The sequence below is a fragment of the Megalopta genalis genome, chromosome 5, assembly GCF_051020955.1.
Source record: "Megalopta genalis isolate 19385.01 chromosome 5, iyMegGena1_principal, whole genome shotgun sequence".
Classification (NCBI taxonomy): Eukaryota; Metazoa; Arthropoda; class Insecta; order Hymenoptera; family Halictidae; genus Megalopta; species Megalopta genalis.
The window spans coordinates 1,765,964-1,838,052 of NC_135017.1; the positions used below are offsets into that span (position 1 = coordinate 1,765,964).

Sequence of the window (72,089 nt, forward strand, 5' to 3'; positions counted from 1 at the left end):
GGAAGATTTTTACCACATGCTGCGATTGTGGCCGTCTCCCCGCTTCCGGAGAAGCTCCTTTGCAGTCGACTTTGTTCACATGGGCGTAAGTCGACTGCGCGGCGTTGCAGGCCGTCTTCGGGAGAGTTCCCTTGGACGGCCCAGGTCGCATCGCACTCATTACGGCAGGACGCGCTTTTAGGTCCGCCCTGACCGCGGCGAGCTGCCCTTCGACGAAGCTATTCCGTTGAATAAGCTCCTGGACCAGCTCGTTGAGTGCCTCAACCTCGGCGAGTATCTTTGACCCGGACTCCTTATTGACTTTCGACTCAGGTCGAAAGCAAAAGGTCCGTATTTCGGACACTCGCCTAAAGGCTTCGTCTCTTACGAGATCGAGAGGCCGTACCTTCTGCCCGGAGAACGTCCCCTTCGGTCTCCTGGCCCGGTTTACTGCGGCCTTGCCGGTGGGTGCGCCCGGCTTGGCTCGCTTCGACTTTTTGGTGACGGTTTGCCAACCGTCACCAGTAGGGTCCTCGACACGCTCGGGTGCCGACTGCACCTTCACGAGTGACGTGTCTCCGACTCGTTCGATTACTTCCACGTTACCGGTGTCCGGCGTACCTTCTACCGTGGGCTCGGTTTTCACCGAGACCGCTCGCGTGGGAGTCACACATCTTTGCAAGATCACACGAGGATTGGCGATATTAATCACCTTCCCGGATCTTGTCTTTCTCACAGACGCGGGGGGACTGACAGCTGCATTTGCAGTTCCCGCGTCTGCGGCGACGGCTTCACTCCGAGTAGGAGCTGGACCCGTCGTCTTTGGACGCTTAGTTTTTTGTTCAATTTTATTCAGACCCATAATGTGTCTTGGTCTTTCATCCAGTGCGCTCCCCGGCCACCACCGACCCGCACAATTTGGAACCCGCCAAAGGCTGAGTTAGGGCTACGCACCGAATATAGTCTGCTGGCTGGGTCGGTTTCCTTACCCAGCCCGCGTCCTCGCCCAGCAGAACCCACTTGCCCGAAGCGTGTGGTCGTTCCAAGCCGATTGACTGGACCAGGGCTGCTTTTCTCGTCCAGCCGCCCATCTAGCCGAAGCAGAGGCCAAAGGTACGTGTTGGGGACGTCTCACCCGCAGGAGAGGGCCCCCTCAGATCCCAGGATCCTCTTTTCCGACGACAAGGGTCGCCACGCACGGCAAACACGTGGGAGGGACGCGGAGGCAGGAGAGCCTCTTTCGGGGGCGCTGGGGCCACCCGCCCCGCCCTCTTCCCGGTCAGTGAGGCCTTGACAGCCGTCGCAGTTTTAACCGCGGCAGCCGCCTTTTTGGCCTTTCGGCCAATCACCCTCGACCACGCCTCTTGGTTTGTAGGCGTGGCGGAAGGCGGCAAAGCGCTGGGGGTGGCGCGGGTAGTGGGCTCCGGCTGGGCTGCCTCAGCGACCCCAGATTTCCCCTTCTTGTTTTCCTTTTCTGCCGCCCCTCCCCGTCCATAGACGGAGGGGGGACGGATGGTATGGATGCCGCCGGTCGCGTGCCCTGCACCCACGGCGTAATCTCTTTCCTAAACGATGCCAATTTGGCATCGATTAGAACCCCAAACTGTGCCAGCAGATCCGCTGGCACCGCCGCAGGTGGGGGGGGCGAGGATTTACCTCGCCCCGAGCATTGAGGCGCTTGGTTATCGGCGACCGATGGCGGCACCACATCCTCCCTGAGGACCAGCGGCGGAAGCAACGCGGTAGTAGCCGGCCTCCCCTCCACCGCCTGACGTAGCCGGGCTACTTCCGCCCGTAGCTCCTTCATTTGTCCCTGTAGGAGGCTAATACACCCGGGGGGGGGGGGGGTCGCCAGGTACCCCAGGGTTGTCCGCTAACGATTGGTGCACCCACCAACCATAGCTGGTGCTCACTCCAGCTATACCCTCATCACCGCGCAACACTGCTTGGGGCTAGGGATTTTTTAGCGAGGTTGTCATCCTCGCGGCCCGGCCGGCTAAGGCAAGACCCCCGTACCTGTAAAACATGACCACAGGTTTACGGTATGTGTCCGACTTTAGTAGGCCCCTCACCTCAAGCCACTCCAGCATGGTAGAACCTGCCACGGAATAAATTACCCGCTGGCACAGCCTTGAGGATCATTAGGGCACAAAGCCCCCCCACCACGACAAGGTAGCGGACACGTGGGGGGGGGGGGGGAGGGAATTAAATCGTGACATCATCCTTCGAGGTATATTTAAAACTTTTTAACTTGTTACTAGCATTTGTCATGAAAAGTGCCTCACAACAATCGGAACTGAGAAATTTAATGACATTTTTAAATAACTTTTGCATCATAAGTGGTATCGAAATTAAATTTTCACTATAAATATTGGAAAAAGAATACTTTTTAATAATATGTTTTATCATAATTTATAGTAATTATAAGTTTTTAATAGTAATTTACAATAATAACAATGTTTTAATAATAACAACTTATAATAATTATCAGACTTAACCAAATTTTTTACAATAAATATTGTTTTCCCACCGATTTCAATATGCTATTATGAAAATAATCATTGAAATTCAAAAAACCGTATGCATAATACTTGACTAATAAAATGTCCATCTTCATATTGGTCTCAATTACTATTTTTGACGTTGATGGATATTTGATGTAACAAAGATAACATGATTTTTTCACTTCGATTGCGATCACTTCGTGCCACATTTACAGGCAAGGAATGATATGTGCACATTGTTGGTGTGTCGAGTATACAGGGTGTTCCAAAAATGTCTCGCAATACGGAAATGTGGGGTAGCTGAGGTCATTCTAAGTAATTAATTCTAAGTAACTAAAGTAATTCCGACATATTTGTTTGTTAGTAAATTTTGACATTATACAGGGTGTTCCATAATGACGATAACAGCCGAAAATGGGGGGTATATGAAGTCATTTGAAGTAGCTTTTTCCTTTGCGAAAACGAGTTATTGACGAAAAACACTGACCAATGAGAGGTGACGGCGCGAAGTTCGTGAGCCCGCTGCTCGAGGCTTTGACAGAAGGTCGAGGCGGACTCGAGCCACGTTCGAAGTATTGTACAAGTCACGAAGCGTGAAATTTCCGGATTTTCTTTTATTACGTAAAAGTGATATTTTTAATAAAAACGCTGTTCACCACTACTTTAGAACGTCTGAAGAATATTTTCTAATTTTTCGGACCCGAAATAATATGTAGTTTAACCGTGACAGCCGTTTTAATTTTCTGGTGTGCATGACGCATCATGTGTACCATAAGAAATTTTTAAGCAAGGTGTACAGTGAGGATTAACAAAGTTCGTAAATGATATTTTAATTTAAATAATTCCGCGTCCGAACACAATCCAACAAACGATTCGTAAAGCTGATTTAGTAATAAATAATCGCGTTAAGGGACGTAAAGGACTTAATTATTAGAGAAATATGAAAAATATTATTAATAAGAAACCTACCCATTTAGTTGAGGATGCATTTGCTGGCTGGAATTGTGGCTCACGATGTCGAAGTGCACTGACCTCGTACAATGTACGGTTGATGACCGCAACATTCAAGGTGTACTGTCGGAGGAACCTCTGGTATGGTTATTTGCGAAGTTCACTTACACTGCACTGTCACCAAACACTGATCACTTAATTAATCACTGATAATCCGAATCACTTGTGGATATTATGAAAAATCACTGAGACTCATTCGCGGATAATCGTTTATTCGACGCGTTCGTTCGGGAGTCGACGTTTCACTGCCGAAAAATTCAGGCCTCAACCGTGGGCCCTTGTCCTTCGTCGTTCGGCCGTCCGAGAAAATGACACCTTATACCATTTTCCTCGAACGGCCGTTAATTACGTTCTAAAAGCGCAGGGTACCGTCGGTGATAGCGGGTCAGCCGCAGTTTACGTCTCTGCATATCTGGTTTATTTCATATGGCGGTTCCCTGCTCTTTTGGCTGTTCGAAGAAAATGGTATCGGGTGTCATTACCTCGGACGACCGAACGACGAACAACAAGGGCCCACGGTCGAGGCCTGAATTTTTTGCAGTGAAACGTCGACTCCCGAACGAACGCGTCAAATAAACGATTATATAATAATTATTGTAATATTATATTATAATTATATAATAAACCTTTATCCGCGAACGTGTCTCAATGATATTTCGTAATATCCACAAGTGATTCGGATTATCAGTGATTAATTAAGTGATCAGTGTTTGGTGACAGGCACTGTGAGTGAACTTTGTAAATAACCATACTAGAGATTCCACCGACAGTCTCCCTCGAATGTGGCGGTCGCCGACCTGGAATCAGCTATATGTTGTACAAGATCATTGCCCTCTCGGCGCAGCACACGCTGGGGGAATGTCCCGCGTTTTCAGTGCTGCGCCGAGTCCTAAAGCGGGAAGTCGGTCACGACCTTGCACTCTCCAGCCTAGTTGGAGCCATGCTGGAAAGCCCGAAGAAGTGGGCGGCAGCAATCTCTTTCTGCGAACAGGTAATGAGCGGAATCGGAAACGGACCGATCCCGTCCGACGGACTCGGGGTCGGCGTGTGCGCCCACGCCGAGAACCCCCGGGCAGCTGTGAGTAGGCGGGCGGCGGGTGTACCAGACCATGCTGGTTTCATTGCCCGCCGTCCGCCAACAGAGGACGACTTCCCCTGTTGGTAGTGGGGGTGACGACTCACCTATGTGGGGTGACTCGTCATCTCCCCGGCGGCCGCTGTGCTCAGGGCAGGGGCCCTGGGCCCCGCACCGCCGAATCATTTGGCTTGAAGGAGGGAGGATATATCTCGCCCCCCGGGACGCGGCCGACCACCCCTCCCCCTTTACCATCTTGGTGGGCGGACAGTCGAGGGGGAGTCGCGGTAGTATTCTACAAGAGTTCCCGTGGCTCCCCCGTCGAATCGCCAGATGTGGTTCAGCGTCCTTAGATCGCCGTGGAGGTTTTAGTGGGTCAAACACCACACTACACTCGTCCTGCTCCCCCGGGCGGAGCGGGGATGTCTGTCGAGCAGATTTCCTCCACGTTAAATAAAAAAAAACAGAAAAGGTCAGTGCCCTTTGACATCATTAGCCACAATTTCAGCCAGAAAATGCATCCTCAACTAAATGGGTGAGTTTCTTATTGATAATATTTTTCATATTTCTCTAATAAACAAATCCTTTTCGCCTTTTAAGGCGATTATTTATTATTAAATTAGCTTTGCGAATCATTCGTTGAATTCTGTTCGGACACGGAATTATTTAAATTAAAATATCATTTACGAACTTTGTTAATCCTCACTGTACACCTTGCATAAAAATTTCATATGGTACTCATGAGGTGTCATGCACACCAGAAAATTAAAACGGCTGTCACGGTTAAACTACATATTATTTCGGCTCCGAAAAATTAGTAAATATTCTTCAGACGTTCTAAAGTAGAGGTGAACAGCGTTTTTCTGAAAAATGTCACTGTTACGTAGTAAAAAAAGTCCGGAAAGTTCACGCTTCGTGACTGGTTCAATACTTTGAACGCGGCACGAGTCCGTCCCGACCTTCTGTCATAGCCTCGTTCTGCGGGCTCTCGAACTTTGCGCCGTCACCTCTCATTGGTCAGTGTTTTTTTGTAAATAACTCGTAAACAAAGCCGCAGATTGCATTTGCGCAAAAGAAAAAGTTACTTAGAATGACCTCAGTTACCCCTCATTTTCGGCTGTTAAAGTAATTGTCGAACACCCTGTATACAGTGTACCACAAAAGTATTCCCTGACTTTTTAAAACACAATAACTTTTTGAGAACTGAACTAAATGACTTGCATTTTGTTTTAGATGACAGAGGGACTAGTGTATTAGACGGTGACTAAAAAGCTTTCTTTAATTTTGTCATTACTTGGAATGACAAGGAAAAATTAAAAACCCTCGTTTTTTAACATTTTTATCTGAGCCTATAACGATAATTTAAAAAATGGCTTTTGCAGATCTCAGTAACTTATATGCGCGCTGAAAATTTAATCAAAATCGGTTAAACCAGAGCCGAAATACAGGCGTTGAAGGATTTAAAAAACTGTGGATTTCTTCGAGTTTTGGGTCAAAATGGCGATAAAACTGCGATTTTTGCTATCTTTAATTTGTTATAACTCGTAATAACGTGAACCGATTTCGATAAAATTTTCAACATGCATATAAGTTACCAAGATCTACGGAAGACACTATTTACATTTTCATTATAGGCTCAAATAATAAAGTTAAAAAACGAGAGATTCTTATTTTTTTACTATTTCAAGTAATAACAAAATTTTAAAAAAAGCATTTCAGTCATCGTTTAATAGTCCAGTCTCTCTATCACCTAAAAAAATACAAGTCATTTAGTTCAATTCTCAAAAAGTTATTGCGTTTTAAAAGGTGAGCGAATACTTTTGTGACCCACTGTATATGTATCGATCCGATTTGGTACCGATCAATACCATATACCATATATAGTAAATTCTCCCTAATTGATTCTCAGATTGTACACATAAATGGACAATTTGAGAAGATGAGATACGATTATGCAAGCCTTGTGGCTCGTGTTTATAGTTACTGATTTCAACAACTATAAAAACAAGGTGCAAGGCTCGAATAATCGTATCTGCTTTTCCCAAATCGTCCATTTTTGTCTACAAATTGAAGGACAAGTTGGGGAGAATTTCCTGTATATAGATACACTTGACGCAACAACAATGTGCACGAATCGAATCTCGTCTGTGTATTTTCGTCGTGCGTCCGTTGAATCGACTGATATCGGATCAACGATTCACCGTGACGTGACCGCAACTTTTGCACAAGTAGTCGCATTGTGTACCCCGTACACCCAGAAAAAATATTTCGCAATTTCAACTATTTTTCCAAATTACTGTAGAATATTTATTCACTGTAAGCCTTTTTTAAAAAAATTTTAAGGAAATGAATAGTTTCCGCGATATTAACGGAAAGCTTCTGATACTACTACATACACATATTCTGCATATACCTACGCGTCACGGAGTGCCACAGCAACATGTATTATATGTAGGTTGGAACCTCCACTTTTTTAACCCTCATCACAGTTGGATATTATTTAGATAAAAAAATATTTAAATAACAATTCGAAAATAGAAGATACTTTATTGTTATTTATTATTCGGTAGTTTCAACAAAAAAAACATCTTTATTCGACAAGCATCGAATGAGTAATTGTACTGAATGAGAATTTATATCGAATCATATTTGTTATAGACAGCACTGTCTAACCGTGCGCATCTGTGTACTTGTTGTCGCATACATACCCGCGAGTGAGTGAGTTTCGGGTGTTGACGCGATCAGGCGATTTGGTTTGCGATGATTCGAACGAGTAGGGATGAATAGGCAGTGCCAGGTGGATTCAAACCCCTATCCTGGGCGCTATAATTTTCGCGTTTCGTTAAACGCGAGCTGTTCACAGCAGCAATTAGGCAAATTAGTCGAGTTGGAGAGAGTTATCAGCACACATGGCTTTCAACGTTACGTAAGCTTCACGCCCTATTTCTGCCCTATTAATTCCCTATTTTATCCTCGGTTTTCGTTACTTTGTCTCAAGGCCCTCGTCTTATATCTAGAATTGCTTGTTCTCTTTCGAACTAGCAGCTTCATCCTACTAAGTAGAGGTGAAGAACATATTCTTCGATTCGGTAAATGGCGGCTGTAACCACGTGTCCAGAGTGACAAATACGTTTCATAATCGATGCAGTTCGATCACTCGGCGTTTATCGTCGCGAGAAAAACTGCATAAACGGTATTGCGTCCGCGCGAGTAATTCTTTTGACGAGATTTCGAGGCCAGGCCAATGCCCCAATATCGAGAATTACTCAACTTTTGGTTTCTGCGATATAATCTGTAAAAAGAGCTTACTCGGCAGATTAATCGCGCGAAGTCACTGTCACTTGTGTTCCCGTCTTCAAAGAACGAAATTAACCGATTACTATATGACTCTCTCGATTTCGCTCCGCTCGCTCCAGTGCATAGCGTTGCGTGCGATTCTCGGGTATCTACGCACTTCAAATCTCGGTTCTTGCTGCGACACATGTTTCCGCAACTTCTCTGTCTTGTTCCTGTGGTTTCGCTATTTCGTTCTCACGAATCAGTGATTGCCGCTCTGATGCGTGGTAAACCAATCTGGCTACTTGTAACAAGAAGAATCCTCGGTACCAGCGATATGCGTTGTGTACAATACACATAGCAGCAAGGCAATACTGTACAGTGACTCGCATTAATATTCGGACACGATATTATTAGAAGAATTATTGCTCCTTTTTATTGTTTATGATAGTATTATTGAATGAATTGTTTTCTCATATAATAAAGCACTTCTTAAAGTAAGTAGAAACAAATTTTGTTTATTTATTGCACATGTTCTTTTGTGTAATAAGCGATAAACAAGATTGTTACAAAATTTAACGTCGCAAAAATATTCGGACACAACATCTTAGATGCCATAGTAAGATACTGTACTACATTGACGACGTTGCTAACACATATTGCTTATAAACACAACATCTAATTCGTTGTGAGAACTCGGTACCAGAGAAAGTATTGATGATATCAGACGTTTTACTTGTGAAAATGAGACGAAAGGGAAGAAATACGTCTTTTGAAATCCGACAATTGGTTATTTATCACAAGGAAAAGGGAAAATCTTACAGAGATATAGCCAAATTATTAAATATAAGCAAGAGTAGTGTGGCAGATATTACACGTCGGTACATTCGTGAGGATTGAATCGATTTAATCCTTCAGAAAGATCGTCCAAAATTATTACATCCTCGCGACCAACACAAGATAATAAGAAAAGTAAAGAAAAATTCTGGATAAAATGCTACAAAATCGTGTATATTTCCCTATAGTATAGAATCGGACACGGGCGGAGGTACCACGTACAACGCGTGTACGGTACGAAGACGCACAGCAACGAGAAACTACGTTTCGAACGTAACGCGATCTGGTAGAAGAAGCAGTTTGAGAGTGTGGGATCGCAACGGAGCGCAAGGATGCACGTACGGTGCATGAATGATGGTTCAATAAGGAAACAGCGACGATTCGCAAATTCGCGAGAGCGAGAACGAAACCGTCGGCAACGCGTCAGAGCGGAACCGCGGTTTGTCGATTGAAACGCGTAATCGCAGACAACGCAGGGAATCGCGAGCGAGCGGAACGAGTTGAGAGCGTCTGCTTAAATCGGTGCATGTGACCATTAGATTTTTCCTTTAGATTTTCAAAATCCGTTGAATTCTCGTCACTCTACGGCGGTGCTGCGACTTCTTTTATCGTCGTGAGAAGCACCTGCCAAAAAACCCGTGGTTGCTGGTCTTATCTCTGAAGCCGAAAGCCAAGCCAAAGCTTCACCAAGCCCTTGAAATAATCTAGAGAAACCGAGAGTTTGGTTAACGTATTGCCTGGCGTGTAGTACTAAGCTCAGAAAATTGAAAAAGGTAAATGAACAGTAGGCACTCTCAAAAACGACAGACGCGACTGACGCGACTGACTCCACCGAATTGCGAGCAGCTTATGTTTCGGTCGTTCTTCCCCCGGCCTTGTAGAGCCCATCCACTCAGCCAAATCGTAGCGACCGCTTCGACGCCCAAAACACAATATGTATACGACACGCAGATCAGTTCTCACCACACGCAAGGTATGGAACGCTGTTCCTAACAGTATTTATTCGTAGCCTTGAATAAAAATTTCATCTTTTATCTATATCTTTATTATGAGGCTTTGAATAAATCTTTGATTCAATTTTGGTGACTCGAATAAACGTGACGTCAAGCGTCAATCCCCGAAAGTCAAAGACTCAGCGACTGACTAACGACATACAATGTAAACAGATGAGGAATTACGCATGAATGAAAATTTAAACTCTTAAATTTTTCAATAAACTTTCATAAATGTATTAAGATTAAATTAAGGAGTGTTTCTTGATAGAAAAGGTGTTCAAGCTCGAATATAATCCGACATTTTTTATTGATATATAATGTTATGAAAAAATTATAATATTTTTTAAAAATGTCCGAGTGATCTCGTATTTAGATTCATTTTCATCGCGAAAAGCTCCACAATTCATTCGTACTCTTATGAAAGTATATCAAAAAATGTTAATGTTTAAATTTTCATTCGTGTGTGATTCCCTATCTGTTTACATTGTATGCTGTTGGCCAATCGGAGTCTTTTACGTTCGGGGCTTGATGCTCGGCAACGTGTACTACGGCCTCTTTCGCACGGCAATTTGTGTATCGTGTTTCTCATTTTGTCAAAGCCTCCGCGTCTAGTCTATGCGTGCCAGCTCGCTTCTACCATTTTCCCCACCAAGACGTCAGAGATGCCACTATGTCGTCAATTATTCGTCAGCCATCGCGATTGGCATTTTGTGAGTAGACGATCGGTTCGTCGCACAGTGTAACCGTCGATGAACAACATTGAAAAAGGTCACTGCTTCATATTTATTTAACACTATGTATATGATGTATTAAAATATCTAAATAATCACAGTTAAGAATAGAATGATAAAAAAATTAAGCACCGTGTTGAACAATACAGATTGCTTTCATTGTCATAGTAAGAAAAGGCTAGTATACGAAGTAATTTTTATGGAAAATGATTGCCAGGGGTTATATAATTGTAATTAATCTGTAGAAATTTTATAATACTTATACGTAATATAATAATTGACCCGAAATGAAATAATTACGTTTGAATTATTTTTTTATACTTTAGATATGGTTTTTAAAACAACGTCTCAAAATATCCTGGGATTCCTATTCCGACATATTCGTTAGTAAATTTTGATATTATACAGGATGTTCCATAATGATGATAACAGCCGAAAATGGGGGGTGTATGAAGTCATTTGAAGTAACTTTTTCCTTAGTGAAAATGCAATCCGCGACTTTGTTTATGAGTTATTAACACAAAACAGTGTGTTTGGGTGCGTTGGATTAGCACCCGATATCGTCACTCCGCGATACAAACTATCTGTCGTCGGAGTAGATCGATATCGTTGCCCATTTAATTAAAAAAGGGACAACTGTTTGGTTGACTAGATCTTGTTTTATTCTGTACGATGTTGAACTTCGTTGGTGTGGAGATTTCTCGTTTAACGGCGATTCAGAAGATTGACTAACAATCGCGACTGTGTACGTTATGGACCACGAGACGTAGGTTGAATAAATTGATTAAGTCGGAGCACGAGTGAATTAGAGTGCGCGACCGTGGGTGAGACTGTGTAGCTGAGTAAGGCTGACTTAGAACTCCACTCAACAAGTGTGAATAAGACTGTGACTGAATAAGTGTGAACTCCTAGCCGGAGGCAAAGTTTCTTGTTCTTATATAATTTCCGCCGAGAGAAAACTTGAAGCCGATTGGTCAGTAGCGAGGTGGAAAGGGAATGTGTTGTGTATCGCACAACGACGCAGGTAACGGGAAAAACCCGAGGATGCGGGCGACCCTATCATAAAAAACAGAAGACGGATGCAAATGGTATGCCTGAGGGTAATTTCAAATTGCCGTTTGATGATGACTGCGCATCATAATCCGTTTTTATTGATAGGGTCTCGCTGTTTCCTGACCGTTCTAAAGAAATTAGTTGTAAGACGGGAAACCGTTTGCCGAATAAGGTAATACTCCGTCGCAAGACGGAACACAGTGATTAATGAGAGACAGGTGCGCGACTACAATATGGTCTATCGATCGAGTGTAACGTGCTTCGATCGCAGAGCGTTACAGAAGGAAAGGAACAGGGCTCTGTGCTGCGTTCGAATCAATGAACCATTCAGGGAGCGTGAACTTTCCGAATTCTTTTTAGCACCTGACAGTGGTAATTTTGAGATCCTTATTTTTGAATGTCTGAAGAGTATTTACTAATTTTTTGACACCGAAATAGTGAGTAGTTTAAATGTGACAGCCGGTTTAATTTTCTGGTTTGCATAACACCTCATGTGTAACATACGAATTTTTTATGCGATATGTACAGTAAAGATTAACAATAAATAACCTCGCGTCGAAGTTATACTTAAGTAAAGTAATACGTATGTGTACGTAAAGTATACGATACTTTAATTTAAATAATTCCGTGTCCGAACAGGATTCAACGAATAATTCGCAAAGCTATTTTATTGATGAATAACTCCGTTAAAGAATGAAAGGATTTGTTTGTTTGAGAAATGTGAAAAAAATTAATAAGGAAGTCATCGATTTAGTTGTAAATCCACTTCATGATCGGAAATACAGTCAGTCCCATAAGTATTCGTATCCTCATTGCTTATAAGAAAAATTTGTTGAAATCAAACGATGCAAGTAAGATTTTGCAATAAATTTTTAACTATAAATGAACACATGTATAAAGTTTATTTATACCAAATTATAGCAAAAGTGATTAACTAATAATAAAAATATATTGATTTTATTCTGCATAGTACATAATAACAGTCCATAAAAGTATTCGTACCATTCTTAGCAGAATCGATTTTGTTTTGTTTAGAAAGTCATTTCACAAAATAATTTCCACAGTTCACAGTCGGTTGAATAAGCGTCAATAAACTAGACTAGTCCGAAGCTTTGTCAGAATAACATTCATAATCAGAAATGAATCGAAAGAAGTCCAAGACTACTCTAGAAGAGTGTCAAATAATTTTTAAATTACATCAAGAGAGGGCTGACTATCAACTATCTAATTCATCATTAAACGGATAAAAATAAGTGATAGTTTGTTAAATAACGAACGGACTGGATGACCAAAAATTTTAACCGTTCGCAAAGAAATCCTCGAATTAGTGCGCCTAAGTTAGCTACAATGTATATAATGACACATTACACACGTATTTATCAGGTTCCCCATTTTTTACGTACACCTTCTCAGAGTCCAGATACAAATCCTATAGAAAATTTATGGGCGGAAATAGGTAGAAGATCTCGCGAGTATGAAATTTACAATAAACACATGCTAAAAGAAAAAATTTTGGAATAGTATTGAACCAAATATCATTTTAAAACTGATAGAAAGTATGCCAAATCGATTAAACGATGTAATAAGGCATATAGGTGTACCTACTGAATACTAGAAAATTAATACAAAGTAAGAAAGCTACTATAATATGACTTTTTGACAAAATCTACTCTGGTACAAATACTTTTGTGGACTGTTATTATGTACTATGAGGAGCAAAATCAATATATTGTTGTTATTAGTTAATTAATTTTGTTATAATTTGGTATAAATAAACTTTATACATGTGTTCATTTATAATAAAAAGTTTATTGCAAAATCTTATATGTATCCCTTGATTTCAACAAACTTCTCTCATTAGCAATGAGGGTCTGAATATTTATGGGACTGACTTTACCTGTCAGAAGAGTAGTGCATTGACTTCGTACAATGTACGATGAACTGCAAACGTTCACTTTCACTACACTATCACTAATTACAAATCACTTATTCAATAATAATTAGAGGCGAACTTTTCTGTGTCAATATGTATGACTCTGAAACGTGCCAATTTTTTTTTATCAAACGCGTTCAAAGTTCGTAACGTCAACAACACGTGTTACCTTGTCATGTTTTGTAACGTCTTTTTGAACCCTTTGTAGTATCATTAGAGTATAAGCGTTGCTGTTGTTCACACCGCACAAGAACAGTTACGTCCTTTCCATATTGATGCTCAGGCGAACTTCAGAAAACTGAGACGATGGCCAACAATGTTTTGTAGCGGACCTGCAATGTGGGGAGAAAGGAATTTTCGAACCCGGAAATTCTAATCTCCCCGAGTGAAATCCCCAGGGAATTTCCCTCTGCTTAGGTCGTTGGCTAGACAACTGTACATCACTTGCTAGATGGAAGTGTTGAACAGTCTAACGACACAGGTCATAGTAGACGTATCGCCGCGATATTTACTTTCATTGAAAATCTTTATCGTTGTTGTTTCATTATTGTTATTTTCCTTCGTTACCTTTTTATCGTTTTCTCACCATCGTCATATCGTTTTTTGCTTGGAAAGGGCGTCGCAGGAGTATTATAATATTTGTAAGTATTGTATGGTGCAGACAACAGTAACGCGTTTACTCCATGGATGTTGCAAAGTGTTCAGGAAAACGTTAAAGAATGCATCTGATAGAAACATCGGCAATTTTCGGGGCCACACATACTAACCCAGGTAAGTTCGTCCATAAATATTATTGATAAGTAATCAGTGTTTAATGATAGTGCTGTCGGAACCTCGGGTGAGAAACGTATTGAAACTCGCTTATATTTTATAATTCGATTTATTTTCAAACGTCTCTTATGACAATGCTGGTTCTTAAGGCTAAATCGGTAACGCGAGTGTACAATCCTTGAGAAAGGTTTTTTATAAGTGAGTTGTAGAGTAATTTTTGAGGATTCTTATATGCTAGTGTTTTGGTGGGGGCGAGGGATGACCATGAGCCCCTTGCTGAATAACGTTGGCCCTTGACTGATTTGAACTTTGCGCATAGACAGCAAGAAAATGGTGAGTAACACCGATACGGGCTGCGTTTATCTGCTGGTTAAGCGCTCTGAGTCAGGGTCCACAACTGGTCATCCAACAGTGCAATGAAAGTGAATGTTGGAATAATCTGCCCGGAATATCCTCGTATTCGTCACCGTAGTTTACAGATCAGCTGTGCAGTTCATCGTACATTATACCAGGTCAATGCACTACTCTCCTGACACATATTTCTGATCAAAATTTACAATCATGTATTTACAACTAAATGGGTGAGTTTCTTATTAATAATATTTTTCACATTTCTCAAACAAATGATTCCTTTCGTTCTTTAACGGAGTTATGTATTAATAAAATAGTATTGCGAATTATTCGTTGAAGTCTGTTCGGACACGGAATTAATTAAATTAAAGTATCATTTACGTACTTCGACGAGGTTACTCATTGTTAATCTTTACTGTACATATCGCATAAAAAATTCGTATGTTACACATGAAGTGTTATGCATACCAGAAAATTAAACCGGCTGTCACATTTAAACTACTCATTATTTCGGGTTCGAAAAATTAGTAAATACTCTTCAGACATTCAAAAATAAGGATGAATAGCGTTTTTTCTCAAAATTATCACTGGCACGTACTAAAAAGAATTCGGAAAGTTCACGCTCCGTGAAGGTTCATTGATTCGAACGCAGCACAGAGCTCTGTCTCCCTCCTTCTGTAACGCTTTGCGATCGAAGCACGTTGCACTCGATCGATAGACCATATTGTAGTTCGCACGCCTGTCTCTCATTGATCACTGTTTTTTTCGTTAATAACTCATAAACAAAATCGCGGACTGCATTTTTACTAAGGAAAAAGTTACTTCAAATGACTTCAGATAATCTCCATTTTCGGCTGTATAACACTCTGTATAATCTTTCTTTTTGAAAAATTGCGGTCGTCAGAGTTATTTAACAAAATGTGTTACCATAACCGATTTCAAACGATCGCTACGAATTTTCGGACACTGAGGCGAAATTAATGAAAAAATCTTTCTAAGAAAAATTACTCAATATTCGATTAACATCATATTGTGTTAGAGAAAATTTGCATAAAAGTTTTTATTCAATAAAATATAAAGGTGACAAGAATTTTTTATGAAATCGTATAATTTTTTTATACAAATCAACGCATTTTTGTATTTTCTTTGACAAATTATTAAGGCATTTTGGTCGACAGTAAACTATGCGTCATCTATTGGTTTCTTTGGGATCTTGTCAGCTGACGAACAATTGACGGTATGGGGGCATCCCTGACGTTTCGGCGGAAAGAGTGGAAGAAGCGAGCGGACAGACATGTAGATGAAACGTTCCTCCGTATATGAACCGTCTATGGATGAGCCAACCACGATTCGTCAGGCATCAAGTAGCGTAAGTCTTGGCGTAATCTAGTCCCGCTTGTTGGAGGCGTTTTTCTAATCGTAATACCCCAGCAGCATCGAGGGATTGCACTCACAGCAAATCGGCTCCGAGGTGCCTTGTTGCCTTTTTTGCAGCAAACTCCGCACGTTATCGGCGAATGATTCCAGCTGGATGGCTCATATCAGTCGGATCTTGTAACTCCTTCGCGCTTCCTCGATCTGCGGTTGGAAGTAACTAGCGGCAGCACCACGCAATGACTTCACCGCAGTGATCCAGGGAAGTCCATTCCGCCGGAGCGTGAAAGCCGGTAACTCTGACGGCATCACCCTGCGTGAAGCGCAATATGCAGGGTTGTCCGCCCCTTTCACGAAGCTCCACGATAATCGAAGACATGAATGTGTGCAACCAGCGAGGAATTCTGAGATCGTCGAGTTACGGGAGCTCCCATCTGAACCGAATCCATTGGCGCCCCTCACGTTCCGGCAATGGCGTGTCCCAATCGTTCTTGAAGAGCTACAGTGCCTGGAAAATGATGGTCACGGTGACGGGAGATAGCTAGTCCAGCGGGTCTAATAGTTGCGCCGTTCGGCTTACAAGCTTCCGCCGAGTAGCTGATATATTGCTGTTGGTTATTCTGGAAGGGTGATCTGAGAACAGTCTATGGCCACTGTAACACCAGGACTCCATATGGCAGTGGGAGTATAGCTGCAGTGTCTTCTCCCCGGGGGCATTGTCCAATAGCCCCGACTAGTTTGGAAGCTCATTTACTCAGATTGAACCCACCCAAGGAGCTGGTAAGGGTCTTACTGCGGGGCACGAAACTCTTTGTAAGTAGGCGCTCTGATAGGACGTCGTCCACGTAGACGTCCTGCTTTAAAAGTGCCGACGCCGCGGCAAAGCGTTAAGTATTGTCCGAAGCCGGCTGACGAATGCACTCGAGGTAAGGTGTACACGCTAGTGCTGGCGGTTGTGTGCTAGTATGATCGCTCCCTTTCGTCTGAATTGCAGCTCCAGAGAATATATTGCCATCGTCAGTCCTCCGGATCCAGCTGTATCTGCCGAAAAGCGCGAAGACGGACGTGAGAGGCCATAAACTCGAAGAGTTTATCGAGATCCATGGTTTGGTTGTCTTGAACGAGGCTGGGAACGCTCCGACGTTTTCCAGCCCTAATGGACAGTCTTACATCGACGTCACACTAGCTACACTTGACGTATGCGACAAGGTGCGAGGTTGGAAAGTCCGCAAGGACCTGACCACCAGCGACCACCGGATCATAGAGTTTTCTTTGAGTTTTTGCGCTGAGGACGGTGCTGCTGAAATCTGTGGTGGCAACAGCAGCACCAACCGGAACGGATTGTTACCAAGGTTCCGACTCCGGGGCGCAAAATGGCCCGAGTTCGATAAGGCGCTGTTGGAAGGCAAGAGGAGTATAACCCCCGTTCCATTGAATCGCGGGGAGGTCGAACATCTAGCACAGGAGATCGAGAGAACGATCGTCCAAGCGTGCGACTCCTCAATGCCAACCAAGCAGTGGCACTCAAAATCCGTCCCATGGTGGACGGCTGACTTGACGAAGCAGAAGAGGCGAGTCTATAAACTCAGACGAGCCTCTCAGAATCAGGCATGTTCCGAAGAGCAGAGGGCGGCCAAGAGGACCGAGTATCTTAAACAGAGAAAGGCCTACAAAGCCGCCATTAGAGCTGCTCGGTTTCACAGCTGACGTGCATTCGTAACCGAGCAGGGAAACAAAGAACCCTGGGGCCTCATATATAAAATCTCGAGGCATCAACACTGCCCAGGGTTTTACCACAGACTGGGACTCCACCGCTTCCGCGCTGCTGGAGGGGTTAGTTCCGGACGATTCCCCCAAGAATGACTCCCCGGAGAGTGAAGACGCTAGTCCCTTCACCCTCTCGGAGCTCAGAACGGCGGTCAACCGACTGAAGAGCGGAAAGTGTCCAGGCCTAGACCGAATTGAGCCGGAGGTTCTAAAGCGCTCGTTCCATACGATCTCACACGAGCTCCTTCGACTCTACAATGGATGCCTGGCACACGGAGTCTTTCCCGCTGAATGGAAAGTCGGGTCCATCATCATCATCCTTAAAGGACCCCAGAAACCTGAAGCGGAGATAAAGTCCTACAGACCGATATGCTTGCTATCGGTCGTAGGCAAAATCTTGGAAAAGCTAATCGCTACGCGATTAACTAATTTGTTTTTGCACCCCGACTACGCCTCCGATCGACAATACGGATTCAGGCCGCAGCGATCCACGACCGATGCCGTGGTAAAGCTGAGGGAGCTTGTGTCCGGTCGTGAAGAAAAATATGTCGTGGGTCTGCTCTTCGACATAGCCGGAGCTTTCGACAATGTCTGGTGGCCGAGCATACTCAACGCGTTAAGGAAGCGAGGCTGCCCAAAGAACCTATTTAAACTGATGGTTGACTACTTCGATGACCGCGGGGTGACTATGGTGTCTGATCGCTGTGCAGTGCGGAAGATAGTCACCAAAGGCTGCTCACAGGGATCAATTCTCGGTCCGAGCTGTTGGGACTTAGTCTTTGATAAGGTTCTACAGCTCTTATCGAACGCTGGGCTCGCTTGCGAGCCCATTGCCTATGCAGACGACCTTCTTGTTCTAATCTACGCGAACAGCAGGAAAGGTCTAGAAAGCAATGGCCAATTGGTTGCGGACACCATTTCTCGCTGGTGCGACCAGTAGAAATTGTCGCTGTCTGCAACCAAGACCGAGATGTTGTTCATCAAAGGCTCGGAACGGATTGTTACCAAGGTTCCGACTCCGGGGCGCAAAATGGCCCGAGTTCGATAAGGTGCTGTTGGAAGGCAAGAGGAGGTCGAAATATTGCCGTCAAGGACTGTGTGCGTTTCCTTGGCGTGCACTTCGACTCTGGACTGGGAGTCCATTCCCATGTCAAGTATTTGAGTGCTAATTCCTTGCGAACGTTCAACGCGCTAGCAAGGATAGCCAAATCGAACTGGGGATTGGGATATCGGACGATGCGTACTATGTACCGCGGCTTGTTTGTCCCAATCGTCACGTATGCTGCCGCGGGCTGGGCAGACCGCCTTACCTCTGGGACGAGTAAATTGCTCACCAGGGCGCAGAGGCGTGTTCTGCTTGGCTGCGTCAAGGCCTACAGGACAGTCTCTACCGATGCGATCCCTGTGATCGCCGGGGAGATACCTGTGGACTTGGCGACAGCGGAGTTCAGATGCGTGTACAGAGCCAGAAAGAAACTTGGGTTCCAACATGGAACCTATCAAGTGAGTGAGGCCGAATTAGCTGACGAAGTTGTCACCGAAGCCCAAGTTCGCAGACGGCTGAGGGAGGCGACGCTAGAGATGTGGCAGCGGAGATGGTCGTCCTCGACGAAGGGAAGGGAAACCTTCCAATACTTCGGCGAGGTATTAGATCGACTCTCCGCAAGCTGGATCAGAGTCGACCATGACGTAGCACAGTTCTTGAGCGGACACGGAGACTTCCGTGCGAAGCTCAAGACGTTCGCCTTGGTCGACGACGAGCGATGCGAGTGTGGTGAGGAGGAAACTCCAAACCACGTCCTCTACGAGTGTCAGCGTTACTTAGAGGACATGGAACTCCTACACCAGGCGGCGATTCGGGAAAGCTTCCAGTGGCCGACCGACAAAGCCAGCCTGGTGTGTAAGCAGCTCTTTAAGGAGTTCCAAAAATTCGCACGATCAGTTCGACTAACAAAGAAACTAAGGACATGAGGAACGAAACTGGCTACAGAGCGTGGACTCGTCCAGCTCCGTCGATGTACGGCATGCTGGGCGAACCCTTCGGGCCAGGCTGAAGCCCCTCTTGCGGAGATAAATGACTTTAACACTACTCCGTAAGAGTGCCTGGATTGGGTTGGACTCGAGGTCGTAGTGGGAGTAGCACGTTGTCTTCCCCTGTTACGACAACGAACGAAGGTAGAGCCAGAACTTAGGACTTAGGTACGGTCCATCTCTTTGAGACTCAGTTTGACGATAACACTAACTGTATGTGCCGAAACATTTTCTCCACGTCGGCCGTAAAGGAGGAAGCAGAACGTTAAAGAGTGGTGGGAGAAGGTTCGGTCCTTTCAGCAGGAAGTCGTTGATGGATTCACTCGTTGTAGCGGTAATTGAGTCTTTGACTCATTTTGCTTGGTGTTCGTGCTAGATTGTTGCATGTCGTGATCGTGTCACACTCCGCTATGAAGCTATGGTGGGCATCGTTCAGAGATGGATTCCAGTCGAATCATCTGTACATCGAGCTCAGAGGACGCAGTGCAGCCCCACCCCTGGAATCCATCAGCTGTAGTATTTCAAGGAACGGTAGGTAGACCACATACTCTCCGCCATGTTCTTGTCGATGGGTCCTCTGGAAGTGAACCTCCCAGAACTGTCGAAAGCTGTGAGTGAGATCTGTTCCTTAACTTATTCCTGATCCTACATCCTTATCTACATCATAGTGATGTACGCGAGCTGTTACGGACTGCAGGTACTCAGAAATAGTTCCGGAAAGACCCATCCAAAGACGGTTTGTTGCACCACAGTGCAATCAGTGGGTTCGCCTTTTAGCACACCACACTGCATGATTCGGTTATAAACGTCTGGACGAAGAAGGATTTCCACCGCGAGGGTGATCTCGGTCAGATAGTGCTAACCCCCGGCCGCCGGTGTGGCACACGGACGGTAGCAGGACAGTTCTGACAGACTGAAGTACTCAACCAGGAACGCTGTTCTTGTGGTAGGGTGGAGGCCAGCAGCAAGGTTGTACAGCCCCTAGTAACACAAGAGCAAGCACCTCCCGGTCCAAGCACAGTTATGTTAGCGTCTTGGCGAGGTAGAACCAGCCGATGCACCAAAGCTTTTGAGACAAGCGACGTCTCGCTTCTAGGATCGATGAGAACCCGTACCATGTCGACAGGTCCTGCTGGATCCTCGACGATCACCCTCGTGGTGCTTAGGATGAACACTATAGCTAGTTGTCCAGTCAACGCCGTATGTTGTGAGAGGACCATCTCCTCGCTCACGTATGCCTCGTGTAGGATCGTGTGGTGTTAAGTACCAGCTGATCGCACACCAACAGCGGAAGATTCTCGTATCGCTTTGTCAATGCATCTCATGTGCGTTGAAAAGTCTTCTCCGTCGTCGGAATGTTACGGACTTCCGCATTTAGGCAACCTTTCAAATAATGGAGATACCCCCGGTGGTGGCGTTGCTCGGAAGAGCACTACGCAGGAATGCACGCATGCGTATTTTCAGATCTCCAGAACATCGTTGATCGTCGATTTCAGATATTATTTCAATGTTGGATCGGCTACTGCAGCGTTGAAAGTCAAGTTGTATTTTTCCTAGTACTCCTTCTGCAGTATTTCCAACAATTCCAGGCGTATCTGGATTGCATGAAACGTCATTTTATATGCTCTCTTCTTTTGTAGTTTCTCCATGATCCGAGAGATGCGATAGACAAAATCCGGTAGTTGTTTTCCGATGTCAACCATGGTGTCGTCCACTCACGAACACGTTTAGGTCGAAGACATAAAAATTACCAGAAAGGATCGGAAGGATGCTAGTCCCGGAGTATCCGGCTCGAAGACCAATACATTCAATGTACAAGCAACACGAGGAGTTCCCCAATTTGCTAAGAAGCAGGGGAATGAAGGAAATAAAAACGTATATTCTACGAAGATGTAATCACCGTTGTAATGAGAGAACAAACACGTTTAATCAATAATACAAAAATTATATACAATTTCTTTTACCTAATTTCGAGTGCAAGTATTGGGTTCTAAGATGCGGTACTGTAATGAGAAACGTAAAAAGCAAAGTATACTTGATCGCGTTAGAATTTTTAGGTAGAAAAACTCGGTACGAGTGTACTAACGGTTCGAATTCAATAGGAGGATTATCGTTGCGCATTACTTATATGATTCACGATTTCACCGTGAGAGGAAGAGGCGGGGAGGGGGAGAGAGGGAGAGAGAGGAAGGGAGGGAGAGAGGTTGACACCTGGCAATAAGCGTGACTCAGCGATTAATTAGTTTGGCGCTCACTCAGAGATAGCCGTCTCTGTCTCCCTCCGGTGCATTGAAGAGATCATCAGTCTCATCGTGCGTCATATTTTAAGCGCTAGTTACAACCGTCTCTTGAAATCCCAAACAACATTTATGGTGCATAATTACCTTTTCAATCACTTTTGTATGCATTGATTACAAAAAAATTCCTCGAATTTATATTTTATATTACGTCTCAAATCCATATTTAGAAAGTGAATAATAGTTCGTGAATTATATTTACACAATTCTTTTCGTGAAAAATATCAATAAAAATTACTTAAACATTATTGCATAACAAGTGCAAAAAATATTTAATTATTAATAGCTAAAAATGAATATTTTTTGAATATTTGTTAGTGAAAATTTCATTCTCATACCTTCAATGGTTCAAAAGTTATAACAAAATGTCACTGAATTTCTCGATCTTCATAATATTTCTAAGTATTTGAGTTGAGTCTCTTTTTTATTTTAAATAGAAAACGCCAGTGGCTCTATTTCGTATTTATCGATCAGCTACATATCTCTAGATAATGCTATTTCTGTAATGAATTCTGTACAGCAGGTACCGACTTGTTCAATCCGTTGTTGGTGTTGGCGCTTCCTAACCGTACGCTCGTGTACGCGTGCGTGTATGCGTGTAGCGTGCCCATATGTGTGCTTTGGGTGTCGCCGCAAACAAGTCACATAGGTCCGAGGGAGTGATGCCTCTATCGTGAACGCTTACCACATGCGCCGTAACGAACGAAAAGCGAGCTGCTCGCCGCAGCAATTGGGCACGTTAATCGACTTCGAGGGAGTTATGTAGGAACTCTTAGTTTCGCCCACAGGCAAGTCAAGTACTTCATGTATCGGCAATATCAATTTCTACTGTCAGAGTTCTAAAGTTACAACTGTCAGTTCTCTCGCGAGCTAGCAGCTTCGACCCTCCGAGTAGAGATCAAAAACATTTTGGCGGCGGTTCTAGGAAGGTGTTTGGTCCCGCGATGGCTCCGATCTGGCGGACTGCCAGTTCGGCTTCCGGGAGGGGCGGTCGACGATCGACGCAATCGATCGTCTTAAGTCCCTCTCGGACAATGCCGTGGCACGGGGCGGGGTGTGCTTGGCGGTGTCCATTGACATCGTCAATGCCTTCAACACCCTGCCCTGGTCCGCCATTAGGGAGGCCCTGGTCGAGCATCAGGTGCCTCCCTATCTGAGGCGGGTGATCGGGGCCTACCTGCGGGTCAGGTGGGTAGAATACCCGGGCCGGTACGGGATGATTCGGAGGGAGGTGGACTGCGGGGTCCCACAGGGGTCCGTGCTAGGACCACTCCTGTGGGACCTGGGGTATAACGCGGTCCTGGAGAAGGCCTCCCTGCCCGACGGTGCCACCCTTGTCTGCTATGCAGACGACACGTTGGTGGTCACCGTCGGGGACACCTTCGAGAGGACCATCCGACGAGCGGAGGTTGCGGTGGCAGCCGTCGTCGCGAGGATCCACGATCTGGGGCTGAAGATGACCCCGGAGAAGGCCGAGGCCGTCTGTTTCGTCCGGGGCCCGCTAGAGGACTCATCAGTAAGGCTATCCTAGCGGACCCTTGCCTTAGACGTAAGGGTAGGACGAAGTCTCGGTGTATATATACGGATCGAGGCGGATCGGCTACTAGCGGGAAGAGGAGCCCTCTGCTGGCAGGTCTGGAGATAGCCGCCACATACCCCCCTGCCAGTGATAACGATATCTAAGATGGTGGTCCTCTCCATGCTAGGTGTTTGCTATACCTCGTGGGCATCGACGCGGTCGTAAGGATGAGCCTGCGTAGCTCTGCTCGACTTGACCGCGTTTAATGCCCGAGGTAGTGCAAACATTACCTGATCCTGATCATAACTGAATCAACCTACATCTGAGCCTTAAAGCTACTATGTACAATATTTACAATGATGTAGGTTGATCGGAAGGTTGCGTCGTCGTCGTTGCGTTCGTCGTCGGGGTCGCCAGTTTGGCGGCGGTGAAGTGTCGTTGTCGTGGGAAAGGGGAGACGTTTCGTCCGGGGCCCGCTAGAGGACTCATCAGTAAGGCTATCCTAGCGGGCCCTTGCCTTAGACGTAAGGGTAGGACGAAGTCTCGGTGTATATATACGGATCGAGGCGGATCGGCTACTAGCGGGAAGAGGAGCCCTCTGCTGGCAGGTCTGGAGGTAGCCGCCACAACATTCATTCGCTTGGATAATCGCCGAGTAGTCTACAGGGTTTTGTGGGGATCTCCAAGGCAAGTCCAGGACTTCAAGATCGAGAATTGCTCGACACTCTGCTTCTGCGATTGATCAGCACCACGGGTCTTCATTCGGTTGATCGTACGAAGCCATGTATCCGCTGCAAAGTTTAACAGCCAAGTTCGCCGATTACCGTGCGAACTTCTCGACTCGCTCTGCTTGCTCGCATATACAATTAGTGCTGCAAGCGATTCTTGTGTTTCTCCGCATTCTTATTCGAACGAATCCAGTACTGGTTGTGGGTGGTTTCGCAATCTAGCTCACCCCCCCCCCTACACGCTAGTTATCTCGGTCTGACATTGGCGTGGTCGCACGTGTAATGCTGACACTTCCGGCCCCACTCTCAGTCCCAACAAGAGATAAGACACAGGTATAAATAGGCCATTAATTATGCGAGCAAGCAGTGACATTCTAATAATCGGCCTGGAACATCGATCACAGTGTAAATGTTCCCACTCTAAATGTATCAATTTTATAAAACTGTTGTAAAATAAACATACGCTGAAAAGACATAGCTTTCCAGCTCCTTTTAAAAAGCGAAGTCATTCAAATCCTGCGTAACAATTTGGCGATCCTGCCAGGATCCGTCTGCTATGATCAATCTACGGAGATCAACGGCACGGATCTTTGTGCGAAGAATCGGAGAGCGAAACACAAAACAGGCAAAAGGACCACTACGCAGCAGCAGGACACCTCCTGCCGAATCAGGAATCACCTAAAGCAAGGTAAAAACCCTGGACTCATTATTTAAACGCTATCGCGAACCGCGGAGTTCCATACTATCTTCCACGAGCTCGAATACCGAAACCGATTACTATTCGAATACCGGAGTACATCTGCTCTATACTACACCACCGAAAATGTCACGAGCCACATCGCTAATAGAGGCTGAGATTCCCAGCCTGCAGAGTGAGATGAAAGCTATACGCGAAATGATTACGAAACACGCGATTTACACTAAAGAAGAGAACCGCAAACGCCAAGAAGAAATAGACGACCTGGGAAGAAGAACCCTTGGGTTGGTAACAAAGGACGAAGGCCCTGTCCAACAGCCACGCCCGACATACCAGCAACCAGCCAGTGACGTCACATCGGACGAGGAACAAGCAGGTAACAGAGGGATAGATAACGCGTCGCTTCAACGACCCCCACCAGGTGAGTCGACATACCAAGACAATGAGTTGATGAGCCCATCCGAATCAATACGAACAATTAGAGAAATAAGAGGCACCGGTGATATGGGAGTCGAGGACTTTATCCGCCAACTAAGAAGAGCCCGCTCACGAGCAATTCGACCATGCATACTGCTTGATCTAATCTTGGCCGAGAAAATCAAAGACAACGCCTGGGACGCCATTCGATTTGAAACTATCGAAACATACGATGACCTGTATGCCGCGTTGCGACGCAACATTACAGGAGCCGCCTCAACCGAAATCTGTAAAACACGGCTCAGACAAATCCGCCAAAGAGATGCAGAATCGGTCAATTCATACTCCCAGAGGTATAATGGAAAGTGGAATGAACTTCGCTATGTCATCGAAGCGGAGCACAGACTACCCACTAAACGCAGTATTGTGTTGCAAATCGAGGAAGAAGCTGCTGTGCGAACCTACATCAATGGATTGCGCGAAGAATTCGCCAACCCCGTGGAAGACGCGATGCCGCGTAATATCGAGGAGGCACGTACAAAGGCGCTCACAATCGAGCTCCGCAACCGCGAGAGAAAGCAGAATCAACAACGAGACCTTGCAACTAAACAACCAACACCTAATAGGGGCCCACCGACACCTCGTCCACCAGTCCGACCACGACCATCCGAGTCAACGCTAGGTCAACGAACCGCAACAACGCAATGCACACATTGCAGACGATACGGACATACTGAGGCCGACTGTTTCCCTAAACATCAGAATTTTCGGCTACGTACACACCAAGGAAGACCGCCACCGAGCAATCGAGCAACCAAAACAGAAACAGTCGAAGAAGAGTCGGTCAACGAAAACCAGGACTCAATCGATCCGGAACAACACTTCGGAGCATATGGTTTCGGGTCAACGGCCGAACTCGACGAATGTTAGTCGACACCGGCGCAGATATCAACGTAATGAAAGAAAACGCCGCCCAAGCTTATCATCGGTACGCCAAGGTAAAGCAATTCACAATGGGTAACAGCACCTACACCTGCAGGGAGGCATTGGAATTGACCATATTTGGTAAGACCTCCAAATTTCACATTACTAAAGAATGCCCATTGGTGGAAGACGGGATAGAGTCGGACTACCATTCCTCGACCAGTACAACTGGAAACTAACCAAGGAAAACCTTCAGCTGGACAATAAATCCTTGAAGTTACACACCGAGAACACCAAGATCCCGGCTCACACGAGCGTTAAGGTTTGCGTTACGACGCCTACCAAGAACGGCATCGTGCTATGCGAAAATTTAATTACTGGAGACCTCTCGCTTCACGAAGCAAAGAACGGACAAATCTCCACATACGTGACAAACGCCAGTGACTCCGAAAGAGAGATCACCGACGACACGTTTCGAGTTACGAAGATAGACGTAAAAGAAGAACACCAGAAGAATAACGACACCAGCATAGCCGGACGCGTCAAGCTCCTACGAGACAATACACGGTTACAACACATAGAAGCCGACCTAAGATACAGCATCTGGAAGATATTGGCCTCCTATTCCGATGTGTTTTACCTCTATGGAGATGAACTCCCACAGACGAGGCTAACGGAGCACCGTATAGAGTTGACGGACAAGAGACCGATCAACATTAAGAGCTACCGACCACCGGAAGCCCACAAGCACGAGATCAGGAAGCAGGTGAGCGAAGTGATGAACAAAAGAATCATCGCGAATTCGGAGTCGCCATACAACTCTCCGCTCTGGGTCGTACCAAAGAAGATCGATGCAACAGAAAAACAAAAGTGGTGAATCGTCATAGACTTCCGTCGATTAAACGATCGAACAGCACAAGACGCCTATCCGCTGCCCGTCATCGAAGATATTCTTGATCATCTGGGAAACGCGAAATTCTTTAGTGCATTCGATTTGTCCGCCGGATTTCATCAAATCCCAATGCACGAAGAAAGCAAAAAATACACGGCTTTCTCAACACCCGAGGGGCACTTCGAATACAACCACATGCCCTTTGGACTGAAGAACGCGCCCGCCACGTTCCAGAGGATGATGGACCAAGCCTTACGAGGTTTAATTGGCAAGACGTGCTTCGTGTATCTCGATGACATAGTGGTGTACGGATCTACGATCCAAGAACACAACGAAAATCTGGTAATACTACTGGAGCGCTTGCGAGCCACCGGTTTAAAGTTACAGCCAGATAAATGCGAACTCTTGCGACCCGAATTGGAATACCTCAGACACACCATAACCAAAGATGGTGTCAAACCGAATGAAGTCAAGATAGAAGCTGTCAGGAACTACATACACCCCAGTACACCAAAGGAAGTAAAGGGTTTCCTCGGTTTGGCTGGATATTATCGTAAGTTTATTAAAGATTTCTCCAAAATAGCCAAACCACTCACAGATCTGACGAAGCAGGACAAACAGTGAGAATGGACAGAAGAATGCCAACACGCATTCGACACACTAAAGCAACACCTCACGAAGAGCCCGGTATTACGATACCCGAATTTCTCGAAGCAGTTCACTTTGACAACCGATGCATCCAACTATGGTATCGGAGCAGTCCTCTCACAGGAAGGACACTCGTGCTGCTACGTCTCGAGAACGCTGAACCCTGCTGAGATTAACTACTCGACAACAGAAAAGGAAATGCTCGCCGTCGTATGAGCGATACGTCGCCTCAGACAGTACCTGCTAGGAAGAAAATTTAAAATTCAAACCGACCACAAGGCACTGGTCTGGCTGATGAGCGTCAAGGACCCATCATCAAGATTGCTGAGATGGAGACTGCTCCTCGAGAGCTACGACTACGAGATTGACTACAGAAAGGACAAAGAAAACCAAGCAGCCGACGCCCTGTCCAGGGTGAACATGACCAATGAAGAACTGGACGAACTCATACAACAACAGAGTTCAACCCCATGGGCACGGTTCGTCGCTTGGGAGGCAGTCGAGACGCCTTCAATGGCCAGCTACGTGGCCACTGACAAGCTAGACGTGATTCTCACCTCACGAGAAACGTTCAACGAGGAAGCGTGGATTAATTACCTTCACGAAGCCTCATTTTGGAAACAGCGGAGAAACAAAATCTATATCACCATCTCCGAACAGTTCACGCCGCGAGAGCAAGGCCGCCTGTTTGCGATGCTGCAATTCACGACTGAAGAAAAGAAGAAAACCGCTGTCCCAACCAAGCGAAACACAAGGCTCACATCAGAAGAAAAGCAACTGACCATCTCAGAAAATCATGGTACGCCGACAAGTGAACACTTTGGGGAAACAAGGACACTTCGAAGAATCAAAATGAATTACGATTGGAGAGGAATGGACGAGGACGTAAGGCGGTACATTACGACCTGCGACGTGTGTCAACGCAACAAAACACAACGTACGCCATTCGCACACCCCGCCATTATTACAGATACACCACTACAACTTAATGACAAGATCGCTATGGATATATTCGGACCACTGCCAGTCACACGGAGAAACAACCGACATATCCTCAGCATCCAGGATCAGCTCACGAAATACCTCATACTCGTTCCCCTCACTGCGACTAGAGCATAAGACGTGGTCAACGGGTTACTCGAAAACTTTATATACACATTTTCAGCACCAAAAGCTATACACACCGATCAAGGTGCAAATTTTATCGGCCAGCTAATGCAAGAGTTTGAGGAGAATCTCGGGATACAACATATCCAGACAACCTCTTGGCACCCACAGAGCAACGGATCGCTTGAACGAGCTCATGCAGGGATTCAAGATCTCCTAAAAACAGCCACAGCGGAGCACACAGAACGCGAATGGGACGAAGTTGTAAAGCCTATCACACTCGCCTACAACACTAGTGTCCACGAATCTACGGGACGGACACCTTTCGAACTGACATTTGGACGAACGGCTAACGTACCATCAGCAATTAGCTCCACTCCAGGCACAACCTACGAAACCTTGGTAACCAAATGGAGGAAACGACACGACCAGTTGATTCAGGTCGCAAGAGAAAGATTAGAGGAGAGCAAAAGACGCAGTAAAGAACGTCATGATTCCAAGCGTGTACGTACACACCCGGTATACCGCCAGGGAGATCAAGTGTTGATCAAAGACCATATGGCAAGAGGGAAGCTCACCAAAACATGGAAAGGCCCTTACCGCATTGAGGCCTTCCACGCGGAGAACAATAACGTCACTTTGGAAGTCAATGGACGATTACAGAAGACACATACGGATAACATACGGCCGTACTTTTCTGTTTCAGTTGCTACTAGCTCTGATTCAATTGATGAGCCTCTCCCTGGTACAAGCTGAGGTTCGTATCGAGTCACTGAACGACTCGACGATTTACGTAGAACAGCTGGGACTGGTTAGAATATACCACGCGACATGGAATATCATCACATTTGACACCAACGAACTCAGAAAGGACTACGAGAAGGTAGAAGGCCAGCTATCATCACTAAGAACCAGATGCGGGAACTGTAAAGAGATGAGAGAACTCAATCAATTGAGGCAGATAATGAAGAACACCCACAAACAAATACAGACCATACAGACACTCGAAGGAAGGGATCTACGACACCGCCGAGGATTGATAAACACGATAGGATCGCTCAGCAAATCACTTTTCGGCACACTTGACAACGATGACTTAGAAAATTTGCATAAAGAAATGGACAAAATTTATGACGGACAACACAAATTGGCAAGCAGCATATCAAACCAGACAGCAGTAATTAGAGTACTGCTGGAAGAAGCTAACAGAGGCAGCAGAATGAACTACGACTCGCTCATCGAAGTGCTCAACAATAATACACAACAGATCCAGATGGTGCCGGCCTTGGAAGCCATGATTCCCATAACGGAAGGATTGCGAGACGACATCTCCACACTCCTGACTGCTATCACCATGGGTAAGCATGGAATCATAGATACGCAACTTTTATACCTGAAATACTAGCGTAGGGTATCAACGGAGTTCAAAGCCAGAGACCTGGCGCCCCGATGCTGGACGGCCGACGGGACTACGCGTTGCTGCTCGACATCGCTGACGTTGCGATTTCCTTAACGCGAATCAGAATGGATCGCAATAGACGAAACCAAGCGCAGCTACGTACAGACCGACCAACAGTGGATAAGCAACTGTAAGACACACGCAAACACACGATACTGCAAACGCACGCAACCCACTTACCTCATCAACACTATTGACACATGCGACAGCAAACTGATTAGAGAAAAGACAATTGATACAAACGACAAAATTTGCACCAGTAGCTTATTCAAAATTCACGTTATAGCTATCATCGCGATAAAAGACGGATACATTCTTATACCGGAACGCGAACTCGCGTTACATGCAATTTGCGATAAGAAGACCACACGCATCGAAATACGACGACCGACCATACTCCGCTCTACACAAGATTGCTCACTCCTGGGCGATCAGTTCTCACACCATTTGGCAAAAACATACGAGTTCGAACAAACAGTAGTTTACAGACCCAACGTTACGTTACCATTTTCGACATCTGACATGCAGTTAATTCCTGACAAAATACCTACACTCCACGGCACACTAAACATCGACACATACAGAACACTCAGTACCAATTTAGACCAGATCGAACAAAATATCGAACAAGTTAAGCAGAACTATAGGCATAGGAGTTGGATTGAAATCGTAACAAAATCTACAAATTATTTAGGCTATACAGCTCTCACAATATGTATACTCTACATTTTTTACCGTTGCGGACTTTTTTCACTATTAGGCAAACTCGTTCCCAGAAACATATGTATCGAAATCTTCAGCCCCAAAATCACACACTGTAAATTTAGAACCCCAGGTACTATATAACGCGAACGTACCCACTCAAGAACTGCTAAACGCGCCACGGGGATATGAACCACCCTCAAAAGAAAAGAACCCTACGGTAAAACTAGCACCTCGCAGGAGCAAGCTGGGTCTAGGACGGGGGGAGTAACGCTGACACTTCCGGCCCCACTCTCAGTCCCAACAAGAGATAAGACACAGGTATTGTAACGCTGACCCTTCCCGCCCCACTCTCAGTCCCAACAAGAGATAAGACACAGGTATAAATAGGCCATTAATTATGCGAGCAAGCAGTGACATTCTAATAATCGGCCCGGAACATCGATCACAGTGTAAAAGTTCCCACTCTAAATGTATCAATTTTATAAAACTGTTGTAAAATAAACATACGCTGAAAAGCCATAGCTTTACTGCTTCTTTTAAAAAGCGAAGTCATTCAAATCCTGCGTAACAGCACGTACATCTTCGTCGCGCTTCGCAATCTTGCTTGCGCTCTCTACGCGGTTCCATTCTCGGTTCGATATTCCTGTGGCCCATTCTGAGAATTGCTACGTGATTTATTTCGTAGATTTCATCCACCCTCCTATTAATTCAACCACATCTGCCACCTAACACTTAGCTTAGCATTTTTATGTAGAAAATAATGACCTACATCGCTGGTGCAGTAATAAATATGTATTGCAGATTTTAATTTGGACTCTGTATGATACTACTTCTCACCTTCATACAATGTTCGGCTGAGATTTTCTCAAACATCATAAGGTCATTAAAGGTTAAACTCATCTGACATTGAGCCCATCGACAAAACTCAACGCGATTCATGAAGTCGTTCCCATCGAATTCTTGGTGAAGACTAACATGGTACGGATGAAATTTGTGATTGTGCAAAATGCGAAGTACGCACCTTCTACTAATATTGAAAGAATGAAAAGTTTGGATAGTGGATTCTATGGTAAAAATGCTGGTGTAATAAAACGAGACATATTCTAACAAATAAGATCGGTACAGAGGAAAGAAATGTTCAGTAGAATGATGATATGTCATGAAGTTCGCGAATGATACGATCAGGTGACCGATTTAAGACTGCAAAGCTGTAGCGAAGTTTGCAAGTGCAATAGATTGGACGAAACTAGACTGCAAGCGCAGAGAAATTACGAGCGAAACCTTTTGGATCGCAATGTGCGGGCCTATTTGTATCGACGTAGCCATCGACTAGGAAACGGAAAGGAGTGGTACTTTTGAATATAGGAAGGACTAAGCAGCGCTGAACGTTCATTATAATGCATGAGGACAATGCCCTAACGAACAGCGTTGCAGGCGAAACAACGAAAAATAGGTAATGGATTTGATATTTTGGATTATTGGAAGATTGTTCCAGGTGATAAATACATTATGATGTACAAATAGGAGAACGTTTAGTATGTACAATTACGGGTAGTTCACCGCCGGAGTCAAGCTCGAACAGCTGAGTTCGATTCTGTGTACAAAAACTAGCTACTGTTTTTTTTTCATTTTTTTATACATCGTCCCAGGTAACACGAGTAAGGACGAGGTGATCAACCGCGATCTAACATTCATTGATTTGATTTTAGACAACACGAGAACACACAGAGATTGGAATTTGTGCGTTTCGAACGCAATGCAATTCAGAAATTGAAGCGTGTAGAGAGCGCAAGATACGACGAGAACCGCACGTAACGCGATGATGCACTCGAGCGAGTGAAGCGAGATCGAGAGAATAACGCGGTAATCGGATAATTTCGTTATCTGAAGGTGGAGACGCGACTGACGGTTAGGGAGTGCTTTCTCTAACACATGGTTGGAGGCGATAATGTTTCACACATGACTTGTGCATGCTAGTAAAGTAGTAACTATCCTCCATATTGTTTTATTTAGATAATAAAGATTAACTGTGCCATTAATTCTCTACGAAGTAATCAAGTTTTAATTTATTTCTAGGTTGTCGAGGCCCCTTAAAGAAAAAGTTGTAATGTGCATTAAAGCAACAGAAGAGATTTTCAGGGATGAAAATTTAATCTTACTGGCGATTTGGCTTTTATTAGCTGATTTTCTGTATAGAGATACTGAATTACGGTATTTGAGTATTCGTTTAACTAACGGTATATGTTCTTTTTTCAAACGATGAAATAGTTGATATGTTTATTGCTCCACATACATACTTTTGTATTAAGTGTGGAATACGTCTGTGTTCTGCTATACCATCTTCTAGTAGGATTAGTTCCTAATGATACGGAGAAGCGAGGAAAAATCGTTTTCAAGGTATGTAGTACAAGGTGAAGTTATGCAAAAATCGTTTTCAAGGTATGTAGTATAAGGTGAAGTTATGCAAAAATTAGTTTAATCAAAAGGATATTATAAAACTGGTCATCACATTTATTCATACTTTCATTAACTGGAAAAAGGACCAACGGTTCAATGTGAAGATAAGAATGTGAACGTGTTGGTGTTGGCATATCTAAGATTGAATGTTAGGCAAGTAGGATATATTTATTACTAGATAACATTTTTTGTATAGGTGAAATCCTCATTTTTAAAGAAATTCATATGAATACGACAGTATTTTTGTTACATTTTAAAAAAATAACCTTGAGCCTGTATTTAAAAAATAAAAATTTTTTTAGAATTTTAAACGTTGTAAAAACAATTTTTCAATCAGATCAAAATTCACTTGAAAAGGTAGATCCTACCCAAGTAAAATTAAAGAAAGTACACCTTGATGCAACCAATAGTTTCGGAGATAACAATTCCGAAGTACGACTCATTTTTGCAAAAATGGGCAAAAATCGTAAATTTCGGGACCCTGAATGTTTTGATCAAATTCTAGATTCGTAAAATGATGACTTAAATCCCTCTAATATCACATAGAGTACATCATATTTCAGTTTGAACAATATCCCAGACATCGAGGGAAAAAGTAATCGATTTGGCGTGTAGCTTCTGCCTCTTGCAATTGACAGAAACATTATTATTTTGTATAATGATATGTAGTCTACTCATGACACTTTGAATGTTTCTGAGATCTTAAGTTTCTAATGAAGATATTGATGAAGGTCATTATTAGAAGTCACATACACAACTAATTTAAATTTATTTTTTATTCATATTGCACATAATGACAACTGAATTTACAGAGATACTATTATCTTATGGATGTCAATTACCCTTGTCGATTGCATACATCCTACAGAGCAAAAAATGTAGTCATAAATATAAATTATCCATAAACAATAATTAATAACACGTTTGTATAGAGTTACCGTACCGGACACATTGCTTGTACTTCTGGATATTGGCACCTGCTTCTGTAGTAGGTGTAACATTTTGATGGAGCCTTGAAGAAAAACGAATTATTTTAATTATGATAGAAATTATACAAGGTGTGCCGTAATTATGTTGACACTCGCGACTTTGTTTACGCCAATGAGCGGAACTGAGCTTCGACTGCTTATTGGTTCGGGCGCTTACCGCCAGCCGTACTCGCCTCACACTGGTTACTGTTTTCCATTCATAATTCGTAAACGAAGCCGCGAATTGCATTTTTGCTGATGAAGAAGTCACTTCAAATGACCTCTTTCCTGGTATCAACATAATTATGTTGTATACATGTTGGCCCAGCAATGCTATTATATCCAGGTATTATTCAGGAGATTTGAAAAATCGCGAAAATGTTGGCAAAGTTTTCGTTAACGCGTTATTAACTAAAAAATCAGGACAAGGGCATAACGGCGCACAGTGATCCGGATCGAAAAATTCTGTGACTTTTTGTTATAACTTTTGAACCAGTAGAGATATTACAATGAAATTTTCACCAAAAATATTTGAAAAACTATCATTTTTAATTATGGATAAGTAAATATTTTTTGCATTTGTTAAACAATAATCTTAAATTAATTTTCATTGATATTTTATGTGGAAAAGAAAATTGTTTAAATATAATTTTACGAACTATTGTTTACTTTCTAAATATATATTTCATGTTTATGTTTCATACATGTAACATTTCATAGAACACGTAAAATATAAATCCGAGAAACTTTTTGGTAATCAATGCATAAAAAAATTAAAAACGTATGATGAGTGTGCCAAAATACATTTTTTATAATAATTGATAATAACTATAATTTCTTCATTGAGAAATGTATCAATGTGCATCCCAGTAAATAGATACAACTTTAAATACTAATGACTCGATAAATGGGATGAAGGGAGATTTACAGAAAATGAATTTACAGAAAAGTAAAAAATATTGTTATTGTTTGTTAATAAAAAATGCAATTTCTTATCACAAAAGATTGCTTTCCCCTTATTATACTCCCCAGATACATGTATTAATTAGTATCTTTAAAATACATAAAAATACTGTCTTTAAAATTTCTAGCTTTGAATGATTATATTATTTAAAATTTGAATTGTATTTTATTAACTCCTTCTTTTTGAGGTTGCTGGATATTTAGAAAGTAATAAGAGTTCAGCAGATATCGATAGTAGAAAGAAGATTTTTTGACAAAATATCACTGAACTTCTCGATTCGGACCACTATGCGGTGTCGTGGTCGCGAGGACGGAACAGTAGTTATACGTGCTCTCTGGTTGGCACGAGTTTTTTTTTAATTACTGATTCACGAAGCTTTAACTAAAAGGAATCCGTTATGAGAGTTTACATTTGCAGCACACCCTATATATGCTGAATACATCACTTTATCTAGAAATTTCTTATTTGATAATTGCAGAATTGTGAACAAAAAATTAATCTGTTCTAGGATATCTTCAAATATATATCTTACAGCTTGAATTGTCCAAAAGTATCCCGTAATGAAAATTACAGAAACAAGTAGAATAATTAACTTCGATTCTTGATTCATGGTTCTCTTGATAGAATTCTACATTAATATCCACTCGTATTCTTGTATTTATACAGAATCATTATTCGCGGTTTTGCCATAACGGGTTTATTGAAGTATTTTAAAACTGGATTATGCGTGATAAACAGAAACGGATCGGTATTAAAAATGATATCGAAATATACTTATTGCACAACATGCTGACACAACCTTTCAGATTTTTGAAGAGATAGTATCATTATTTCGATCTTTACATCACGTAGCTACCAATTTATTCTTCATACTAAAATATTGAGTGATTTTCATTTCAGTAATATTTTCATTTAAATTAATGTAATGAATAATTAAATGCAAAATAGGTGTGTTATAAACTAATTGTAAGAAACAGAAATGATATAAAAAAATATATTTTCTTTTAAAAAATTTAATAAGTCGTAAACAGTGCAACATTGGTTTTAGATTTTTTCAGTGTCTTCAAGATTCTTCAATTTCACCTAAATGCATTTTGGATTGCCATCATCCGTCAAACGTGTTAGATAACCTTATAAAAATATATATTTCTTATGCTGACATAAATGTTCGTTACTGCAATATTATCGTATCGTGACAAACGTGTAGTAATCATGTCGTGCAATAATAAACTAGCGACAATAAAATCGAACGTAACAATAATACCTTGCATCTATTATCACTGCAAGCACTGAATACTAAACGTTGTCACGTTTTATCGTTTTAAACGGTTTCACATTTTGTATTTTATAATTACTGGAATCATAACGTTGCTTTCATTGGAAATTATCGAATATATTTCTTGGATGAAGTAGGCACTATAATAAATATTGTGATGAGTTTAACCTGATAATTTTTATAAGATAACACACAGTCACTTTTAAACCTCAGGATGTTTCGTATTACAAAACTGTTGAAAGCATAGATCATGGAAATCGACGAATTAAGTACAATATTTAATTTGATAAATATCATTGCATATTTCTACAACCAGATATCCGGGAGAAAATAAATGGTTACGACGTTTTGAGATCGCTGCATTTCATAATTATATAAAGTTTTATGAATTTCATAACAAAACTCCTTGTGTGAGAGAGAGAGAGAGAGAGAGAGAGAGAGAGAGAGAGAACGTTGCTTTCAAGTTTCTGCTCGTATAACTTGTTATAGCTCATTTTTTTGACAAGTAATAAGACACTGATATGCCAAAAATATAAATATGATGCAGTGGTAGTTTCAGTATAAAATCTGCATGTATTATTTGCAAACCTACTGTATTAGGTAGAAAATTCATGAACTTTTTCATAATTTTCCGTTGAACAGTACAAAAGAAATGGAGTGTAGGCGGTCTAGAAAGATAGGAGGCGTGGAGGAAAAGAAAGGGAAACATTTCGTCCTGGTTTCGCTAGAAGATATATATTAGGTCTGGGAAGAAGTTCGTGGCGTTTTCCCAATAGATGTCGTCAATTGTTAATAACTCACGAACAACTTACGACAAAGGGAAGAACGCTGCGCAGACTTGTGAAAAAATTTGTGCTATGTATGGTGAAGGTACATTATCAAAATCAGCTGCGCGGAAATGGTTCGCTCGCTTTCGTTCTGGTAATTTTGATGTGAAAGACGAGTCATGCTCTGGTCGTCCAGTTACTGAAAAAACTAATGAAATCGTTGAAAAAGTTCAGCAAGATAAGCACATTAGCAGTGCCGATATTGGTATGGAACTAGACATTGACCACAAAAATATTTTAAACCATTTATACAAAGCTGGATACAAACAGAAGCTGGATGTTTGGGTTCGTCATGAGTTGGAAAACATGATGAATCGAATCAACATCTATGATGCTCTGCTGAAACGTAATGAAATCGAGCCATTTGATGAAAAATGGATTACGTACGACAATCGGAAGCGCCAAAGATCGTGAACAAAAGATGGTAAGCCGTCACAAGCGTTCGCGAAGCTAGGATTGACGCTAAAAAAAGGTGATGCTGTGTGTGTGGTGGGACTAGAAGGGTATCGACCACCATGAGGTACTTCCAGTTGGTCAGGCGACCAACTAGAACAACTAGAGAGATTACGCCATGCAATTAAAAAAAAAACGGCCCGAATTGCATAATAGGAAAAGTATTGTATTCCATCACGACAACGCCTGACTACACATTTCTTTGACGACCCGTAAAAAATTGGAAGAGTTTGGTTCGGAAATTTTGATGCACCCACTGTATAGTCCAGACATAGCACTCTCTGAGTATCACTTGTTCCGATCTTTGCAGAACTCTCTCAATGGAATCAAACTGGCTTCAAAAGAAGCCTGTGAAAATCACTTGATTCAGTTTTTTAAGCAGAAACCGCAGAAGTTCTTCACCGATGGCATCATGATTCTACCCGAAAAATGGCGAAATATTGTCGATAATAACGAAGCATATTTGTGGTTTAAATAAATTCATTTTCACAATATAAGAAATCCAGTTGAATTTTACTAACAAAACGTCACGAACTTTTTCCTAGACCCAATATATAAATCATATCTAAATACATATATATCAGAATTCATATAGTTGCGGATAGGTACCCATCTGCTGGCGAATGCCGAAGATAGCCGCCACAAAAGCATAGTATTTTAATTTGATTTAATCCTATAACTACCTTTGTGATGGGAGTAGAGAATTGAAACATGGTCGAGACGGTTTTCCTTGAGTGATCTATCGAATGTTCTAAACAACCTACATTTGGCCATCTTATCCGACGATACTCTTTGATTTGACATTTAATGATTACGGATAAAAACATTTTTATGCAAACGGTAAGATTAACCATCAAAATTTAAGAATTTTGGCAAGGGGATATCCGTATTGAAATATATGAAAAGAACATCCCATATCGTAATTTATAAAGTGTCTGGTGTGGCATCCACGATGTTTTTAAACAAGGAATTAATGGAGAAAAATATTTTACATTTCTACAAATGTATAATGTTTGGCATGATATGTAACTAATAATAAAACCAAATAATTAGTTCCAACATCATAGTTGTCCGTTGTGCAATTCAGTTAGAAATTTCGATTTTCGAATATCAATTCGATGGTCGAATATCGATTTTAATAATAAAGGGATCGGGTGTAGTACACTAATTATATGATCCCCTCAATTGTCAGATTTATCTTGGTGCGATTTTTTCTCTGTGGTAATTTGAAGGAAGTCGGCTGGTAATTCCCCCAGTATTTCAGATTTCCTTCCAAGGATGTAGCAATGGTGCTGGAAAGGATTGAGAAGAACGGACAAAACGTGTCAACGCAGTACGTGCCGCTAACAGAACGAAATTCGAACATATCTTATAAAAGAATCGGCTCTTTTTAGAGCCACAAAATTCTTGAAATTAATATATTATGCTCCTGTGGCGGCTATCTTCGGCATTCGCCAGCAGATGGGTACCCATCCGCAACTACATGAATTCTGATATATATATATGTATTTAGGGCCCACGAGCCCTTGTTTCCCGAAACGATCAATGCATCGACCTTCTGATACACATTTTGGAGTAATAAATAGATGTTTAACTAAATAGGTTAGTTTTCTATTAATGATATTTTTTATATATCTGAAACGAGAGAGAGTGAGAACAAATTTTCTATGTTTTTTGATAAGGTTATGTACAGAGAGCCCCATAATTTCGTCCAAACTCAGAAAGGGTCGATTCCAAATATAATTTCAAGTAACTTTTTCCTTAGCAATAATGCAATCTGCGACTTTGTTTATGAATTATTAACGAAAAATAGTAACCAATGAGAAGCAAGCGCGATAAACAAAGCTGCGAATTACTAAAAATGACCTCTGAAGTCACCTCTTTCCGAGTGTTAACGTAATTATGAGACACTCTGTATAAGTAAAGTAGCTTTACGAATCGATTTTTGAATTTTGTTCGGATACAGAATTACGTACATTGACAAGGTTACTTGTTGTTAATTTTCACTGTGTAAAATGCACAAAATTTCATACTGTACGAATGTGATTTGTAAATAATACATAAAAGAAGCCGCAGATAGCACCTGCGCTAAGGAAAAAGTTACTTGAAATGACCTCGGAATCACACATTCTAAGTGATTCAACTTTTTCGGCAACATGTTTATCGGTTCTGACTGAAACAGTTATGGAAAACCGAAAGTGTTCGTGAATCTTTAGACTGGCGCCCAATAATATACCACATATGATGGTTGGAGTAGTCTTTGAACGTGAGAATCGTGGTACCTGCTTGAGAGGGGATGAAACGGATTTTCGGGGAATCGGTCTTTTTTCGGGATGGGCATGTGTGGTTCTTGTGGAACTGGCGAAGCTTTTTGATCATCATGACGTGAATATATCTGTAGTGAGTGAACTGTGTGCGCGTTAAGAATGTGTGTGGAGAACGAGGTATGTGTGTGTGTGTTCGGAGTGCGTGTGCCGTGTGCTGAGCGAAGCGGGGCAGCGGCCCGAAAAGTATGTAGATATCGATTAACACACTAGATTTACGGAGTACAAAAAGCAGCTGTTTTATATTAGTTTATAAAAGTAACAATAAGACATTTATTCTGATTTTTAAGAAGTGTTATTGTAATATTTGCCGTAAATAACATATAAATTGAATAAATAACTCATAAATGTATCTTTACGATATGAATAATCGTAAATTAAAAAATTAGTGAACCCGTCATTTTCACGAGTTCCGTGTTAAGAAGAAACAAATGAGTGCAGCGTCTCGAGCGTGAGAATAAAGAAGGAAGAAGGGCGAAAGTAGTCAGCGTCCAGCCTCGAAGCATTAGAGACGATTTACTCTATATGCCAGGCTCAGGTCGTGCTAGTGTAACGTGAACCTGTTGCTCTCAAGATTATCTCCGGATACCCAGGACCCCCTCCCCCCACCTTACCATTGATAAGATTACCATATCCGCCCGAGAATGTAACGCGAACCTATTGCTCTCTAATTAACCCCAATAAACCCCAAGTCTCTAATTAAAGACGGTCATTGGAGTCACTGTTACCAATGAATTCATTGTGTATTACTCTTCGCTCTTCGCGTACCTATTCTTGGCATATGCATATGCTACGGTAATAGTTAAATCTATCAAAGTATTTGCCGGCCCGTGACACTAGCAGCGTGCACAATTGAGAGTGTTCAACATTAGACGTGCGAACACGGTGCCAGACACAGGACCGATGATCTCGGGACTGTAGTGCCTTAGAGCGAGATTTCAGAGTTCGACATTATCTTTTCCGAAAGTACAAAAGGACAGCAAATGAAGGATAGATAATAACGCAATGTATAACTTTTTTATTTTTTACTATTTCTTAATTGGACTTTTTCTAATGCAATCGTGAGCTCAAAATAAGACCGAACACGATATAATTTTTGTACGATTATATTGATTTTTATGAAAAATATAAATATACTTTTCATATTACTATTTTAGGAAACCAGTGAAACGTTATCCTAGGCGTCATCAAAACGCAATATCTTTTTTTTAAATTGACTAAACGACTAGAATACTTTTAAGTAATAGTAGGACTAGTCTACTAGACAATGACTATAATGCTTTTTTTAAATTTTATTATTGCTTTAAATAACAACAAAAAATAAAAATCTCATGTTTTTTATTTCTTTATCTGAGCCTATAAAATGCGTTTTGCAGATCTTATATCTGTACTGAAAATTTCGTCGAAATCGGTTTACCTTGAAATAAGCTGTAAACAATTAAATATCGATCAATTGAAAACCTACCATCATTTAAAAAAAAATTCTAGTCGTTTAGTTCAAGTTTTAAAAGAGGTACTACGTTTCGAAGAATGTCCACTCAATTTTGTGCGGCACTTTTTGTGTCGATAGCCGATTTTCCATTTTAGTTTTTGTGTAAATGAATCTTACATTAAAATTTATATTTTATTGTACAATTTCAAATGTACTTTTTAAATGAATAACTGGGTATACATCATGCTCCGCATTGAAAGCCGTAAAGAATCAGGAAATTCTTTTTCGACACCATCTGTTCGTCAAACAATAACAATCCATCCGTAATATGTAGTTACTCCGAAAAAGTGTTATTTCCTTCAGAATTTAACATTTTATTGAATTATGACCCGCAGATGGTCACCAGAGGTCGAGCCACCATCTAGTCTTCATAGATTCCTTCTTTTGTATGCTTTGTTAAGTTGAAATACTTTCCCGGATTTATTGCCTGCAACGCTAAAACAAAAGATTGCACACATTGTCCACATCATATCAGTTCCATAGTTTCGTCTCGGTTTGTTTTGGTTACGGGCGAAGCAAGCCTGGCCTGCCTGCAAGTGTGAACACGTTTGGACGGTGCCGGGCGGCCTAACACGCCGCGAGTATGGCACGCGTAGTGTGAACACTCCAATGTAAATCAAATGGAAGAATGATTCGGCCTTGGTTGGCCTTGGAGCTCAGTCCGAGCCTAGCATATAGATGTGAATTGATCCTTATACATCGAACTTTGCACTAGAATATATACAGGGTGTCCCACAATTATTTTAACAGCCGAAAATGAGGGGTAGCTGAGGTCATTTGAAGTAACTTTTTCCTTTGCGAAAATGCAATCCGCGGCTTTGTTTACGAGTTATTAACGAAAAACACTGGCCAATGAGAGGTGACGGTGCGAGAGAGAGGGTCCGCGAGAGAGTCCGCAGCACGAGGCTTTGACAGAAGGTCGGGACGGACTCGAGCCGCGATCGAAGTATTGAACAAGTCACAAGGCGAGAACTTTACGGATTTTTTTAACTACATAACAGTGATATTTTTAAGAAAAACGCTGTTCACCTTTACTTTAGAACGTCTGAAGAATATTTACTAATTTTTCGGACCCGAAATAATATGAAGTTTAACCGTGACAGCTGTTTTAATTTTCTGGTGTGCATGACACCTCACGTTTACCATATGAAATTTTTAAGCAAGATGTACAGTGAAGATTAACAAAGTACGTAAATGATATTTTAATTTGAATAATTCTGTGTCCGAACAGAATTCAACGAATGATTCGCAAAGCTAATTTAATAATAAATAATCGCGTTAAGGGACGTAAAGGATTTGTTTATTAGAGAAATATGAAAAATATTATCAATAAGAAATTCACCCATTTAGATGAGGATGCATTTGTTGGCTGGAATTGTGGCTCACGATGTTTCCATAGTGGAAAAACTATCTAACAAAAGAATTCAAATTGACAATCACTCACTAAATATTACATCTTTAATGGTGATGAATAAGCAGGTAATTATTTCAAATGTAAGTCCCGTCATTCCCAAACAGTTTCTAGTGGACTTATTAAAAAATAGAGTGATATAATGTGTGTCACAAGTGTCTAATATCAGAGCAGGATTAAATAAACTTGGTTGTTCGCATATTTTATCATTCCATTGTCAAGTTTTTATTAAGGATGACGATAATGATGATTCCAGAGTCTCTACAAATCAACTTCGAGTAAACGTCCTATTGGATTTACTTCAGTACGGATTCACAAGCTTATCTTTGTAAACAAAAAGTTTAAATAGGCAAGCTATGTCACAATTTTATTGAGTTGCTGGTGACATCGACAATCATAACAACTGATATGTAGATACTGAACGTTAACACTATAAACGAAGGTGTGAGATGACCTTCCCAGCTATATTCATCACTGCTCGTTTTGGACTCGCCAAATCTATAGGACAGCACGATTTCATGAATTCTTGATATTCTTAACTAGGTTCTATCTCATTTAGAAGATAGAAGCCTCAAATCTAGATGTTCTAGAATGAAAAAGAAACTGTTATTGTAGTTCACCCTTGAGCCATCACCAGATTCGGATAACTTTTTATCATCCGACAGCTCTTGCTATCGATTATAGCATATATATTCGATAATCATAAATAGTTTTGCTCTATCGCAAGTATTTCAAGATATTATTTTAGAACTCTAGGAATATTTTTACTAAGAAATAAAAACTTCCTAAGCACACACATCTCACCGATGTTGATATTTTGTGTTATAATGACTTTCTGGACAAGAGTTTCATCTTAGTGGATAGAAAACTTTCAGGAAAGATCGCTGCTACTCAAAGGTGATGGAATTCTCATTCTAATCGGCAATAGCTTAGCTTCTGTTGAATTCTGAACAATCTTAATAGTCCGGATGAAAAGGTAGAATTAGCGGATATTACAATTAATCCTTTGATATTATAGTATGTTATCGAGCACCAGGTTTTACATTTTCACAATCTTAATGGAATCAAATTTTTGATAACGTCAATGGCAAAGACTATATTATGTTTATAGGGGATTTTAACTTCCATCACTTTTGAATACCGCTACTACTTCAGGGAGATAATCCTGGTTCTTTTTTTGTGCTCGCTGCACCCTCCTTCTAGCAAGGAGAGCAGTACACCTATGCTCCTTGTCAATATAGCACTATTACCATACATTCTGCTTATCAGTGTGATGAACTCAGGGACAGTAACTGGACTTGGCAACTAGTCTGTTTACTGTCTGAATATACAGGGTATCCCAAAAATGTCTCGTAATCCGGAAATGGGGAGTTCTTCAGGTCATTTGAAGTAACATTTTCCGTGGTGAAAATGCAATCTGCGACATTTTTTACGACTTATTAACGAGAAACAATGAAAGGCGAGATTAGCTGGCGCGAGACAGTCAGCGTGCAGGAATTGTCACAGAAGCTCTCACACCGTCCGCGGAGTCGAAGATGTGGAAAAGTTACCTATGATCTGAAACCGTGTACTCATCATATATCCAGCTCCTAACGAACCTACGATTGATCGCCGCAGAACAGGATATCTATGAGCAATCTGTACCCTCTATATTCAAAGGAGAACTCAACCAGACTTCTAACCGGAACGAAACCGCATCAACTACAAAACTGTAACACCACGCCCCCCTGGTATCCACTTTCGAGGAACTTCAGGCAAAAGACTTGGCGTTGAAGTCACTAGACGCGATCTTATGTCCAGTAGACGAGCTCGCTATCTGGCTTCCAAGAGTCTCAAAGCGGTGAGTATATAGCGCAGTGGGTATGCAGGGCAAGAAATAACAGCTACACAGCGTCATCCCATCCAGCATAATCGCCACATACCCTTCTCCCTTGCAGAAGGGACTGACTGACCCAAATCTGTCGATCCACGTGATCCAGATGGCTACATCAAATCTGAGATCGACAAACTAGTGAGCCGGTACCTTTCACGGCTCAATAATCAGGACAACATGCACAACTCTTTCGCAAGCAGACTGATGCGAGAGGTGATGCATCCCTGCACTTTTCAGATTTAATAGCAGTAGCCTGAGTGACCCAGTAAAAATCGCCATTTTGACACCAGCTGCTGTGGTAGTAGTATTGTCCAGATAAATAAACGGAAGTAATAAAGAAATAACTAAATAAACATATAAATAAATACATAACTAGATAAGCAAATACGTAGAATCAAAAAAGAATAAAAATTATTATACAAGAATAAATTCTGGCAAACATAGATAAATAAATAAGTAAATAGATAATACTATAGTAGTGATAAGACAACTAAATAACTAACTAACTAATTAACTAACTAACATACCCATGACATAACAAAGCAAAGGAAAGCAAACAAAAGAAAAGTAAAAGAAAGCGAAGCGAACGGAACCGATGTGAACGGATCCGAAACGAAAGAAAGCGAAGCGAACGAACGTGAAGCGATCGAAAGCGAAGCGAACAAAATCGAAGCTGAAGAAGGCGAAGCAAACGAAAACGTGGCAAACGAATGCGAAGCAAACGAAAACGAAGTTAACGAGAACAAAGCATTCGAAAGCGAAGCAAGTAGGTAAATATATACAGTTCTGCAATCATGGGCGAGGGGAAGGCTGAAATGGGGGGGGGGGGTAAAGGGAAGGAAGCGTCATCGTGAGCGGCACGCGTCGTGTGGAGGGGGGGGGGAGTCACCGATAAGGAGTTTTGCGGTTTTGCATCCGGAGAGGCTCTCGGATGCTTTACCCGGAAGTTGCTTATCTTGCGAAGCGATATCGGGGATTTTGGTATAATATTGTAGAGAACGAGAGAGAGGGATGCATTGCAGTGGTTATTCTCTCTCTTGCAAACGATGCGAATTTTCTCGTGCGTTGGGGAAGTGTTTTGAAGAGAGGCGCCATGCATATATAGAAGTTTGTGGTTTTGTATCCGAGAGGCTCTCGGATGCTTTACCCGGGAATTTTGGTCTCATTAAGATTTATTAATGTAACATTTTTTTATCTCGGTATAATATTGTAGACAGAGAGAGAGGGGATGCAGCGGTTGTTCTCTCTTGCAAACGATGCGGACAGAGAGAGAGAGAGAGAGAGAGAGAGAGAGAGAAATGTATTTTTTCTGCCTTGCAACGGTTTGTTGCCACATCCTTTCCATGATTAGTGATTTTGGAAGTCTCTCTCTTTTTACTGATTTTTTGCTTTTCCCTCTGCAGCGAACATTTTATTCGCTACTGAGTTGGGAATTGGTATGGAAGTTGGTTCGTTGAACGTGCCATCGTTGCAATCGTTCGCAACGTCTAAGATATTTGAACACGGTGTTCATAATTTTTCGAGCATTGTTCGACGGATTTTTATTCGATATTGTGATGTTATTTTGTGTGACGTGTATTGCGTTTTTCGTCGAAGATACCCGCACGCTAGATTTTCATACGTGGGTGCATGCGTGTTCAAACCGCGAGACTTGCTCGATTACGTGATATACAATAGTATTGATGTTTTAAAAGTAATCGTTCCTTTGAAATCGCAATGCCGTTCGAAGAGATGGTTGAAGAGGATTATTTTTAAATACCGTAAAGAAACTGATTATGTTTGCGTCGAACCAATGTTGATACCATTATCAAAATTTGAACGGAGTATGACCAGAGGTGATTTCCCCCATACATTGAACAAAGTGAAGAGAAGATTGGAATATTCATTGTACAGCTACGACGACGACGACGACGATGATGATTAGGATATTCGTAAAATCAAATGGGACATTAATTTACCGACCGAGAAACTCAATGCTTCACGCGTGAAATTCCTATCGAAGTATTTTTTCATCGAGTGACGAAGATACGTCGTGAGCAATGGAAAGATGGTCCCTACATTACAGAATTTGGCTTGGGGATATGTCATAAACTTATACCTGAACGATCAATTTCCGCTCGAGTGAAAAAACAGTGACGGAACGTCTAATGCGAAAAGATTTGACGAGTCGCGTGCGTTTCATCTATACGAAACGATTTAGTCAAATTATAGTGAAATGGCCCGCGACCGATTCACCGTCCGCGATACTATACATATATTATACATATCATCGAGATGGGAGAGTGTATAGTGTAGTTACGTTCGTGAGAACTGGAAACTTAACCGACGACGTGAAATCAAAATTGAAAAAACTTGTTTTTCATAATTAATGTGGATTAATATTTTCACAAGATGACGCAAGTTTGCAAGGACATGATGAAATCGTTAACACATATGTCAAGGTTGATTCGAACTGTGGACGAGCATCGCAAATGGACGAAATCATGTATTGAATGTTTACAATGGTGTAGGAAATATATGAACATTGTGAAAAAAAACGAAGCATCCATAGGTGTAAAATCGAGTTTCGATCATGTGTCGTATGAAAACTTTGAAGGTTTCGTTAGATCATCGGTTTTCATCACGTGTTGGTAACGGTTTGTATGGAAACGTTGGCGCGAGAGCATCGACTCTTCGTTGGGAGAACATCGAGTCGGCGTTTAGGAATCGTATATCGACCGGCGTTGTGATCAACGTCGAGCATGTCGATCCACGTCATTTCTTGTAACACGCGAAGCAAATAGTTACGAATCGCATTACAGAACTTTTGAACGTTCATTTGTCGTTAAAAGTGATCGTAGTATTGGAGGCAGAATTTGTGCTGCGCGACGAGGTTTCGATGAAAAGTTTGAGCACGCGAAACGTCGCGCTCTTTCAATCATCGAATCTACGTCGCTGGTACGCGAAAGATGTTGTACCAACGCTTTTGACATCGATAGAAGAGTTTCAAGAACGAGACAGTGGATGGGCGTTATCGAAGATCCTGCATTTGATGGTGAATTCCAACAAGTATCAGCCGTTACAAGCAGGTTGTCAGGTATCCGTGCCTCGAAGAGTGCAATTAAAGAAAGCAGTCCTCAATGTGTACAGTAACGACGATAAAGCATGTTTCTATTGGGCAGTGGTGGCAAGCCTATATCCAGCTAAAAATAATTTGAATCGCACATCATCCTATCCACATTACAGCGACGTGCTCCGCACCGAGGGATTCCAATTGCCGATGTTGTTCAAGGACATACCAAAGTTCGAAAAAGCGAACGACGTTTCCGAGAACGTGTTCGAATGGGGAGGGGAACAAGAAAGATGTCGGACGTTGCATTTGACCTCAAGGAAGCGGAAGAAACATGTAAATTTGCTGCTCATACACGACTCTGAAAACTTGCGCAATCATTATCTCTGTATTAGGAATTTATCTCGTCTGGTTTCATCTTAGATCAGCACGCAGCACAACAAGCATATTTGCGATCGGTAAGATCCACACATGTAAATTTTTTTTCTTTCTTTCGGATGGTGGTGGTGGTGGTGGGCGAGAAAAACTAAATAAAAAATGATGTTTTTTTTCAGGTGTCTACAGTATTTCAAATCGCAGGAAAAATTGAACATTCACGAGATCGACTGCAGTCGAATGAATGAATGTGCTTTGAAACTTCCGACGGAAGACGATAAGTGGCTGAAGTTCAAGAATTGTGCGTACAAAGAACCGACACCGTTCGTTATCTACGCAGACTTGGAATGCCTGCTGGAGAAACAGGAAGATCAAGGTCATGGAACTTGTCGCAGATATCAGCATCACCATGCCTTCAGCGTAGGTTATTACCTTCATTGTCGATACGACAGTTCGTAGAGCGAGTATCGGGTTTATCGTGATGAGAAAGGTTGTATCGCATGGTTTGCATCGAAGTTGTACGAGTTGAGCTGTAAATTGCAGCAGGTGTTTGATCGAACGGTTCCAATGGCTCCGTTGACCGCCGCGCAAATCTCAACTTTTCGTACCGCCACGTATTGTCACGTGTGCGAAGAACCACTCGGTAATGACGACGTGCGAGTGCGTGATCATTGTCATTTCACAGGTGCGTATCGGGGTCCGACGCACAGCCGTTGCAATCTGAGCTATCAATCCTCGTACGTGATACCGGTGGTTTTTCACAATTTGTCCGGCTACGACGCACACTTTTTCATCAATGAATTGGCAAACGCGTTCGAAGGTAAAATAGACGCGTTACCGCTGACGAAAAAGAAGTACATTTCTTTCACGAAATACACTAAGAGGAATAACGATGTGATCAAAAAATCGTGGAAGAAGTGTATAAAGTTTCGGTTCATCGATTCGTTCAAGTTTTTGAATTCGAGTCTGGACAAGTTGTCGTCGTACTTGGACAAGAGCGATTTTCGTATCGTGAGGAGTCAATTCAATCATCTTTCGAACGATGATTTTCATCTTCTAACCAGAGGAAAGGTGTTTTCCCATACGACTATGTAACGACCTATGACAAATTAAGCGACACTTGTTTACCGCCGAATTTTATAATCAGTTATGCGACAGCGAGATATCCGACGTCGACTATTGTCACGCGAACGAAGTTTGGTTACGTTTCGATATACAAACGTTAGGACAGTACAGCGACTTGTACTTGAAATTGGATGTGTTGTTGTTTGTCGACGTGTTTGAAAATTTTCGCGAAAATTCGCTCGAGAATTATAAACTCGATCCAGCGCACTATTATACGTTGCCCGGATTCTCGTGGGACGCGATGTTAAAATTGACGAAGATCGAGTTGGAATTGTTCACCGACGTCGACATGCTTTTGTTCGTGGAGCGGAGAATACGAGGTGTGTTGAGTCAATGTTCGCATCGTTACGCGCGCGCGAATATCAAGTACATGTCGACGTACGATTCGACTGAACCGTCATCCAGCTATCTGATGTATTTCGATGTTAATAATTTGTATGGCTGGGCCATGTCGCAGCTTTTGCCACACAGGGGTTTCCAATAGATTGACGATACGAGTAATTTCAACATCGATTCCGTGCCGATCGACAGTCCCGTCGGGTACATTTTAGAGGTCGACTTAGAGTATCCTCAGGAAATTCATGATGCTCATGCGGATCTTCCATTTTGCCCGATTCACGAGGTTGGGGTGTTGCAAAAGAAACTGTTGACAACGCTTAGCGATAAGAATCGTTACGTTCTCCATTATCGATACCTCCAGTAATGTTTGAGGTATAATCTAAAATTAAAGAAAATTCATCGGATACTGAAGTTTGAACAATCATGTTGGTTACGCCGTTACATAGATTTAAATACGAGGTTGCGTGCCAACGCAAACAATGACTTCTCGAAGAATCTGTTCAAACTGATGAACAATGCAGTGTTTGGAAAAACGATGGAGAACGTTCGAAATCACGTGAACGTAAAGTTGCTCTCGCGATGGAGCGGTCGACACGGTGCAGACCGTTTAATAGCTCGACCAAATTTTCATGGCTGTATCGTATTCTCCGAGGATTTTGTTGCGATTCAAATGAAACAGCTTTCCATTAAATTTTATAAACCTATTTACATAGGCATGTCAATGTTGGACATATCAAAATTACATTTGTATGATTTTCATTATGGCTACATGCTTCCAAATTTTCAAGAAAGATGCAGGATTTTGTACACGGACACGGACAGTTTAATTTATCAGATTATTTGCGACGACGCGTACGAGATGATAAAAGGTGACATTCACCGATACGATACTTCCAATTATGACAGAAATAACGCGTATGGTGTTCCGATCGCGAATAATAAAGTATTAGGATTAATGAAGGACGAGAATGGAGGCAAAATTATGACGAAATTTGTAGGCCTTCGTGCAAAAATGTATGCTATTCGGGTACAGGACAAAGACGATGTAAAAAAGATTAAAGGAATGAAGACTAACGTGACGATTAAAAATATAACTTTCGACGACTATTTAGCATGCCTTCACGATCATCTAGAAAAATCAGTTTGCGTTAAATCGATAATGTCTATACAACATCAAGTGTATTCAGTATCGCAGAGTAAATTAGTATTGAGTCCATATGATGTGTGTGTGTGTGTGTGATAAACGATGCATTTTAAACAATTCGATCGAAACCCTTCCTTGGAGACATTATAAAATCGCGAAAGGGGGGGCAGTGAGAAAAAAATAAAAGCGGTTATATAATTTCATCGATGTTCCGAATCCCATGTTGCACGCGTGTTCACTTTTATTTGTAAGCGGAAGGGCGTATAGACTCCTTATATTGTTATCTTACGTGTAAGAAGGGGGGAAAGTTAGCTTTATGTTTAGATCTAATCGTATCGAAAGCGAATCGTTGAAATTGTGTACGTGTGGGGGGGAATTAATTAGTATTAATGTAAAAAACATTTATGTATTTTTTCATGTTTATTAGAGAAACTAAATAAACATTACATTATATAATTAAAGTACAGATGATTTCTTTATCCAAGAGTTATGTGACGAATCCAGCCCCAACCATTTTACATATATTTCATTTACTTTTCGGCGCAATACTTTTTCTACTAAATACACGTCAGCATACTTGGTGTAGTGCATATTTCGATTCGTAAAATCCTCCAGCGATAGGTTTGTTCTGCAAATCAACCAAAAGGTACGTGGCGGGGTTCGTTCGTTTCACCGTCGCGATCTTAAATACTTCCGTTGACCAGTCCGGCGTGTATCCTTTTTCGAATACGGTTTTGAACTTGCTGATGCGCACATAGTCGCCAACTTTGAATTTCGCAGGACCGGCGATTTTGACGTTGCTGTACACGGTAGATAAAAGATGCTTCTCATTTTTGATTCACGTTTCCAGGTCGCATACGAATGGTGCGGTGTTTTTGATTATTGTAGTCCTTGATCAACGTGGGAAGCTCGTCGATCCAACGATATTTTTCGCTCAACGAGAAAAATTTCCACATGTTGTTCTTCAATGTACAATTGAATCGCTCGACTATGGACGCTTTCATAGTGCTGAACGTGGAATAGTGGTTGATGTTACGTTTTTTCAGATATTCTTGAAAATCTTTATTGTAGAATTCTTTCCCCATATGTGGGTTTGCAAATTGTTCGGTATTCGGCCATCTTTCTTCAACACTGACGCGAAAGCTTTGCACACATCGTCAGCATTTTTGCTTTTCAAAGGAACCGCCCAGGCATACTTGCTGAATGTATCGATTATCGCAAGAATATATCGATGTCCTCGATTCTCTCTTGCGTACGGTTGAACTTCAACGATATCAGCTTGCCAGAGATCGTCGAGTCCTCGTGTAACCACTCGCCTCCGCCGGTAGTAACGTCTCGCCGGAGCATGCAGTTCATTCACCAAGTTCACTTTGTCGCCGCTCATGATTTCGCCTTATCAGTCTGCGGTCGTTTGAAATTAAGATACGCTAATTTAATTAACCTTGCGTTCTCGAAGTCTTTTTCGGTCGCTGCCGCGCTCTCTTTTGCGTTATCGATGAATCTGCGGTCGCTTGAAATTAAGATACGCTAATTTAATTATCCTTGCGTTCTCGGAGTCTTTTCTACCGTTGTCGTGTCCTCTTTTGCGCTACAGTCAATAAGTCTCTGAAACGAAATCTCATACGAGAATCCAATTCCTCGAAAGCGACGTGCACACTGTGTTGCTGCTGTTCTTCGATACGTCGCATTTGTCCGTATATTTCGGAAAATTTCTCTAATAAAGATTTAAGTAACTGTTCGAATTAAGCCTTTCGAACCTCTCATCCGATTCCTTGCCAGTTTCAAAACCGCCAACTTTCCCTGATTCGCTTTGCCAGTGCTCGTAATTTCCTCCAAGTTGCGGATTTTATTAAATATGTGATTTTCAAGGTTATCTATCTTTTTCGGCCAGTTGCTGTTAACTTTGTGTTCCACACTTGCAAGTTAATGCTCGATGTTGCCAGCAAATTTCACAACAGCATTCAATTTTTCTCGATCCACGATACCCTCAGCTTTCATTGTTTCGAACGACTTATCCTCGAGCTCGACGAATCTTTGACGTAGCTTTTCATTGGTACTTTTATTATTTTGCTCGATGCACGTTTTAACATGTTTCTTCAGATTCTCGTGATTGGATTCGTCGTTTGTCACGAATTTTTGGAGAGTTTCGATCGCACGTTTCATCGAGTGAACATCGTCGATAGTTTCATACAGGTCGTACGTAAATGTTTTTTTCAACGAATCGATCGCGTCGTTAACGAAACTTTTTGTTGTTGAGTCGCTGGCGAAAACCGGAGTTGCCAAATATCGAATAATTCGAGATTTTGCATCGAAAAATTCGATGTCACTGTTCAAAATTACCGCCCTCTCGTTGATAACGTTGTCGACATACTTCTTTGTTGCAGTGTCGTTGGTGTTAATAGGAACTTTTATACTTTCTATAGGTAGACCCAATGCATCGAACTCGTAATTCTCGTCCGATACGTGTAGAACGTATTTTCTTATCGTATTTATTAGATCGAACATAAATCTATTGAAATACTTCGTGTTGATTGAATTGTCCTTGTGATGTTCATGTTTCGTGTCTATATTCACGACGATGTCTTGAATAGTCTGCTTTAGCGAATCACGAGACGATGATTTCTTGCTGCTGCTGCTGCTGCTGCTGCTGCTCCAATTTCTTTCGACAATCGATGGTTTACCACCGTAATCACCAGCAAAAATGATGCAATCGTCGCAAAAGCATGTTACTTATAGAACTTGAGGCATTCCTCGGCAACTAATTCCTTCATTTTACCACGAAAACTTTCCTCAAAGGTTGTTAGTTGGTTACCGATAGAGCTGTCCGTTTCATCTTTCATATTCTATTTTAACACTTCAACCTTTTGCTCCAATACCGAAAATACGTTATCAATTTTCACATTAATTTTATCGTTATCTGAATCAATTGATTTAATTTTCTGATCACTGTCGTATTGAAAATTATATATTTTAGCCAGCACTTTATTCCTCCATTTTTCATTAGTCTGCTCCATATCTTTCGTTAGTTTCTCGTTAGCCGTTATTTTACCCATGAGTTCGGACTTGTATTTTACACCGGCCTGTTCGACATCCTTCGTCATTTTTTCGTTAGCTGTTATTTTTCTACGAAGCTCGCCATCGCCTCTTTTCGATACATCATCAACGTACGATCTAGTTGCCGCATCATCGTTTTGAAGCGGTTCCGCCAAATGTTTGATCCTCTTGTTTCGAGCCGTGTACGATTCTGTTGAGAAGCACATCACATTATTCTGCATGTACTCGTGAAGCGCGATGACGTTACAGTATCATCACCTATCTTTAAAACGCGATCGACGTACAGTTTGGTGGCCGCGTCATCGTTCGTCGTAGGATTTGCGACGCGAGCGATCTTAGCGCCTCGCGCATCGTACAAATTGCCGATCGAGCATATGGTATTATCGTGTAAATAATTTTTACATATCGAATAAAAAGTTGAAATATCTGCCAATTACTGAACAAATGCTCGTATTCGTCGCGGTGCTTTTCAGGACTTCTCAAAATATTTCGCACCGATGATTCCAACGATGTTACAGCCGTTGGAGATGATTCGAAAGCTACCTCCTTCACCTGATGCATTGAAGGTGTTGGTTCGAGCACCATATTGCTGTCCGCATCGTCGTCGACGTTGTTGTCGTCAATGCCAACATAGTCGACGTCATCGCCGACACCGATGAGGGAATATACTTTATTCTTCTTCTTTTTCAAATGCATCCTTGGAGTTAATGCCGCTTCATCGCGTGTTTCCTCTTTTTCTTAATAAATTCTCTCTCCACTTTCTTCTTCTTCACAGAGAACAGCGGCTGCTGCTGCTGTGTTTGCAAATCCAACGGTCGATCCGCGATTGGTGTATTATCTTTCGCTTCTGCAGCTGTATTTTGAACCAGCTGTTTCAACTGTTCCACGATCGGACGTAAATTCGTCTCAATGTTGGACTGTACATCCATTTTCCCAACTTTCAAGGCTAAACTCTTTTTACGTATGACGTCACTGGTCTTAGCTATTCCCTTAACGATGGCAGGTTTTTCTTTGACGGGCGCATATCGAGTGGGAGCACGATGTGACACCGACACCTCTTACCGTCCAAATGAGTCGGATCACAGCACGACGAATTCGTTAAATCCGCGTCTGTAACGTCCTCGGTTCACAGGGCTGTCTTTGTCGATTACAAGGAATTCATACTTGTTTCGCCAACACCTTGAACAAACTGCGTTGAAACATTCAAACAACATATCGGTATTTACATGATCCTGATGAACGTGTCGCAGATTCGTAACATCTTGATTGAATAGAATCAATAGATTGACATTGTCGCGAATCAAATGCTTGGGTATCCTCGCGTACGATTGTGACAGATAGAAACAATCGACGTGCGAATGTCTGCCCATGGCAAAATATTCTCTCATAACGTCCTGTTCGTCGCAGGCAACGTCGTCGAAGATAAATATCAAATTCGGTCGAGCATCCGCCGGAGGGATTACATCCGTGTTGTCCGAATAGGCAAAATAACCTACGTCCTTGTCCACGTACGAGAACAGTTGTTCAAGTATTGATATTTTGGCTGACGTAACGATTTCGAATACACGTACACATTTGCGAATCGCAGTTCATTCGGACTTTCCAACAGGCTAATCATGACGTTCGTTTTACCACATCCTCTGACGGGCCGCTTATCACGCATCGTATAGTACTCAGTAGCAATGACCCATGCTTCCGAATTATCTCATCATGGTCATCGAACATGTGACAGGTTGGAACCTGGATATTCAAGGACTGCCGTACGAAACGCATGCTCTCTCGACTGTTTTTGTTATGCTAAATTTTCTTCTTGAACGATAAGGTATTTATTCGAGAACTCATGCATCATAGATATCAGTCTTCTCGTATTCTAATGATAGAGCACATCTGCATGTAACAGCTTCATATACTGTGTTACAGACTGGTATAAACAGCCTCATATGCCGCTACAGACTGGTATAAACAGCTCTGTATACCGCTACAGACTGGTAAAAAGACATTCCCTGACAATATTAGGTATGGGTCAGATAAGGAAGAAGGGTCGACGAGCGGTCAAAAGAAAGGAGAAGAAGAACGACAGTAGCTACAATATTGGAAGAATTCTACTAATTGCCAAACGAGGTGGTTTCCTGCTTTGGGAGCTTTGGAAGTATTGTCAGGCGGTGCTGCTGCAGTGGCTAAAACGATAAACGAGGCGAAAGCTGCGAAGAAACAATTGGAAGAAACGGAACGACACAATCGTGTCATGGAGGGTCGTGGAGTGTATCTTGCGCCGTACAAACATGGGAAAGGAATGAAGAAAAAAAAGAAAAGGAAGACGAATTGAAAATTGCCTGTAGAAAATTACCACATTTTCGCGGAGTTTTTATGCTCGATGTTTTGCCAAAATTATAACGAAAGCTTATGTGGACAATTGTGTGTAAAATTTTTGCGAGAAACTCTGACGTAGTATTTTTAATCATTCTACCGCCGCCGTCGCAAGAATGTCCTACACGTTCACGTTATCGGGAAGAAGTAGCGTCTTATCGTCCAAGTACTTCTCACCTATAGATCTGAGCAATGCCAACTACGAACTGGGCCTGCTCGATTTGCAAACTTATTACACGATACCAAACATCAGTTCGAATATTAGAAACAATAAATTTTATTTCGACGACAAAGATGAGGAGATAAGCATCCCGGATTGTTCGTATGAACTGGATGCGATCAACGCTTACTTGAGGCGCGAGATAAGCGTGTGGTATCCTGCAACCAAAGATAAGAACGATCCGGTATACCCGTTGATCTTGCGAGCGACCAACAATACTATGAAAAGCGAAATCAAAAGCGCATATAAGATAAATTTTACGAAGCCTAATAACGTGGGTCCTATTCTAGGATTCTCCATGAATCGTGTTTTATCGCCAAACACATGGCATATATCGGACACCCCCGTGAATATCATTAATATGAATATTATTCAAATAGAATGCAACGTAACCACCGGTTTGTACGATAACGGGAAACTGGTTCACATGGTACACGAATTCGCGCCCAACGTGTCGCCAGGGTATGAAATATCGGAAACACCGGCACGAGTTATTTACCTTCCGATCGTCACACGGTCAATGGATGATTTAACGATTCGCATCGTGGACCAGTCGGGACGTTTAATTGATTTTCGAAACGAAGAAATCACGATACGGTTGCACGTTCGTCGAACTATCTCATAACCTCGGTAAATCGTCATGTTAATTCACAATAATACGTCAAGCTTCAAAAACGGTGTATCGTTCCAAAATAATAATAATAATAATAATAAGGAGAAGAAGAAGACGAGGAAACTAACTGCACGAAACGTTGAATATCTACAATCTTTGGGATTTGTCGTTAACAAGTAATCGCGCCCGCATCATGTCGTACGACATTTTGAACATCTCCGAAGCACCGATCTTCGACAATCGAATAACTAAGATCGACCTGCACACCTACAATCCGTACGCCAACACTACGTTTGGAAACAGCGATGAGATAAGAATAGCCATTCAACATCAAGACTTGTACACTCTTCCGTGTAAAAGCTTCCTATACGTGGAGGGAAGACTCAGCCTACCGGGAGGATTGGCCAACGACACGGTAGCTCTAGCGGTTCGACGAGATACGTTACGAACTGAATGGAGTGGAAATCGATCGGTCCAGAAATCCCGGTACAACGACGACCTTGAAGAATTACGCGAGTCTGAACATTACGAAGAACAACGCGGGCTGGATGTACAGAAACGATGATCAACGGAGGGAAAATCTCATCGCAACGCCTACGAATTTTCGAAATTTCAACTTTTGCGTGCCTATGAACACATTGCTAGGCTTCTGCGAAGATTACAAACGCGTTGTAATAAATGCTCGGCACGAATTGATTTTGATTCGCACGCGCAACGACGCTAACGCGCTACGAAGCTGGTCCGACAATGCGAAACCTGTCCTGGATTTGCATAAAATTCAATGGAGAATGCCGCACGTCGCTTTGGACGAAATACACAAGTTGTCGATGCTGCGTATTCTTGAGAGCGAAAGATCGATCAGCATGAGTTTCCGTTCGTGCGAACTGTACGAATATCCGATGCTGCAAACAACCACGAAGCACACGTGGGCGATAAAAACGGCTCCGCAAATAGAAAAACCGCGATACGTGATATTCGCGTTACAAACCGAAAGGAAAAATGATTTTAAAAAAAACGCTACCCAATTCGAATCGTGCTTTTTATCCAATATTCGACTTTACTTGATCTCGGAAATGTATCCCGACGACGATTTAAACATCCATTTCGAAAAGGATAAATACGCGTTGCTTTACGACATGTACGCGAAATTTCAAGAGTCCTGTTATGGAAACGACGGCGAGGTATTGCTGAATACAATCGCCTTTTAATGTACGGACCGTTCGTCGTCATCGATTGCTCGCGACAAAACGAAGCGCTGAAAAATGCAACCATTGACGTGCGAATCGAATTCGAATGTCGAAAGAATGTCCTACCTTCGACCGCTGCATACTGCCTGATTATACACGACTGTATCGTCGAGTACAACCCGTTGACGAGCATTGTTAGAAAGATTATATAGATATGAAAGATACTATTGTAAACTAATATGAAAAAAAAAATATATATATATATATGTCCTATCATAAAAATGTTCTCTCTCTTTCACTCCCCCTGAACAAACTGCTAACCGAGTAGCTAATTAAACAATAAGATATAACTATAATTTTTAAAGAAGATTTGGAAAGGATTGTGGGTATTTTAAAAAAAATGTATATTAATGTACGTTTTCTAAATACTTTTTATTAAAATTTGAAATATGAAAAACTTTTTTATAAAAGTAATCTTCTTCTTCTTCTTCTTCTTCTTCTTCTTCTTCTTCTTCTTCTTCCTCTTCTTTCGCCGACGCGCCGTTGATGACAATCGCAAGCCTCCTCCTCCTCCTCTTCTTTTTTTTTTTTTTTTTTTTTTTGTTTAACGTGGGGGAAATCTGCTGGTCAGACACCCCCGTCCCGCCCGAGGGGCGGGGCGGGGGTAGTGCGGGTTTTGACCCGCTAAAACCCCCACGGCGGCCTAGGGCGCTGGCGAGTAGCGGGGGAGCCACGGGAACTCTTACAGAACACAACCGCGGCTCCCCCTCGCCTGGCCGGCCACCAGGATGGAATGGCGATGGCCGGCCGCGTCCCGGGGGGGAGATTTATACTCCCCCCATGAATCATCTTGCTTCGGCGGTGCGGGGGACCGCACCCCACACCGCCTCGTCACTCCCACTATGGGGAGGACAGCTTCAGTTGGGGGGGGGGGTTGGCGGGCGGCGGGCAATTAAACCAGTAATCTGGTACACCCGCCGCCCGCCTATTCTCATCTGCTCGGGGAGGGGGGCTCTAGGCGTGGGCGCACACGCCGCACCCCCCGCTCACGGCGACCCCGCTCGGCAGCCTCCTTCTGCAGCATCACCTCTTCGCAGAAGGCGATGGCTGCCGCCCATTTTCTTGGGCTCTCCAGCATGGCCCCAACTAAGCTGGAGAGAGCGAGGTCGCGACCAACTTCCCGTCTTAGGACTCGGCGCAGCACTGAAAAGGCGGGGCATACCTCCAGTGTATGCTGCGCCGAGTCCTCCTCCGCGCCACAGTGGTGGCACACCGTCGTCGCTTCCCGACCGATGCGACACAGGTACACACCGAAGCAGCCATGCCCGGTGAACACCTGCGTCGCACGGTAGGTGAGCCTGCCAAACCGCCTCTCCCGCCACGAGGTGAAGTGTGGCAGGAGAGCCCCAGGGACGCGCTCGCCGGCATGGGAACAAAGCTCCGCATGCCATCTGGCGAGCGCTAGTCCCCGGGCCTGGAGTTCGAAGCCGTCGACCGCCTCCTGCTCCGGCGGGTCCCCCCGAGCCCGGCCAGCGATGCATATGCGCCTATAGACATAGGCGCGCATCGCCGCCTGCAGCTCGAAGGGAATTTCTCCCGCCAGAGCAAGCGCCGCCACGGTAGACGCGGTGCGGTAACCCCGTATGAGGCGAAGGGCCATTTGCCTCTGAAGCCGGCGCAACAACAAAGTGATGCGCCGGCTTGCCCTCGCGGACGGCCCCCAGATCGGGGCGCCGTACAAGGCCATGGACCGCACCACGCCCAGGTATAGGCGACGCACCATGTTATCCGGTCCCCCGAGATTGGGCAACAGGCGGCCGAGCGAGGCCGCCGCCCTCTCAACTCGGGGGACGAGGCGGCCGAAATGCGCCCCGAATCTCCAGTGGCTGTCGAGGATCAGTCCAAGATACTTGATCTCGGACTTCACCTCGACGCAGGCTCCTCCAACCCAGATCCACGATCCGGCCGGTGGCCGCGACCGAGGCCGTCCAAACCAGATGGCCTTCTCCGGGGCCATCTTCAGCCCCAGATCGTGGATCTTCGCGACGACGGCTGCCACCGCAACCTCCGCTCGTCGGATGGTCCTCTCGAAGGTGTCCCCGACGGCGACCACTAACGTGTCGTCCGCATAGCAGACGACAGTGGCACCGTCGGGCAGGGAGGCCCTCAGGACCGCGTTATATCCCAGGTCCCACAGGAGTGGTCCTAACACGGACCCCTGTGGGACCCCGCAGTCCACTTCCCTCCGTATCGTCCCGTACCGGCCCGGGTATTCCACCCACCTGTCCCGCAGGTAGGCCCCGATCACCCGCCTCAGATAGGGAGGCACCTGGTGTTCAACCAGGGCCTCCCTAATGGCGGACCAGGGCAGGGTGTTAAATGCATTGACGATGTCGATCGACACCGCCAAACACACCCCGCCCCGTGCCACGGCATTGTCCGAGAGGGACTTTAGACGGTCGATTGCGTCGACCGTCGATCGCCCCTCCCGAAAGCCGAACTGGCAGTCCGCCAGATCGGGGCCAACGCGGGACAGGTGCCTGGCGAGGCGGGCAGCAATGATCTTTTCAAAGATCTTGCCCACCTCGTCCAGGAGGCAAATGGGCCGGTACGCGGAGGGAGAATCCGCAGGCCTCCCATCCTTCTTTAAGAGGACCATCCGACTTCTCCTCCAGAGGTCCGGGAACACCCCGGACCTCAGGAGCCCGGAGAAGAGGCTTCTGAGCCTCCCGCCCAGGACGCTCATGGCAAGCAACCAGACCCGGCCGGGGATACCGTCCGGCCCCGGGGCAGTATTCTTGCCCCGAAGCCATTTGACTACCCCGGCCATTTCCTCCGGCGCGACCTCCAGATCCGGGGACCACTCATGTCCCTCTAGCTGAGGGACGGGCCGGGACGCCTCCCCGCTGACGGGGAATAGCGCGTCCACGACCCGTCCGAGCATCCCCGGATCCAGGCTTTCCGTCAGAGGGGGCGCCCAGGGACGTAAACGTCCCATCGCCATTTTGTATGGGCGCCCCCACGGATCTCGGTTCAGAGAACCGAGAAAGTCGCGCCAGGCCTGGCTCTTCGCCTGCCTGATGGCCAGCTGCAGGGCGACCACCTTCTCCCTGTATCGCCCATACAGCTGGATAGCCAGCTCCACGTCGGAACGTCGTCGTCGACGGGCGCGGGCGTACTGGCGTCGCGCGCGGACGCACTCTGTGCGTAAATCCGCTATCGCGCGCGACCACCAGTACACCGCCTTCCTCGGGAAGACCCTGGCCCGGGGCATGGCGACGTCGCAAATCGACGTCATTGCGCCCCGGAACCAATGGGCCTCCCTTGTCCCGTCGACTGGCCCGGCCGGTGTTGCCGGCCAGGCCACGACGTGGGCTGCCGCCATCAGAGCGTCCTGGTCGAGGCGCTTCAGCGCCCACCGTGGCTGAGGCGATCCCTCATCAGCGGGGCGACGTCGGGGCGTCGATGGGGCGGCGGAGAGGCCGAGAACAATGTATCTGTGGTCGGACAGCGTCTCGACCTCCTCCGCCACCCTCCACCCCGTAATACGGCGCACGGCCGGGGGCGTTGCCCATGACAGGTCAACGATGGACCCCCCGTTATACCGCACGCACGTATGGACCGAGCCCGTGTTTAGAAGACAGAGTCCGAGTCCCGCCGCCCAATCAAGCACCTCCCGGCCCCTCGGGTCCGTCCTGGGGGAACCCCAAGCTGAAGACTTGGCGTTGAAGTCCCCCAGGACCAGCACCGGACGTGGCTGGCAGCGAGAGACGCATCTCCCCACCACGTCCAGATACTGTTCATACTCCACGAGGGACCACCTCGGAGGTGCGTAGATCGCCACAACCACGGTGCCGCCCCAGTCAACGGCCAGGTATCCCCGGCCGCGCTCGATAACGGAGCACGCCGGGGACCCCGGCCGGCCTGCCCATATTATAACGACGGAGCCGTCCAAGTCCCCCATCCAATGTGGATGGTCGGGGACCCGGTACGGCTCCGCCGCTACGGCCAACCCGGCACCCCGCTCGGCCAGGAATTGCACAAAAAGGTCTTGTGCCCTGACCGAGCGGTTCAGGTTGGCCTGAATAATAGGGCCAGTAGGCCCCATTACTCCGGCGCCTCAATCTCCATCGCCGCCGCGGGAGCGGTGGCGTCTGGGGTTTTATCAGCCCCAACCGCCCCCGCGGGCGTGACGGTGGCATCCCTGGGTGCCGGATCTTTTGTATTAGTAGCTGCCACGGCGGCTGCCGCCTTGGCCGTCGTGGTTCTCCTCCCCCTGCTCCCTCTGCCGCGTCTCGCGCTGGCAGGGCACGCCCGGCTGCCGAGGCGGTGGCCGGCCGGCTTGCCAGCACCCGCGCAAAGCGGGCACTTTGGCTGTTCAGTGCAGCCAGCCACCCTGTGGTCCTGACTGCCGCACCCAAAACAGCAGCCGGACCGATCCTCGGCCGCAGTGCACCGCTGCCTCGTGTGGCCTAAGCCAAAGCAGCGGTAGCACTGCAAGGGGCGGGCGCTGAGGGCCTCCACCGTCGCCTGGGTCCAGCCCACTGTCAATTTGCCAGCGACCGCAACTTTACGCGCGGCCGCAGCAGGGCACTGGACCCAGAGGGTGCCCAAACCAGAGGGGGAAGACCGGATTTCGCCGGTCTTCACATCCCCTCGGTCGCACCCTCCCACACGGGCGACAGCTGCGGCGACCTCCACCGGCGTGGTCGAGTCGACCAGGCCGCGCACCCTAAGGTCGGCCTTTTTGATTGGGCGCGCGACCTTCACGCCGGTCCCTGCCAGCGCGTCAGCCATCTTAGAGGCCAGGGCAGTGGCCTTGGCTGCTCCATCAGCTCCGGGGACCTCTAAAATTATTGCCCCCGTCACCGCTCTCCTGGGCTTCAGCGAGGCGATGCCAAGTTCTGCCAGGTCTATTTTGGACCTGGCAGTGGCCATCGCCTCGGCGTAACTCATCGCCCCGCCGGCCGGTACCGTTAGAGTAACGGCAGCCGTGCGGGGCGGACGTGGCGGCAGGGGAGCCCTTTTGGGAGCAGCCGGTGCCACCCGCTTCGCCGCCCTCTCGGTCAAAGCAGCCTTGGCAGCTGCCGCAGGTTTATCTGCGGCAGCCGCCCTTTTGGCCTTCCGGCCAACTACCTTTGACCACACCTCAGTTGGAGGTGTGGTGGAGGGCGGCGCAACAGTGGGGGCGGGCTGCATTTGTGTCGCCTTAGCGACCACAGTCTCTCCCCCACTGCCACCCTTTTTCTTTCCCCCCCTCCTGTCCATCGGCAGGGGTGGGGCGGGCGGCACGGGTGCCGCCGATCGCGGGCCTCGCACCCGCGGGACCAGCTCCCTTCTGAACGATGCCAATTTGGCGTCGATAAGGGAGCCGATCTGTGCCAGCAAGTCGGCTGGCACAGCCGCGGGTGGGGGCGAGGACCCTCCTCGCCCAGGGGACTGGGGCCCCCGAGCGCTGATAACCGGCAGCAACCCCTTGCCCCCATCAGGGGGCAGCGGCGGAGCCATCCCGGCAACAGCCGGCCCCGCCTCCACCGCTTGACGGAGTCGGGCGACCTCCGCCCGCAACTCCGCCAATTGCTCTCGCAATTGAGCGTTCTCGGCCTCCAACAGCCGGGTGGCGCTGGGAGCCGACCGAACTGCCAGCTCCGCAACGCCCACCCGGCTGCTCAGGGCCGCCGTCCGGAGGGACCGCACCGCACTGGCCTTCAGCCCCGTCGCGGCATTGGATATCCTGGCCACATCGCCCAGGCACTCCATTACCGCGGCCGCAACGTCCCGCGTCGGGCGGCCCCGGAAATCCGCAGCGACCTCGACCTCGTCCGGAAGCGGGTCGCTCGAACTCGCGGGCCTCGGTCCCGGGGCAACCGGGTCGAAAATGCCCGCTATGAGGCTTCTTTCAGCCTCAGCCTGTTTGCGTTTGGCCTCTTGGAGGCCAACGTATTGCCCGGTCGTCGGTGGCCGGCCCCGTTTCCTCGTGGAGGTGCCCGGGACGCTCTGCGACGAGTGGTGGGAGGAGACGGAGAAGTCCGACTCCTCCCCCCCGTCGCAGTCGCCAAGGCCCTCCGCAGGCCTCTTTGCGCCGCGTGTTGCAGAATGCCTCCGCGACACCGGCTCTGTACATCTTTTGAGGCGCACGATAGGCCCGCGCACCTCCACCTCACGCTCGTTTCCCCCCTCCCCGGTTGTATTTGAAAAAGAATCCATATCTGATCCCACGAGTGTGGTCGGAAAGGAGGTCACCCCGGGTAGAGCCGCCATACCCGGGGAAGGCTAATACGCCCGGGGGGTCGCCAGGTACCCCGGGGTTGTCCGCTAAAGATTGGTGCACCCACCAACCATAGCTGGCGCTTACTCCAGCTACGCCCTCTTCACCGCGCAACGCTGCTTGGGGCTAGGGATTTTTTTGAGAGGTTGTCATCCTCACGGTCCGGCCGGTTAAGGCAAGACCCCCGTTCCTGTAAAACATGACCACAGGTTTACGGTATGTGTCCGACTTTAGTTGGCCCCTCACCTCAAGCCACTCCGGCTAGGTAGAACCTGCCAGGGAATAAAAATCCCCGCCGGCACAGCCTTGAGGATCATTGGGGCACGAAGCCCCCCCACCACGACAAGGTAGCGGACACGGGGGGGGCCTCCTCCTCTTCAGGATGACGCTGTTAATTAAAAAATAATCATTATTAAAAAATAAATTTTAATTTTTTAAATAACAATTATTATATACACCTCTTCTCATTCATTGTATAATCGTAGATACCGCACTCGTCCACGCCGCCGCTGGTGATGGTATTGAAATCGTTGTAGGATCAGCACCGATCAGCACCACGTTGCCACAATCTTCTCCGAGGACATATGGACATAACCTCGACCAAAAACGATGTTCCGACATAGGCTTGTCGTTATACTGCCACCGATGCAGTTTGATGCCGCATGCAAAACATGCTACAAAATCGTCCTGCCCCAGATAATAAAATCCTGCGGCCGCAAGCTCCTTCCGGCTGGATAAGTTCAATTGGCCAAAATTCAAAGCTTCAGAGCTCATCATTACGTTTTTCTCCTCCCTTTCTGCAAAAAGGCACCATGGAAATGAAAAAATAATAGTAACTAAAAAAAGGAAAAAAATACGTTGCCTTCCATGAACCACTTCTGAAAGACGCGCACCTCGCTGAGGGCACAGTGATACTGAACCGTTGATGGCAATCGCAAGCCTCCTCCTCCTTCTCCTCCTCCTCTTCAGGATGACGCTCTTAATTTAAAAAAAATCATTATTAAAAAATAAATTTTAATTTTTTAAATAACAATTATTATACACACCTCTTCTCATCCATCGTATCAGCACCGATCGGCACGTTGCCACAATTTTCTCTCGAGGACATATGGACATAACCTCGACCAAAAACGATGTTCCGACGCACACACAGGCTTACGTTTTCTCTCTTTCTGCAAAAAGGCATCATAGAAATAAAAAATAATTGTAAAAAGAAAAAAAAATATTACCTTCGAAGTACCACTTGCAGAAGATTCGCACCTCGCTGAGTGCGCACAGGCTTACGTTTTCTCTCTTTCTGCAAAAAAGGCACCATAGAAATAAAAAATAATTGTAAAAAGAAAAAAAAATATTACCTTCGAGGTACCACTTGCAGAAGATTCGCACCTCGCTGAGTGCGCACAGGCTTACGTTTTCTCTCTTTCTGCAAAAAAGGCACCATAGAAATGAAAAATAATTGTAAAAAAAATATTACCTTCGAGGTACCACTTGCGGAAAATTCGCACCTCGCTGAGTGCACACAGGCTTACGTTTTCTCTCTTTCTGCAAAAAAGGCACCATAGAAATGAAAAATAATTGAAAAAAAAAATTACCTCCCAGGTACCACTTGCGGAAGATTCGCACCTCGCTGAGGGCACAGTGGTACTACTGTACCCTCCGCTTCGATGTTGAACTAGGCGTCCAACAATGAAGCCTGCATGGCGGGTCTATTGACCCATATTTCGGGTCCGCGATTAATAATTCAAATTTAAGGCAAAGTTTCTAAATTTACATGGTGAACGCCAATTTCGCGTAATAAATTCCTTTCTACATGACCCCCTTCATACGCGATTATGGGATCCTTGTAGCCGCGAATAAAAAGTTTAATTAGTAACCAAATGTCTTTTTGCTTGTAATTTTTTGCCTGGAAAAATTTTTGTAAGGAATCCCATGTATATAAAATTCGAGACGTACCATGCAGACTTTTTATCAGACTTTATCAAATCGCTGTATTGGACGACTAGTTCAAATTCATACAGAGATGCGAAGTCTGTGTGCACATTCACAATCGCCAATTCTTTGCATACAAATTTTTTGTTTACATTGAAACCGTCCATATCAATAATGAAATCAATTTGCGACATGATGCAATATTTTTAATAAAAGCTTTTATGTTTTTTCACTCTCACTGGGGGTTCACGCTCACTTCTTTTTTTACGACAACGATTTGATTTGCTCCGCATTATGCTTCGTCTATTTATTAACATGCACGCATGAACTTCTCTCACATCGTTATAATGCATCTCTCTCTCTCTCTCTCTCTCTCTCTCTCTCCAAAAAACGATAAAGCAGAAAAAATACATCTTTCTCCATCCATATCGTTGCAAGAGAGAGAAACTGCTGCAAAAAGACCTTACTTTAATAAATCTTAATGAGACCAAAATTCTCCGAGTAAAGCATCCGCGAGTTTCTCCGGATACAAAACCACAAACTTCTTAGACGTTGCGAACGATTGCAACAATGGCACGTTCAACGAACCAACTTCCATATCAATTCCCCAACTCAGTAGCGAATAAAATGTTCGCTGCAGAGGGAAAAACAAATATGCAAAAAACAGTAAAAGAGAGAAAAAAACATCTCTCTCTGTCCACATCGTTACTACAAAGAAAAAACCGGGGATAAGGAGACTTCCAAAAATCACTAATCATAGAAAGGATGCGGCAACAAACCGTTGCAAGGTGGAAAAATACATCTCTCTGTCCGCATCTTTTGCAAGAGAGAGAAAGAACAACCGCTGCAATGCATCGCCTCTCTCTCTCTCGCTCTCTACAATATTATACCACCTCTCTTCAAAACACTTCCTCAACGTGCGTGAGAAACATCGTTTGCAAGAGAGAGAACAACCACTGCATCCCCTCTCTCTCGCTCTCTACAATATTATACCGAGATAAAAAACGTTACTTTAATAAATCTTAATGAGACCAAAATCCTCGGGTAAAGCATCCGCGAGTCTCTCCGGATATAAAACCACAAACTTTTATAAATGCGTCGCGCCTAACACTTCCTCAACGCGCGAAAAAATCCGCATCGTTTGCAAGAGAAAGAACAACCGCTGCATCCCCTCTCTCGCTCTCTTCAATATTATACCGAGATAAAAAACGTTATTTTAATAAATCTAAGAAACGAGACCAAAATCCCGATATCGCTTCGCAAGATAAGCAACTTCCGGGTGAAGCATCCGAGAGCCCCTCCGGATGCAAAACCGCAAAATTCCATATCGGTGACTTCCCCTCCCCCCACACGACGCGTGCTGCTCACGATGACGCTTCCTTCCCTTTGCTTCCCCCCATTTCAGCCTTCCCCTCGCCCATGATTGCAGAACTGTATATATTTACCTACTGAAGCAATAAACGCGACGCGAACAAAAGCGAAATCGAGGCAAATGAATTGGAAGCAAACGGTGTCGTATCAAACGGAGCAAAGCAAATGGACGCTAAATCATAATCAAACCATAAAAAATAATAAAAAAATTAGCAAATCGTAATCAAAATCTAAATCAAATTCTAAATCATATCTTTCAGCTCAATTTAAAGCTAAATCATAATTTTCGGCGGAATTTAATGTTATATCATAAGTTTAAGCTGAATCTGAAGCTAAATCACATGTTTCAGATGATGCTAAAGCTATATTACAAGCTGCAGCTTAACCTACAGCTACATCATAAATCTTGGCGGTTCGGCATAGCGGTTTCGTGGTCATTTAGTTACATAGCGGTGTCGTGGTCATTTCGATGCATAGTATGGCAACAGTTATCAATGCAGAATTGTACGCAAAGCAAAAACTTAACGGTTGAACGAATTCTTGTCTTTAATTAGTTACTTCGTTATTGGTTGCGGTGATGATCGTCGGGTCCAGGGAAAAAAGAAACAAGAGAGATAGAGCTATTTTTTTTTATTTAAGAAAGTATTTTTTAATACACATTCCTTTTTGCAATAATTTTGTTATAATTAAGTAGTTTTTCTGACAATGATCGTCAACGGATTGTACTCCACGATGCAGTCGTGCATCGTCAGACAGTATGTGGTCGTCGAAGATGGAACGTCGTTTCGACATTCGAATTCGATTCGCATGACGATCGTGGCACTTTTAAGTGTTTCGTTTTGCAATCGATGACGACGAACGGTCCATCAATATGAAGTCGGCTGTATCAAGTAGCACCTCGCTGTTTCCATAATAGGATTCTTGAATTTTTAATACATGTCGTAGAGCAACGCGTATTTACCCTTCTCGAAATACATATTTAAATCATCGCACGGATACGTTTCTATCGCCTACGTGTGTTTCGTGGTAGTTTGTAGCAGCGGATATTCGTACAGTTCCACGAACTCATGCTGATCGACCTTTCGTTTTCCAGAATACGCAGCATCGACAACTTGTGTATTTCATGCAAAGTAACGTGCGGCATCCAGGATATGTTTCACATTGTCGGACAAGCTTCGTGTTAGTGACGCTGCGCGCGCCAATCAAAATCAATTCATGCCGGACATTTCTTACGATGCGTCTGTAATCTTCGCAGAAGCCCAGCAATGCATTCATAGGTATGAAAAAGTTGAAATTTATCGACGTCGTAGGCGTTGGGGTGTAAATTTCCCTCCATTGACCATCGTTTTTGTACATCCAACCCACGTTGGACAGTTGGACAGTGCGTTGCTCTTCGTCGCGTTCAGACTGATGCAATTCTTCAAGATTGTCGTTGTACCGGGATTACTGGACCGATCGATTTCCACTCCCTTCAGTTCGTAGTGTATCTCGTCGAACATAGAGGCTATCGCATTGTTATTGAAAGATACCGTGCCGATGATTGAGGTTTCCTCGATAAGCTGAGTCTGCCTTCCATGTATAGGAAGCTTTTACACGGAAGAGTGCACAAGTCTTGATATTGAAAGGGTATTCTTATCTCGCGTTGGCGTACGAATTGTAGGCGGTGCAGGCGAAGATCGGCGCTTCGGAAATGTTCAAAATGTCGCCGGACATTATTAAGCGAATACGATTACTTGTTGACGATAAATCCCAAAGATTGCAGATATACCACGTCTCGTGGAATCAGTTTCTTCGTCGTCGTCATCGTCGTCGTCGTCGTCGTCTTCGACGTCTTCATCTTCGTCGTCGTGGCCATCGTCGTCGTCGTCTCCGTCGTCGTCTCCGTCGCCGTCGTCGTCTTCGTCTTCGCCGTCGTCGTCGTCGTCGTCGTAGTCGCCGTCGTCGTCGCCGTCGTCGTCGTCTTCGTCTTGGACTTTGTCGTCGTCTTCGTCGTCATCGTCTTCGTCGCCGTCGTTATCTTCTTCGCTGCCTTCATCGTCGCCGTCGTCGTCGCCGTCGTCGCGGTCGTCGTCGTTGTCGTCATCGTCGTGGCCGTCGTCTTCGTCGTCATAGTCGCGACGTCGTCGTCGTGGTCGCGCCGTCATCTTCGTAGTCGTTGTCCCGCCGCCGCCGTCGCACCGTCGTGTTCGCCCTCGACTTCGCCGTCGTCGTCGCCGTCATCTTCGTAGTCGTTGTCCCGCCGCCGCCGTCGCACCGTCGTGTTCGCCGTTATCTTCCCCGTCGTCTTCGCCGTCGTCTTCTCCGTCGCCTTCGTTGTCGTCTTCTGCGCCGCCTTCGCCGTCGTCTTCGCCGTCGTTTTCGCCGTCGCCTTCGTCATCTTCGTCTTTGTCGATGTCTCCGTTACCGTCGTCACCTTCGTTGGCGTCGTCGCTGTCGTCGTCTTCGTCTTCGTTGCCGTCATCGTCGTCTTCTTCGCTGCCGTCGTTGTCGCACCGCCGTCGTCGCCGTCATCTTCCCCGCCGTCTTCGCCGTCGTCATCTGCGTCGACTTCGCCGTCGTCTTCGCCGTTGTCTTCGCAGTTGCCGCCGCCACCGTCGCCGTCGTCGTCGTCGTTGTCATCGTCTTCGTCTTTCTCGTCGTCTACGTCTTTGTCGTCGTCTTCGCCGTCGTCTTCGCCGTCGTCTTCGCCGTCGACTTCGCCGTTCTCTTAGCCGTCGACTCCGCCGTCGTCGTCGTTGTCGCCATCTTCGTCTTTGTCGTCGTCTTCGTCGACGCCGTCGTCTTCCTCGTCGTCGTCGTCGTCTTTGTCACCGCCGTCGTCATCGTCTTCGTCGCCGACGTCGCCTCCGTCTTCGTCGTCGTCTTCTCCGTCGCCGTCATCGTCGTCGTCTTTGTCGTCGTCTTCGTCGACGGCGTCGTCTTCGTCTTTGTCGTCGTCGTAGTCGTCGTCGTCGCTGTCCCCTTCGCCGTCGTATTCGCCGTCGTCGTCTTCGTGCCGTCATCGCCTTCGTCTTCGTCGTCGTCTTCGTCGTCGTTGCTGCGATCGTCTTCGTCTTCGTCGCCGTCGTCGTTGTCGTCTTGGTCTTTGTCGTCGTCTTCCTCGCCGTCGCCATCGTCGCCGTTGTCTTCGTCGTCGTCGCAGTCGTCGTCGTCGTTGTCGTTGTCGTCGTCTTCGTTTTATCGTCGTCTTCGTCGACGCCGTCCTCGTCGTCGTCCTCGTCCTCTCCGACACCGTCGTCGTCGCCGTTGTCGTTGTCGTCATCGTCGACGTCGCCGCCACCGTCGCCGTGTTCGACGTCTTCGTCTTTGTCGGCGTTGTCTTCACCGTCGTCTCCGCCGTCGTCTTCGCCGTCGTCTTTGCCGTTGTCATCGCCGTCACCGCCGGCGCCGTCGTCGTCGTTGTCATCGTCTACGTCTTTCTCGTCGTCGAATTTCAAGCTAATTCATGTGTTTAAAATGAAATTGAAGCTGAATCGTTTGTCTCGTATGCATTTGAAGCTAAATCATGTATTTCGCATGAGTTTGCAGATAAGTCATGTGCTTCGAATGAATTCGAAGCTAAATCACTTGTTTTGCATGAATTTGACGCTAAATCATCTGTCTCGCACGAATTTGATTCTAGTTCATGTGTTTCGAATGAATTCGAAACTGAATCATTTGTTTCGCATGAAATCGAAACCACAACATGTGCCACGCTTGAATTTGAAGCTGATTCATGTGTTTCGAATGAATTTGTAGCTATATCGTTGGATTCGCAAGAATATTAGGCTACATCATGTGTTTTGCATTAACTTGAAGCTAAATCACGTGTTTCGCATGAATTCGAAGCCAAATCATGTGCCACGCTTGAATTTGAAGCTGATTCATGTGTTTCGAATGAATTTGTCGCTGTATCGTTTGTTTCGAATGAATTTGCAGGTAA

The 72,089-nt window shown here is 44.5% G+C and overlaps 1 long non-coding RNA gene and 1 pseudogene across 1 annotated transcript; one reads left to right on the forward strand and one right to left on the reverse strand.

Moving 5' to 3' along the window:
- Nucleotides 1-34,296: 34,296 nt before the first annotated feature.
- LOC117226649 (uncharacterized) lies at nucleotides 34,297-36,121 on the reverse strand. Its single transcript, XR_004491848.2, has 3 exons — nucleotides 36,003-36,121; nucleotides 34,482-34,550; nucleotides 34,297-34,400 (listed from the first exon to the last, which is right to left on the reverse strand). It is a non-coding gene; the product is annotated as an uncharacterized LOC117226649 (long non-coding RNA).
- A 9,909-nt stretch (nucleotides 36,122-46,030) lies between these two features.
- Nucleotides 46,031-48,637, forward strand: LOC143259482 (uncharacterized; annotated as a pseudogene).
- Nucleotides 48,638-72,089: the final 23,452 nt, after the last annotated feature.